We start from the raw sequence: 72,089 nt of genomic DNA, 5'->3' as shown, positions 1-72,089 counted from the left end.
CATTGTGAGCTTGTAGATCGGCTATTTTCAAAGGATTTTTATACATTTCATACATTTGAAGACACGTGAAATGGGACATTCTGCATAATGAGTACTTTACATTTTTGGTTCTTTAAGTACATTTTGATAACAATACTTTGGTACTTTCACTCAACTTAATTTTTAATTCCGGACTTTCACTTGTAACAGAGTATTTCTACATTGCAGTATTGATGCTTTTCCTTAAGTAAAACATTTGAGTACTTCTTCCACCCCTGGAGGTCTACAGTACATATCATTGCAGTCCATACAACAGTTGGTGTTGCTGCAAAGCTTACAGTATCTTTCTTATTCTCATAATGTAAAGTCATTGGAAGAATGTGGGCCAAAGTGTAATTACACGTCTTCATGCGTCTTCATGTAGCTCATCGAACGTAACATATTTTCCGCGGGCGACAGCAAAGTATGAATTAGGCTTAAAGAGTACGTTCGGCTCTGCTGCAGCAACAGCTCTGCCGCAAAGGCCCTTGCGGGCAATCTTGCCGTTTGCTGCAATGTAACCATACAATGTAAACACAAAATGCTATATCACCGCAGATAAGAGCATAATGTGAGCCTCTCAGATAAGAGCGTTATTCCGTGCAGCCTCCCACCAGGCCATTATTCTCTCCAGTAGGAACATGTTAGGTCTATCAGAATCCTCCCCTGTATCCCGTCATAAAGGCAGACACCCTCCTAGAACTATTTATGTCCCTGCTGTAAATCATAACTGTTAGTGCGGGGAGTAAACTTGGAAGCTGCCTCCTGGCTCTCCGTCACAGTTTTATTGAATATGATTTCCTTAAAGGAGAAATCCACATGAAAAACGATTTCATGCATGTTATTCCTATATGACACTGGACAGCTAGAGCAGAGGATGTCAAGCCTTTTTCATGTCAAGGACCCCCAAAATAACATGTATTTAGCCACGGACCCCAACCTGAAAATATGTTGTGCCAGGCAGGGACCCCCATATATGATTTGTGTTCAAATATTAACATTTGTTCAAGATTTTTGAAAATAGCAGATCCACAAGCTCAGAACGCATTGTGATGCAACGCGTTGTGAGCTTGCAGATTGGCTATTTTGAAATAGCTAAAGTAGGCCTGTATGCTGCAGGGCTAAAGTCGTTCAAATTATTTTGATGTTACATTAACTGATTTTGCTCAGGATCCCCTAGAACCCCCGTTAAGGACCCCTCGGGGTCCCCGAACCCCCATGTTTAAGAATCATTGACCTAGAGGAATGCTAGAGACAAAACAGCAAGTCATGCTCTATTTATAGTGTCAACGAGAGATGCTTTTTATCACCTCTATTAAAGATTAACTGTAGGAAAATGAAGAACGCAACATTACCCCAGGGTTTTACAGGAATACAGTCACCTCATTCAGAACTGCTGTAACACTTCATTTGTATATAAAACCACCAAACAAACAAGGTGTGTCTACATAGTCAGTCCCAAACTGAACACGCCAACATATTGTCAACCAGCGGATTCTAGTTTCCCTGGTTTCCAGCTTTGTGACTATGTTGTCCATGTGTGTATATAGCTATTAACTAAATGATAGCTATTAATGGGACCATTATGTAAATTGTGTTTTTGGGGTGTACTTAACCTCAGTTTGTGTTTTTGTATAACCTCCATCTTCTGACTATAAACAAGAATGGACATAAGGACAAACATAAAAATCTATTTTCATGGACAAACACTCCCACACAGACACACTTACTTACTGTATGCTCAAACATACACACAAAAGCTCTCTCTCTCTCTCTCTCTCTCTCTCTCTCTCTCTCTCTCTCTCTCTCTCTCTCTCTCTCTCTCTCTCTCTCTCTCTCTCTCTCAGAGGCTACTCAGCTACACCCACTACAATTATTTGAAAACTTTAGTAGTTACTTTGTAGATTTGTATTATTATTACAAAATACATTGAACTACATCAGCCCTATTTCGGCCATTTGAAAATAGCAGATCTACAAGCTCACAACGCGTCGCATTGTATACATTTAGAAAACTTGTGAAATGGGACATTCTGCATAATGAGTACTTTCTACTTTTGGTACTTTAAGTACATTTTTATACCAATACTTTTGCACTTTTACTCAAGTACATTTTTAATTCCGGACTTTTACTTAGTATTTCTACATTGCAGTATTGAGACTTTTAAGTACGTTTTCCACCACTGCTCTCCACAAAGACACACAGAGGATGGCAGCCACCACGCCATACTAGAATAAGTCTAATATTTACAGATTGTCCAGTGTTTCTTTCTGGCTGAAGCAGAGATTTGTGTGAATCCTCCCGCTGGCTGACAGACAGAGTCACGCTATGCCCAACACAGCAAAAACAAAATCCTGAGTGTTACGTTTCCCTTAACAGTTTCCATTTTCACACTACTCAGGGTGAAAGTAACACTCAGGACTTTATACTGTGGAGATCCCCTGGCCTGCTGCTCCCTTTTCTCTCTCATGTTGTTATGTCTAGTCTATTGGAGCTGACCTGACCCTACCTTCCAGCGTGCTTCACAGGTGGAAGCAGCATGGCCACAGTTTGCTGTTAGTCTCTCAGGGACACAGCGGAGCGGAGAGAGGATGATGTAGTGGCTGAGAAGGGAACCCCACCGGACATGTTGTTGATGCCGGGCAGATACCTCGTATCTCCATATTTCAACTTTTTTATACTTGTTCATAAACAGTGGTGGAAAAGGTACTCAGATATTTTACTTAAGTAAAATAATCAATACTGCAATGTAGAAGTACTCTGTTACAAGTAAAAGTCTGGTATTCAAAATACAAAAGTATTGGTATCAAAATGTACTTAAAGTACCAAAAGTAAAAGCACTGAAATGTTTGAAAATAGCAGATCTACAAGCTCACAACACGTTGTGATGCGACACGTTAGATCGGATATTTTCCCTATGTATAAAATAGGGCTAAAGTGGTTAATGTATGTTTTATATTGTAATAATTGATATCTACAAAGTAACTAGTAACTCAAGTTTTCAATAATTGTAGTGGAGTAAAAGTACAATATTTTCCTCTGAGATGTAATGGAGTAGAGGTAAAAGTATAGACAATTGAAAATACTCCAGTAAAGTAACAGTACCTAAAAATTCTACTTCAGTACAGTACTTGAGCAAATGTACTGAGTTACTTTACACCACTGTTCATAAATGAATACTGTTGTGGAATTCTGGATCAATCAGCAATTGATGAGACACATAGGAGTCGAGACAATATTCTCATGGTGATGATTATGCTTTATGTACATGATAGCATAGGGAGGAATACAATAACACTCATGTCAGTGGTACGGTAGTTCTGCCTGGAGCACAGGGCAGAGAGAGATCATAGTTATACTGTAGCTGCTTGAAGGACAAACTGAACCATAACAAGATAGGCTGTACCAAACCAATAGCTATTAGGCCTAGTGGAGACATTTAGGCTCCTACAAAGCCTCCAAATATCATAATTTGTAGAAGTATTATAAGTGATGGTAAAATATAAAGGTTAGATATAAGCAGTCTTTGAGACACATGCACATCCGGGTTTTTGACCAATAAGCACCTTTGTTTGGCCCGCATTCGGGATAGCTGGCAAACTAAGGCATCATGTGACATTGATCCCCTTCCCCTATTCACTACTAGGACATGACATATATACAGTATGTGTAGGCAGAAGAATCCTTTATTCCTCAAATACCACATACTTTGTCATATTACAGCATCAAAAACATAGCTGATCTACGACAAGCTAACAATGCAGTGATGTGATCTGCTATTTCTTTGCTATTTTTTGAAGAAAACAAAGACCTGAAAGTGAAAGTGCACAGGTTATTTTTTTTTCAGTTCTTGAAAAAAATAAACTGCTTTGGACATGCAAGGTTTCAACCCGACATCGACAATATATGCTCCTGCTGACCTAAGATTGAATTCCTCTTCCCTCCTTTGACCCCCTCTCCCTCTCTCTCTCTCTCTCTCTCTCTCTCGCTCTCTCTCTTTCTTTCTTTCTTTCTTTCTCTCTCTCTCTCTCCCTCTCTCTCTCTCTCTCTCTCTCTCTCTCTCTCTCTCTCTCTCTCTCTCTCTCTCTCTCTCTCTTTCTCTCTCTGCTCACCTATAGTTTCTGGATCACTACAGAAACACACCAGGGGGGGGGGGGGGGGGGGGGGGGGTGACGTGATAAATGCAGGGCTGTAACTTTATGAAACACTAAAAATATTATCTGTGAATTATAAGTTCTCCCCGGGGGTATTATACTATTTTCTCATGTGTACACAGTAAGAACCAGAACGTTTCACATTGTTTTTTAACAACAGAGTCAAGTGAACACATAAGGTTGTATAGCTGTGTGTGAATGATTTATTACTGACTGACCACACCTTACACATAGTGGGTAGCAGTGGTGGGAAAAGTACTCATATTCTTTACTTAAGTAAAAGTATCAATACTGCAATATAGAAGTACTCTGTTATAAAGTAAAAGTCTGGAATTAAACATTTACTTTAAAAAAATTTACGTAAAAGTACAAACGTGTTGGTATCCAAATATACTTAAAGTACAAAAAGTTAAAGTACTCATTATGCAGAATGTCCCATTTCAAGTTTTCACATGTATACAAATCTTTTGAAAATGGCAGATCTACAAGATCACAATGCATCGTACAAGTACAGTACTTGAGTACATGTATACTTACTTACTTTACACCACTGAGTACGGCTGCCCTGGTCCCTGAGTGACACACTGTGCCTCATCCGTAACAGTTTCCAAAGTAAAATACATTGAAAAATGCATTGAACAAGTTTAAAAGCGATAAGAGTAATGGGTTAAAAAATGTCATAGATTCTATCTGATGAATTACCAAAAATGTCCTCATTTAATGTGTGTTCGTTTTAAAAGAGTTTACGCACACGTTTTGTTCTTTCGAGAGTGATTCATTGTAGGATTCATCTCCAGAGGTCTGTGACACAGCCCCCAAAGTATGCTTGTTAGACTTTTCGAACACGTGGCCCCTGTCTGATTTAGTTTGGTGTCACCGAAGCATCAGGCACGATCCACGCAGCAAGAGGTGCACACATTGAGGACCTGGCTGGCTGCATAGTGCACTATTAGTCTGTTTCTGTTGGAGAGCTATCAGCATATTTGAGCCACATGTGTGTTTGAGAAAGCAAGTAATTTTTTTTTCTTTGGCTATTCAAAAATAGCAGATATACAAGCTCATAGCGCGGCACCGAGTGCCCCGCTATGAGCTTGTAGATCAGCTATTTTTGGAAAATGTGTGCAAATCATTGAATATTTGTTTAATGCAAACATTTGTAATACTAGCATTTTTGCTTCTTGGGATTCTGCAAATGTCTTCTAAATCCTAACAGTTTTATGAAAAACGTATGTTGCTATATGAGTGGTTCTCAAACTTTTCCATGTCAAGGACCACCCAAAATTATATGTATTTAGACACGGACCCCCATCTCAAAATATGTTGTTCCAGGGACCCCCAGAAACACAGATCAGAGTTTTAAAAAATCGTTTTAAAACATATATTCAAATATTTGCACAAAGTTTCCACGATTTTTCAAAAAATAGCAGATATACAAGCTCATATTGGTGTCACCGAAAGCAGGCACGATCCAAGCGAAGTGCACACATTGAGGACCTGGCTGCATAGTGCACTAGTCTGTTTCTGTTGGAGCGCTATGGGCCACATATTTGAGCCACATGTGTGTTTGAGAAAGCGAGAGGGCCCAAATGAAACACACATTTTACGCCCAGAGAACTGCTGTGTCTGCACTTGCATTCCTGGAACCCAGACTCAGAGGCCGACAAAAGGAGGGGGATGATGACAGTCACGACTGACCGTGAAATGGAATTCTGAGAATTATCCCGCCGGCCCCAGCTCATCCTTATGTTGAGTTTTTATTTCCTTTTTGAAACGTTTTTGGGAGGCTTGGCTACTGCCTTGCATCGCATCTGCTTTTCCAAAAAAAGTCTCCCCCCTTTTGCAGTGACCGCAGTTCTTCAATAGAGGGCAGCAGAGAGCCACAAGAAAGAAGAATGCACTTTTTGTGTGGCTCTGACAACCCAACCCAAGCCACATGTCCAAAGACAAGCCATGAACTTGAGCTGATTACATTCTAACTAATTTGTCCAATTTAGGGCTCGTTTGATTCATCGGTTTTAAGAACATCTCTCAGAGGCGAGCCAAAACCACCGTTTGCTCCATCTCTCCGAAACATATTTGAGCGTCTGCCAGGCTTGTTTGGGGTTCTGCATGCATGTTACTGAGGAGGAACAATATGTCAGCTTAGAGCACAGCTTAATTTGAGCAATAAGACAAGTATGTCACTTGAGTCATCTCAACAATATATTGCGCAAGAAAGCTCTTATGCTTTTGACAAGGGAAGTTACAGGGGTTAGAGGACAATATAAAGTTTATTTTTTTTCTCCTCGTCCATTTTTCCTCTCAAATCGTTAGGATTGTCATGTTGGCCTCTTGAGGCCTTCTTTATCACCGTAGCCTTTCCACGGAGCAGAGAGCCTAGCGGTCTTTATGTGTCCACAGAGCCACCTGTATGGGTTTACGCCGCCCCGTAGACACGGGCTTGTGAAAGTCGATCCTCTCTATGACAGGTAGTAAAGACACTGTCGTTCACCGTGCAACAGATTTTATGCCATTTTGTCCTCATTCTGCGCCATCGGCAGACCATTTGAACTGAGCTCAAGCTGCATTTCTAGTTCATCAGAAGTGCAATTTAAAAAGTCCTTGTTGCAGCTCTCAAGGGAAACTCTAATACTATAGTTTTCTGAGTGAATTCCTTTTTATTTATTTGTCATACATTGAATGAAGGTTTGTACGGACCTCCTTGAGATTTTGTAGTTTTCATTATTCAGGGCCACATAAAAAAAATAATTGCATATACTGCAAATAATAGATGATAAAATTGCCCTGATTTTCTAGGTTGACGATATGAACCAACAGCGTCTGTTTCTCGATCCTGGACTGTTCAGAACATTATCAGACCATGAAAATAATTGATTTACCAAAGACAATAGAACCATGATAGCCTGACATGTTATCACAATACCCAGCCTTTTTCTGCCCTGGGTGAGGGGATACAAGGTTTGAGAGCGTGATGATAAACTGACATCAGTCAGTAGGGCTGATGACAGCGCTGTCGCCTCACAGCTAGAAGATCCTGGGTTTTATTCCCGCCGGGGACGCTGGGGGCGTGTTCTCTCCTCTGCGTCATCAGTGCCCATACCCTAGGTGGGGTTGGCGAAAGGGCCTTCCTGTGTGGAGTTTGCATGTCCTCCCCGTGTCCCCTAGGGTAGGTACCCTCACAAAAAACATGCAGTAATCCTGGTCTCTATACTGCCTCCCCCTGGTCAGCAGGGGTGCCTGATGGAGGGGAAAGGAACTGGTTGGAATAAGGTGTTCCTTCCACGCGCTACGTCCTATCGGGGAAACTCCCCCCTGAAGCGACCTGCTCACTCCTCATGCATTGAAGGAGGCATGAGCTCAGTTCGGGGCTCTCCCCAGGCTGCCAGAGGGAAAGTAGCGCCCAGGAATACAAGCTTAGGCATTTGCACTGGGTGAAAAAATGGGTTACAAAATTGTGGGATGCAAAAAAAAAGGGCTGATGACAGTATAGCTGACCAATAAACAGAAATGTATTGAAACAGTGCATGCTAAAGTGCCACTGTGTGCGACCTCATGGCCGCCATGGCTGCTGCATTGATCACATGGGATTTTCTCATCTCTTTGTGACTAAATAAGGCAATGCATAGGATAACAAATTATCGCTGCAGTAACCAACCTCGGCCCCCGGCTGCATCAGTCCTTGTCTAACGGGCTCCCACTAATACCGTGGCCCTCAGTTGGATAACCCCATGCTGGCAACGACAAAAGCCTGGGTGATAATCATTTCTGGGAAATCTTACTTTTATCGACACAGCTATTTAAAGTGGTCCAAGGTCGTCGTCATTTGTGTCTCCACTGACTTGGTTTTCAGGTCATTATGTGTTTGACCAAATCTCCCATGAGGAGCATGCCTCCCTCCTTGCTCAACTCCCCTCTTTGGCAGGGTTCCTCCACAGAATAAGATGGATGTTTAAGCTGCCGCAAACACACCAAAATGGGAGGGCAGGCTATTAAAATATGAAGGAACTGTCCGTTCTCCTCTGTGTTCCTCCCCAAGGCTTCCATGGCTTCATAAACAGTGGTCTGATATTTCATGTTTACTTTCCTTAAAGGGATAGTTCACCCAAAAATGACTTGTTTACTTACTTATCAATTACACACCCTGAAGAATTTAATTCATGGAGATTTTGTAGTTTTGTTGCATTCCTAAACTAAGCCAATAATATGATGACCGGCGGTCTCTCCGGTAGGATACATTAGCATCTTTCCCAAAACGAAAGAATCTCCATGAATTCAATGCTTCATGGGGTACGTAATTGATAGAAAATAAGTAATGTTTTGGGTGAACTACTCCTTTAAATGTTTCTCTAACTGTGTTTCACTCCTTGCTGTTTTGTCTTCTTAAACTGACCCATTCACCGGGTATCTGTCTCTTTCCCTCCAATTTCCTCTTTCTCTCTTTGCGTCTAAATTGGTTTGATGGAACGCAATGCAAGTGTTTTTATTTCCCAAATGTATTGCACTCTGATGTCACTTCATCAGAACAGAAGCGCCGCTGATATTATTTTCCCCATTGTGTTGTATTATGTCCAAATATGTGTCATATGTAATCAAACCTGTGTAAAGTAACAAAGTACATTTACTCAAGTACTGCACTTAAGTATAATGTTGAGGTACTTTTACTTTACTGGGGTATTTCCAATTGTCTATACTTTTACTTCTACTCCACTACACCTCAGAGGCAAGTATTGTACTTTTACTCCTCTACAATTATTTGAAAACTTTAGTTACTAGTTACTTTGCAGGTATAAATTATTACATTATAATATAATACTGCAATATAACGTTGCAGTATTGATACTTTTACTTAAGTAAAACATTTGAGTACTTTTCCCACCACTGAATAAAACCCACATGACATTAACACATTTCTATATACATGATGTAAGCTTTTACGACAAAGTTACATTTCAAATATACAGAACGGGCACTTGTTTATACATCGTAAAGTATATAAGTGCAGCTAAATATGTTGATGGGCACCTTGTTTTGAGCAGCATTTTCAGTGGTATGACAAAACCATAGTTCCTCTACACCGTGTACACAGACAGAAACCAGATTGTGTGAGATTGCAGCAAGCACTGCTGTTCGCTTGGCAAACCTGTAAAAGAAGGAGACAGAGGGGAGGGGGGGGGGAGAGAAAAAATAGGCCGCGTAATTTAGAGGCAGATCCATTTCCACTGCGCTCAGTTTACTTTTAACTGTTTCAACCAGTCTAGCCCCACACCTGGTCTCAGAGTGTGGCAGAACAGAACAGAGCACGCTCTGTTCTGCGGCCCAGACAAAACTGCAGAGCCATGCGGAAAATAAATCAGCCCCACGTTCGTTAAACAAAAAGCTGTGGGCAGATTTATTTCATTATTGGGTCTCCCTAATTTCGAGCGTCCACTCTGTCTTTTTTACCTCTATTTGCTATTTCTTTTTTTTTTGTCTCACTTACAGTATGTTGTTAACCCTCTGGTGGTTCTCAAACATTTTCAATGTAGAGTAGACCCCCCCCCCCCCCCCCCCCCCTTTGAAGAGATATTGTGCCAGGGACCCCCATAAGAAAACGTTTGTCAAGATCTTTGTCAAACTACGAGCTTGTACATTTGCTCTTTTTGAATAGCCAAAAATGTAAATAGTGCTTAGGTGTTTAAAGGTTTCATGACATTCAGATTTACAAAAAAATGAAAGTCCAAAGGAGAAGGATAGGGGAGGGGCGGGATTAATGGACTATGACGTCAAAGCCCAGGGGCCTGATGGAGGGGAAGGGAACTGGTTGGAATAACGTGTTCCTTCCACGCGCTACGTCCAACCAGGGAAACTCCCCCCTGTCAGGTGACAAGAAGGTCAGTTGGCTCTCATGCATTGAAGGAGGCATGAGCTCTGCCCTGGCCTCCCTAGGCTGGTGAGGGGAGTGTAGTGCCCAGGATCACTTAGAAAATTGGCACCGGGTGAAAAATAAGGGTTACAAAATCGTGGGATAAAAATAAATAAAAAATTTAAAAAGCCCAGGGGCCAATCGCAGCACTTTTTTAAGCTTAATTATTCAGAAAACCCCAGACAACAGGAAATCAGCTGAATGTTCAAAGTTTTTTTTGGTTGTAACTGAGGTCATAAAACAAAACAAAAAAAACGGGGGAAAAAAGCCAAAATATTTAAATGAATGTCATGAAACCTTTAAACTGTTAAAAAAAAATCCCTCATAATAATGGGGTTGTGTAAAAAAAAAATGGAGCAGATAGAGCCTTACAACCATACTTCTCTAATGGATCCTGTTCAAAGGGAATGGAGTGTTAGTTTTGTGTCCCCACCTCTTTGCTATCTCTTGCTCTCTTACTGTTTCTTCTTTTTCTTGTTTCTTTTGGAGCTCTGAAAAAAAGAGAAAAATAAATGCTTGCCCAGCTAGCCGCCCAAATTACTGCATAATGAGCCTGTGAAATGTCTAGTACCAGTAGTGCCTGGTCTCCCTGAAATAACACAGACTAAAACCTGCACAAATATGCCTCTCAGTCCAGGGAGGTGGGGAACCCCTCATGGAAATAATCACCCATTAAGTTCAAATATTTCAAAGTGTATCTGTTTTTATTGTACCATACATATCATCTTTGATACAGTTCCCAAACTTCCAATCCAACCCACAAAAACTCTCTTCCCCAGTCTCTCTCTCTCTCTCTCTCTCTCTCTCTCTCTCTCTCTCTCTCTCTCTCTCTCTCTCTCTCTCTCTCTCTCTCTCTCTCTCTCTCTGTAATGCACAGTGCATGGATGAAAGTGTTGATTGGTTATCATCCTGACTTCATGATGCATGGTGCAGGGCTGAGGTCGCAGTGCATGCAAACTGTGAAACCGCATCGCCCCGAATCTGCCATCGTTGTGAAAATAAACACGAAGGCACAGTGGTTTCACAACAAAATCTTTGCAGATTTCCACTCCTTCTTCTTTTTGAAAGCATATATCCACTGCAGATGATGGGGATAGCTCATCAAAGTCAACGTTCAAAAGAAGAGACCAAACAGAAGTGTTTCTTATTATTACTGGCAGATGACAAAGGATTTCTTAGAGCATTAAAGCTTTAGAGACACAGCCAGACCCATTGGGCAGCATCCATCCTACCAGGCCGTGACAGCACAACACATTTTACAGTAAAGTAGTTGCCAAACAAGAGTCTGAAAGCCTCGCTAGTGGCCCCTATAGGTTACAGATGTGTGGACTGCGGTTATATATGTCAAAACATAGTGAGACAATACAACGTTGATTGATAGTTATTTTTTTTGTGAACACATTTTTATTTTGTCAAATCTGTACGGTAGAACATGTTAAATATAACTTAAATACAATTGGGATGGTTGTAATTGGTCTCCCTATTCCTAAGTTGAGACATTGAGATCATGTGTCTAGATCAGACATGACCTTTGACATGATCCTGTTTCTGGTTTGACACAAATTTTGACCTGAAGGTCAACCTTGGCAAGCAAGCTGTTATTGTTAGCTCAGTGGAAAAAAATCTGCACTTTCATGGTCCCTTATAAATGCAATGAGCAGTACCATATAGATAGACACAATGACCAGTACCATAGACACAATGACCAGTACCATATAGACACAATGACCAGTACCATAGACACAATGACCAGTACCATAGACACAATGACCAGTACCATATAGACACAATGACCAGTACCATATAGACACAATGACCAGTACCATATAGACACAATGACCAGTACCATATAGACACAATGACCAGTACCATATAGACACAATGACCAGTACCATAGACACAATGACCAGTACCATAGACACAATGACCAGTACCATAGACACAATGACCAGTACCATATATACACAATGACCAGTACCATATAGACACAATGACCAGTACCATATAGACACAATAACCAGTACTGTATCTACAGTACATGCCAACAGTAGTGTTATAGTATAAATCAGGCTTTAGTAGCCTTTCCAGACATGCTTCCACCTGTACAAACCCCATTCAACACTTACAAATCTAGCCAATATTCCATCATCATCTCAATAAAAGAAACGTGCAACTACACATTTTTTGGGGGGACGGATGATTTATTTGTACACACGGATAGCATCAGAGCCCATCTGCGCATCTATTTTGTATGTGATAAAGTGCAAGTGCCAATTGTCACCTAAAGGCATGGTTACTTGCCATATCTGCGTATCCGCGATGTGGCTCTGATTATACTACAGTTTGGTGTCTACAGACATGCACTCAGGCCCACAAGACATCATTTTATTACCTTCTTATAGACAACTAAAATAATTGTGCAAGAGGCCATAGTGAGAAGTCTACTGGCTTAGTTAACTCTAACTTGTGTCAGTTATGTTCTGTTTGTAGTTTAATCTATCTATAAATTCCAGGAACATGTGCATGTCTGTCTGTCTCGGGGCATAACTCGGGCACTGTCCGACCGAATGACTTCAAACGGTGGTAGCTCGATCGGACCAGCAGTTTCCGAGAACTTAAAAAACACGAATATCTGTATCTGTCTGTCCACGGGTCAGTGGAGGACACAGCGAATCTCTGTGTGTTTGAGGGGGTTTAGGCATCGACTTCCCTGATTGGCCAACCTGACCCATCGGCTTCACCGATTGGCCGAGCTTTGCGTCATGTTTGTGCCGTTCGTTCCAGAAGTTTTACATCGTTGACATATAGAGTAGGCCGGTGCCCAAAGTCAGTTATATTTTATAATGGCAGTCAAAGGGCCCGGATCAGGCTAAAACCTTTGGAGTCATACGTCACAGATACATCATAGATGGCTGACGTCATAGGCTGGCCACATGAAGTTCGATCAACGTTAGAGCCACGCCGAATCTGACTTCAGAAACCTGCCTACCAATGACATAAACACAAATGGTTGGGCTTCATTCTCCGGGGAGCATGAATCCACCCATTATATGTAGTTACTTTTGTGTAAGTGGAGATTTTGGGCCAAGGATACTGCTTGGGGAAAGGCGTATTAACACGGAAAATTCCAAGGCAATCCAGCCAGGAATTCTTGATGCCAACCGACATTGCCATCCTTAGTACCAAGCTGTTTAAGTTAGATGGCTAAATATAACACACTATCTTCAACCCCTCTCTTTAGCTGTTACTTCTATCCATAGCATTTCTCACATAAATTGACGTTCTGGAATCACAACAATTTTCAAGCCGATTCGCACCTACGTTCATTCCAAGTCTGTCTGAGCATCAGTTAGGCACATCAAGTATGAAAGTACAGAGAGAGCATCCTCTTAGGAAGGAAGCGGGGCAGTCTCCATTAGTGCCCGCACTCGCTTTATTCACCACCATCTCCTGCGGGGACAGCGGTTATTTTTGGACCTGTGGGGGGATCGCGTTACGACCATGAGTAGAGACCCCCTCAGACAGGAAATCACCCAGTGCGACACCCAGCAGCTCGTGCATTCTTGGCCCCTGGCCTGACTGATTGGCTGACTGCCTGAATGACTGATTAGTATTTGGTGATTCGACCCCCATACTAGACTGATCTACAGAAGAGAGGGAAGTCCACTAGAACAATCCATCAATTCAACTCTAGATGACCCCTATTCTCATCTTTTCCACTGTCCTGTATGACAGTGGTTCTCAACCTTTTCAAGGCCGCGACCCCCCAAAAGAATCATATTTGAACTGGGGACCTCCTAAAATAATCATATTTTTCGAACTGGGGACCCCCCCACCCTGACGAGCACTTGGAGTTGAGGCATTACATTTAGTTCGACTCGGTTCCACAGATAAATATTGTGAAAATTGCCCATCTACAAGCTCACAACGCCTCGTAATGCGAGGTGTTGTGAGCTTGTAGATCGGCTATCCGATGCTGGAAGTTGTGAAAATTGCCCATCTACATGCTCACAACGCCTCGTAATGCGAGGTGTTGTGAGCTTGTAGATCGGCTATTTTCACATTTTGGCCTCTTATATTATTTGAACATTTTGCCAATATTTTACCAGTCTTTATAGTATAGTTTGTTGATTACTTTTGATGCAGTAATGGTATTTTTTAATTACATTTTTTCAATAGTTCAACATTTTAGGTATTAAATAAATTGCCACTTTACTGTCATCTTGGGGGGGACCTCCCAAAATCATGTGGGGACCCCCCCTTGGGGTCCCGACCCACAGGTTGAGAACCACTGCTGTATGACACAACACAAAATGACACGCTGAGAACCCAGATATGCTATTGTTCTGAAGGGATGATGGTTACAGTTACATATTCATACATGAGTTAGTTCATTAAGCTCAACTCCGATGCTGGAAGTCCACATTTTAATCATGCCTGTTTGCGTGCGTGAAGCACTGTCTGATGAACTTTGTTGAGATGTTTAAAATAGTACACTTGATCGTGTTTGAAATATATATAGATTATCATGGGCATTTACAGTATGGCTTGGACTGATGCAGCAGGGCCCAGGGTTGGTTACCAAGGGCAACGACAAATACCCGGGTGATCACTTCACATACCCATAATCTTATTTAGTCACAAAGACAATGAGGAAAATAACTTTTGCAACCATGGATTCCATGTTTGACAGGTTGAGTTAAATTTGCATGTTGACAGGTCAGCCTTTCGGTCTTTTTTATCACTCCTCAACCAGGGCAAATGAAGGCTGGGAATACGATCAATACACTTATTGAACACTGAACTGTAAAAGTCCGCTGGTCAGGTAGGCTGTACTATTAATCATCCCCTCTTCATAGATGCCTAAATAATATGAAGTATGAAATCAGTGAATCATATACAGTACACTTCATAGATTTATTTTCTATTTGAACCAGGAGCCTTGTCTTCATACAGTAATTGGTATAATGAATTGGTATAAATGTGACTCATGCTCATTATAAGATGGCACCATTTTTGTCTACTACTCACCTGACCTGACTACCAATGACATCCTGTGGATTCCAAGCTAATAGAAACTACAGGCTTTCTCTTACTGGAAAGATAGCACACTGAAAGACTATACATTTATGCATATAGCATAAAAAAAAGTAGCAGGTGTGTGCATGAGGTTAGATATAAGGTGCAAAAAGTATCAGGAATACATGAGGTTAGACTTAACATGCAGGTTAAAAATGATGGCAGCAGATGCTGTACATGAGGTACAGCACTAGAACGATATAGACATCTTATGTGCTATCACATAGTCCACATCAGTGGTTCTCAACCTTTTCAGGCCGCGGCCCCCCAAAATAATCATATTTGAACTGGGGACCCCCCACCCTGATTCCTCAGATCAATATTGTGAAAAGTAGCCGATCTACAAGCTCACAACGCCTCACAATGCGGGGCGTTGTGAGCTTGTAGATCGGCTATTTTCACAATTTGTGCCTCTTTCTTAAAGGCATTGTAGGGAGTTCAGACATAATCAAAGAAAAAAACTGTTGTCAAACACCGCCCCTCCAGCAGTTATTTTCCCCGACCACCAGGGGGTGACGCAGGGGGGACTTTTTAAATGAGTCATGCCCAAAATAGGTTGCGGAAATGCCCGACCCTACGGTTCTCTGAATTTATATTTTTAAATAGGCTCTTTCATGATAAATTGACCACATATATGAAGCTAAACAACTAAATTCTATCCAAACGATTTTTTAAAAGTAAATTATGTGCCTCAAAAAAGAAGTTTGAGAGCGTTTTAAAACCGAAAGTAAAAAGTTGATACGGGCACGGACGCGCACGGACACGCACATGCGTGCGTTAATTTACGACCCGGACATAAACAACATGAACATAAACAGAAGGGAAAATACGGATTTCAGACAGAGGACTGTGTTTCAATGAAGGAAAACACCCCAGCATCATTATATAGTGGCTGATAGAGGGGAGAAAATGCAAAAAATATATATATACATATTTTTTAAATTTAGGCTTAATGTTCCCTACAATGCCTTTAATATATTATTGGACAATTTGGCCAATGTTTGCCCAGTTTTCATAGTATAGTTTGTTGATTACTTTTGATGCAGTAATGCATTTCTTAGGTATTTAAAAGGTCTTAAAAGTCCTTAAATTGTCACTTTACTGTCATCTGGGGACCCCCCCCCCCAAGAAAAATCATGTGGGGTCCCGACCAACAGGTTGAGAGCCGCTGGTCCACATGCTGGTAAAAACAACAACAACGACAAAAACATCAACAACAACAACACATAAGTACAGTAGGTCCACATAGGAAGGTAGTCCACACCACATACTGTAAAATCCACAGGTAAAAGCCTCTAAATCCACATAGTCCATAATCCACATGACGGAAGGTAATCCAACATAAGGAAAAGCCGTAAAGTAAAGTGTTCCAATGTGGCAGGGTGAAATGTGTGAAGTGCTCCTTTAAGCATTAAAATGTGAGGCTTTATATGTGAGCCTGTTGATCTGCTATTTTTGAAACATGTTTTGAAAAATGTAGAAAGATTCTGAACCATTTTGAACCTTTCCACCTACAGCATAATGATATGCCCAAAATAGGGATCACGGTTAATGTGGTTAATTAGGCTGTCATGATATAAAGCATGATGACATATGATGTCCAGCTAAACTGGCGAGGACGCTAGCCAATTAACTGCACCACACGTAACCCTGCTGTTCCGGGATCTCTAGGATCATTACAGCATAGCAGCAACACCCGGCATAATACGGCCATGTGCTGTGCTATTTGTTTGGTAAGTACATTCCTGGGGTTAGCTTGGAAACCACGTAGTTACAATGTGGGGAATATCAAAGAGACGAGCGGCCACCAGGGCTGAGGAGGAGAGCGTGGGAGGTTTGTGACAAACCTCCAAGTTCTTCTTCTCTCCATCTGCCCCACTGTGAACACACGTGAATGGGGGTGCGTCATTATATAGCTCGATTTTATACGTCGTCATATGACGGGGCCGCGGAAGTAGCCGATGATCTATAAGCTCACAATGCATGGATGGGCAGTGGTGGGAAAAGTACTCAAATGTTGTGTTTAAGTAAAAGTATCAATACTGCAATGTAGAAATTTTCTCTGTTACAAGTAAAAGTTCGGAATTGTACTTGAGTAAAAGTACAAATGTATTGGCGTAAAAAATGTACTTAAAGTACCAAAAGTAAAAGTGCTTATTATGCAGATTTCTCAAGTTTAAAACATAAACTTCTCTTTTGAACATAGCAGATCCCCACGATCCCCACAATGTGTTGCATTGCGACACATTTTGAGCTTGTTGATCGGCTCTTTTCAAATGGCCAAAATGTATATAGGGCTGTATGTATATAAGTGGTTAATGTATGTTTTGTAATAATAATCAAAATCTACAAAGTAACTAGAAACTAGGAAAGTTTTCAAACAATTGTAGTGGAGTAAGAGTATAATATTTGCCTCTGAGATGTAGTGGAGAAGTACTGAAAATTGGACGTACTCAAGTAAAGTAAAAATACCTCAAAATTGTACTTAAGTACAGTACTTTAGTAAAAGTACTTAATTACTTTCCACCACTGGTCATATGACGGTACGTGCCGCTCGCCAGAAACAGACGATCTACAAGCTCACAATGCATCGACGGGTTGTGAACGTGTAGGTCGGCCATTTCTGGCACGCGACATCGACGTACAACGGAGCATGAATTAGACATAATGACTGTGAGAGTGTGAGAAAACAGCACACGTGTGTGTGTGTAGGTTATATTAAGCCGTGTGTGTGTGTGTGTGTGTGTGTGTGTGTGTGTGTGTGTGTGTGTGTGTGCGTGCGTGCGTGCGTGCGTGTGTGTGTATGTGCGCGAGGGTGTGTGTGCGCGTGAGGGTGAGAGAGGGGAGTAGGGGAGTCTTCCTGCTCCTGACCAAAGGGGGTCGTTTAGCTGTTTGATAGTGGACCCCCACCAATTTTCAATATAGCATCATCATCATCACAGGCCCAGCCAGACACTTCCCAGAGGAAATCCTCCGCCATGCAGGCCAGACATGGCAACATGTAGCCTAAAGGTCCTTACACACCGGGGGCGATTTCTTTCATGCGAATAATACGTTTTTTTTAAAAACCTTATAAAGTCAATGCAAGCTTCCACATCAGTTTCGCGGAGCGAAAAAGAGTCTTTTATTTATTCGGGCCGAGTCCGAATTTTGCGTTTATTCGCATATCGCCGGTGTGTACCTTTACAGTCCAATCATTATCATACTGTGCCATCTACCCGCGCTGTTTTAAACTGATGAACACATTTTGTTCAAAAAGGAGATTGTACAAAAGAATTGCAACAACTACTCTTGCTGTTTGCACAGATTGATATTACATTACATTATTACAGTCATTTAGCAGACACTTTTATCCAAAGCGACTTACAATAAGTGCATTCAACAAAAGCATTCAACAAAGCTTCATTCATCACGGAATGAAGCTTTCAGACATATATTGCAACTTTAGTCCTTTAACCACTTAGAGCAGTGGTACTCAACCTTTTCAGGCCGCGACCCCCCAAAATAATCATATTTGATTTGTGTGTGTGTGTGTGTGTGTGTGTGTGTGTGTGTGTGTGTGTGTGTGTGTGTGTGTGTGTGTGTGTGTGTGTGTGTGTGTGTGTGTGTGTGTGTGTGTGTGTGTGTGTGTGTGTGTGTGTGTGTGTGTGTGTGTGTGTGTTAAAGGAATTTTGATATCGAATTTCTCGAATTTCGATCCGGGGTTCCCCTGCGCAAGTGCTGACATTTTGATCTTCAGGGCACAGTACCACTTGTCAACCAGTAGTGGTCCTCTATACCAGACCACAGGATCTAACATTCTCAATGGAAGAGCAGGGAGACCAAATACAACCACCACAGTTGTGTTACATTTTGTTAACATACTCTACCATACAGAATGGTCAATACATTTTATTCACACAAAAAAAAAAATTACATAGTGCAGCTTTAAGTCCTATGTAATTAGTCATACTAGGAATACATGTGGCAAAAATAGCAGATCTACAAGATCACAATGTGTAGCGGCACATGTGTTTATATGTGCCGGTTTATGTGTGCTGGTGGTGTTCTGACCTCAGTGTATAGGGACTGTTTCCTGGTTATATCATGTCACAAAGATGGAACATAGCAGATCCAAACAAACATATATACAGTACACACATATGCACAACATGCAGTCTCTCACACACACACACACACACACACACACACACACACACACACACACACACACACACACACACACACACACACACACACACACACAAACACACACAGCATCATCAGATTCGTACACACGCATTCACAGACAAAAACACAGACACACGTGTGTTTGTACCCATAACACACAACACAACATTTGGCAACCATTACCGATGCTTGCATATGGCACATAAAAGTTTATCCCTACCTCGCACAAACACACACGCGTACACACACACACACACACACACACACACACACACACACACACACACACACACACACACACACCTGCCCCCAAAATGTGCCGAGGCCATTTGTAGAGCATTGTAGGAGTCATTTACGTAAGGTGTGGTAACGCTCAGGATCAGCTGGCTTTTATTCATTTTTTGCAGCACACAAACAGGTTGTGTGTTTTACACATGGTGACCGTGTGTTCTGGACACACACAGTCCTCTAGCAACAGACACACCTTTCTTTCTCTCTCTCTCTCTCTCTCTCTCTCTCTCTCTCTCTCTCTCTCTCTCTCTCTCTCTCTCTCTCTCTCTCTCTCTCTCTCTCTCTTTTTGCTTTTTGACCCCCAATTTAGTTGTTACGCCAATTGATTCCTCCCCACACACATTTGTGTGTTGTCACTGCTGTCGTATCCTAACTGACTCACCTGCCAGTGAGGAGCCCCCACCGGGAGGACGTAAAGGCATCGTCATACTCCTCCCGCCCAGCACTCCCTGCTAACAGGTGCCAGCCCATAGGAATAAGTGCAGTGACAAATATCACCCTCCCCGCCCGGACCCCCCCCCCCCCCCCCCCGAACACGGGCCAATTGTGTTCGTATAGATGCTTGATGCTTGACACTGGGGGTGACAGTGGCTCAGAGGTAGGGTGGCCGGTAGAGCGGCCGAATGGTAACCACAAGGTTCACAGTTCGATCCCGGGCTCCCCCAGAGTTGTTGTCGAATTGTGAATGTAATGCATAATCTATGTATAGCGCTTTGGATGCACCATTTACCATGTACAAAGCCAGATGCACCAGGGTGACACCCTTCTCTCCGCATGAGCTTTTGAGTCCGAACCAGAACAATAGGCCGCTTATGAAAAGTATGAAAGGACATGTTTTTTGGATTAAGATCACCTCTCAGCTGAGGGAGGACAGGATACCTGACACTATAATACTTGCCATAAATGCATGTCCTTGCGAGAGTGCGTACAGGGCCTTGAAATATGAAGTTCAGCTGTGTGGAAGGTATATGGTGTGGGGTTTCAGCTTACCAATGAAAAGCCACAGGTCCTTTTCAGGGTCTGTGAATGTTACTGACACACATTGCCTACGATTTATTGGTCTGGCTTGTGACCCAATCCCACGATGCCCTTGTGGTTCTTTAACGAATGTACATCTCCAAAGCTTCACATAATTATCCAGATACTAGAATGGTAGCATTACAAAGTTAGCAGAACACGATTGAATTATTTTGATGATAAATGATTGATGATGATAGATTTTGATGATCATCATTTGATGATTGATAGACTAATACAATTATCTTAAAGAACAACAGCAACATGAAGATCTCAGCTACATTGAAAATGAGGGCCTGCCCCTCAACTGTACTCCGAGCTGAACTAAAGGTTATGATGATGTTGAAGATACACTTATGAGGGAGAAACCACGATATCATGGGGGAACGTGTTAGTGATCCCACGTGATCAGTCTGGCAATGCCAGGCTACCCCTAAGTGTGATATTGCATTGTGCATTGCATGTGTCGCCGAAAATAGCAGATCTAAAAGCTCACCACGCTTGTAGAAACGAGACTTCATGGCATTTGGACTGACAGTATCATTCATGACAGCTTAGAAAGGGACATTTGGGCCCGGACTGCTGGCCTAGCGGTCTGGGCACTTGGGGCCCTATCTTGCTCGCCGCCTTACCCCTTATCCCTAAACGCTTTTGCCATTTTTGAGCGGTGTAGCCGCTCCTATAAGTGGGGTTGGGACACCTCATTAGTACACCCTTCGCTGTACTGTGATTGGCTCATAATAGCACACCCCTCTACATTAGTACACCCCTAGCTGTACTGTGATTGGCTGACTCTATTGGCTGACTCTGTTCAGCACTGTGATTGGCTAGCGAGACACATGATGAAATTAATAACCTATAAATAGGACTATGCACTATGCACTTTTTTTTAAGTGAGCTTCCATCACTGTGATGACCACACCGCTCACTTCACACTGGGTGTGATTTTTTACTATTTGAAACCCATTTTCAAATAGTTCAAATAGCCGTGTTGATGTAGATTGGCTAGTTGACCAATTTCTAAATAGTTTCTTTAAAAAGGAAACACACATTTGTACATGTTTTTTTGATTGATTGAATACTTATTAATAAACTAATTAACAGTTTGCAAAAAAAAAGGCACAGTGACACAGATTTATACAAAAGAATGCTAAAAGGATAACCCAATAAGCCCAGGGCTTGTTTCCTGTGTATTCAATTCATCGAGACATTTAAAGACAAACAATAATATCCAATAATTTGCAAAACATTATATATACGAATAGTAATAAAAACAGATGACATTTGGAGTGTTCTTGATTCAGATGAGCTATTTTTGGAAATGAATGAAAGTATAAGATAGGGCTTAAGTGATTAAATACAGCATATCCAGGAACACGTATAAATGCCATCTCATGTTATTACAGTATCCAACATCCTAGACGATATTTGTCTCATATCTCAATGATATTCAATGAGTTGAAATAATGAATGAATGAATCTCGCCGTGTACTGTAGAGCAGTGGTTCTCAACCAGTGGTCCGGTGACCACCAGTGGTCCTTGAGGGGGTTCCAGGTGGTCCCCAGCTAAATGATGGAGAGTTGGTAACCAAATGGATCCTTATAGATCTTTAAAGGGATAGTTCACCCCCAAAATGACTTTTTTTTCTATCGATTAGTCACCCCATGGAGACTTGAATTCATGGTAATTTTCTGTTTTTGTAGCATTCCTAAGCCAATAATTTGATGACCGGCAGCGGTTCACAAAGAGTCTCCTTTTTATCTCCTACCGGAACCGCTGCCTACCGGTCCGCTGATCATTAAATTATTGGCTTAGGAATGCAACAAAATATATATATATATATTTATATCCATGAATTCAAGTCTCCATGGGGTGACTAATCGATAGAAAACATTTTTGTTTTTTTGGGTGAACTATCCCTTTAATATGAAAAGGGTTGAAAACCACTGCTGTAGAGGAAGAGGGCGACAGAGTCGACTCGTTCTCCACCTCCGTTCATCATTTCCCCACTCCTCCCTCAGTGCTGCCCTAGGACCCACCTTCATTAAAACTCACTGGAGGGTTATGAATGGGCCTGTCTGGCCCGCTGCATGGCCTTGAAGCCCCAGCTGGTTCCTATTACAGTCTCTCACAGCGTGTGTGTGGGTGTGTGGGTGGGTGAGTATGTGTGCGTGTGCGTGCGTACGTGTCTGTGTTTATGGCTGTGTGTGTGAGTGTGAGTGTGAGTGTGTGTGTGCGTGCGTGTGTGTGTGTGTGTGTGTGTGTGTGTGTGTGTGTGTGTGTGTGTGTGTGTGTGTGTGTGTGTGTGTGTGTGTGTGCGCGTGCGTGCGTACGTGTCTGTGTTTATGGCTGTGTGTGTGAGTGTGTGTGCGTGTGTGTGTGTGTGTGCGTGCGTGCGTGCGTGCGTGCGTGCGTGCGTGCGTGCGTGCATGCGTGCGTGTGTGTGTGTGAGAGAGAGGGAGTGTCTGGGAGAGAGCGATAGAGGTACAGAGAGATGAGGAGAGAGAGAGAAAGTGAGGGAGCGAGATATAGAGGAGAGGGGAGGTCCAGTCATTGAGGTACTGAGGGGTAACAGATCTTGTTTAATCGCTGGCAGGTACAGTCTGATGAGACCCAGAATTCAGGTGCCGCCACAAAGGAGTGAAGAGATGCAGCAGGGTTGAGTGATACCACAATGGAAAAGAGAGAAAAGAGGCGTGTAGCAGTCGTTTCCGGGCCGCTCAGAGAACACGCATCCCCACCTCAAATGCCTCATCTTCCTTTCTCCTTCCTCTCTTGTGCCTCTCCACCCAAACCAACAGCCCTCAAACCCTCTGCTCCACCTTCACCCCACCTGCCTGGCCTTCGTTTATATAGCAAATAAATGAAGAGTGTTTTCTCGTCAGACGTGCGTTGTTTTCCTGGCACCGATCCAAATGTGAGAATGTGTGAGAATGAGAGAATTGGGCCCCAGGCCAAGACGTTTCAGCCAGGCCCAGGTTTTTTTTTATGAAAGTGTATAAATCTGAACAAGCAAAAAGAGAGAAGAAATATCTGCTAAGTCCCTTGGCATTTTTCTTTTTTCTCCTCCCCATGTCGGCCCCTCTTTGCACCAGGAGGGGGGATGAGAGCTGCCCCATGAAAGCCACGTGTGGACAAGTCCTGTCGTACTAGCCAGTGGCGGAAGAAGTACAGTACTCAGATATTTTACTTAAGTAAAAGTATCAATACTGCAATACTCTGTTACAAGTAAAAGTCCGGAATTTCCTAAATGTACTTGAGTAAAAGTAGAAAAGTATTGGCATCAAAATGTACTTAAAGTACCAACAGTAGAAAGTAATACTCATTATGCAGAATGTCCCATTTTTTCAAATGTATACAAATCTTTTGAAAATAGCAGATCTATCTAGTAAATACAGTTTTTAAATAATTGTAGTGGAGTAAAAGTACAATATTTTCCTCTGAGATGTAGTGGAGTAGAAGTAAAAGTACTGAAAATTGGAAATACTCCAGTGAAGTAAAAATACCTAAAAATTGTACTTACAGTAAGTACAGTACTTGAGTAAATGTACTGTACGGTACTGTACGGTAGCCCAATGCATCATCGACCATGAGGGGAGGCTCCTATGTCATGTGTGTTTTCAGTATAGTGGTAGATTCGTTGGGGGAGAGAATAATAGGAGTTAAAACATTACTATCATTATGGAACATTATGGCAACATAAATCCATATTATCACATCATCTTTGAGTTATGTTCCTTTTGTAGTCTTTAATATTGTACATTGAGGAGGGCCATAAAACGTACATTGCCGCAAATTACCCAAAATGAAATCCACGGCGGCCAGTAAAAAAGAGCAACCCCTCAGTGGTGAATATAGGCCTGTATTCATGTCCAGGCCATCTGCGCGTGTTTATGGGATGTCAGGCCGCTTTGACTGAGTGACAGTGGATTGCAGTACATCAGTGCGGTCAGAGAGAGAGAGAGAGAGAGAGAGAGAGAGAGAGAGAGAGAGAGAGAGAGAGAGAGAGAGAGAGAGAGAGAGAGATCATGTCTTTATTTATGGCCTGATGCTGGCGTATTGTTTATTGGACAATATGGTTTCCATTGAGCCCACTCACACACACACACACACACACACACACACACACACACACACACACACACACACACACGCCACCACCCCCCCCTTGAACTCCCCACCCCCTTTCACATTCCCAGGGCTGAGTAAATCGCTTGACTTACGTAGAGGTTTACGTTCTCATGCCCTCCCCCCCCCCCCCCCCCCCCACGACCCACACTCCACTCGCCCCCGACACTTTGTCTTTCTCTCTTTCTCTCCTTCTTTCTTTCTTCAGCGACACTCTCATTCACAATCGTAACACCCCCCCCCCCCCCCACACACACACACACACACACACACACACACACACACACCACCCCGCCCCAACCAGCACACGGTGCAATGCATGTGCTTCCAATTAGGTTTTCATTTGTGAAGAAGTGAGGGTGCTCAGACGACCACCCCCACCCTGGCTTGTGTGTTCACACACCCCCACGCTAGTTCACATGCATGCAACACATAGCCTGCACTCTGTGTACAGAAAAGCCTAATTTATACTCCGTAAGGACGGTGACGTGCGCCGGAACTAGCCGACCTACAGTACAAGTACAGCACGTCGTGCAACAAAGTGTAAATCAGGCAAAAAAAACACTTGCACCGTCTCTGTGACCTCAAGCCAAGGCTTAAGGCCAAGTTATGCTTGGAGCGACAAGTGTCGAGCGACGCGTCGCATTACATTACGTGTACTCACTACGTTCTGAGCTTTAAGCATTCGTACCGTCTGCGTCTCGCCAACAGCCTCGCCAGAAAATGTAAACAAGGAAGTGAATGGTCTTGCGCATCTCCGTGGTAGCGGAGCTTGCCATTATAAGAAGCGTCTGCGACCTACCTTTTAATTTTTCGCGTACTTGTAGGGGTGTTGATTCAAAATCGATTAACACTTCCAAAAATCAATAATAAAAAAGTTTGCTGGTGAAAATAGTTCCTATGGTCTGTGTGATATGAAATGTAAGATTAACATAAGCACAGTAAACATTATCATGTCTTTCAGTTCAGCACAGCAGAGGGAAGGTGTGTGTGTCACTGTCCAGCTGACGCTCGTTGGCGCTCGTTAATGTTACATGCATCAAGGCAATTATGTGTTTCTGCATCAAATAGAACTACACCTAATCTAAGATACCATCAAAGCCAAGTATTTTTACAAGCGACCCTCTCTGGTATTATATATTTTTTAGTTCGAGCTGTTGGAAATAACTGGGCTACACTTGGTTGTTAAAGTCCAGATGGAAACAATATGACTGTTGTGAATTCAAATAGATCAAACTGATTAGGAACCATTTTTAAATGAGGATCGATTTTTGGGGGGGGGGGGGGGGGGTTCTAGGGGGTCCCCAGCAATAGTAGTTAACATAGCATCACAATCATCTTAACCACTTTATCCATGTTATGATCTTCCATTTTGAATCTTTTAACACAAATCTTCTCTTCTGTGGGTCCCTGCCATCTTCAGATGGGGGTCCGCAGCCAAATAAATATCGATTTGGGGGTCCTTGGCACGAAAAAGTTTGAGAACTACCGATGTTGAATATAACCCAATGCTCACAATGTGTGCCTAAAATGTGTCAGAACATAATGAAGGGTACAGGGTACACATATAGTTTGTTTCAAGTAACTGGTGAAATGCTGTGCCATTATCAGGGTGTTTTCTTTTCTTTTCATGCCGGAGGACGCCGGAGGCCATTCACCTGCATCGCTGAATGGCATACCATTGGGAGAGATAGAACTGAGAGATGGAAAACTTCAGTTGTGCAGTGCCCATTGTGGCCACAAGAGGAGCCCCTACCTCACTAGAAGACGACACCAACTTTAATGACTTGTGAGTGCAACAGTGCAGGAGAAAAGTCAGTATTGTAGCAACACAAGTTTTTTTTTCTTCTAACTTTCTTCAGTGCAATCCATGCTGCACTCATCACCACCCACTAATTGGGCTGGTTAATGTGGTCTGGTCTGTCAGAGACAGAGACTCAAAATACACTATAAATTAACAGAGGATTTTTACTGTGACTTTAGGAGGAGTAAAAAGTGTGGTGCTTTAAAATATATTGTTTTGCTGCATGCATAATGTCAATTCACCAAATGTGCTAAATAACGTCTCTGTTGGATGGAAACCTCATACAGTATGTCCAAAACTGTTACTTTTCAGGATTCAAATTCAAAAACATCAAAAGTAGCAGACCTACAAACTCAAAACGCTTCGCGTTGTGCTTGTAGATCTGCTACTTTTGATGTTTTTGTGTGATCAAGTATGTAGTATGATCAAGTGGGGCATTCATTTACGAAAAAACACAAAAGGTTAGAATACGGAATAAGAGGTTTCTCGCCGACATCAACGATGTTATGATGCGGCGGCAGTGGCTCAGGGGTTGAGCGGCCGGATGGCAACCGCTAGCGGTTCCCAGTTCGATCCCGGGCACCCCCAGAATTAGTGTTGAAGTGTCCTTCAGCAAGACGCTTAACCCCTAATTGATCCTGATGAGCAGGTTGGTGCCTTGCATGGTTTCCTCCGCCATCGGTGTATGAATGTATGGGTGAATGTAATGCACAATCTATGAAAAGCGCTATATTAATGCACCATTTATGATGTAATGAAATCCCATGCTGTTAATAGGATGTAATGTACTGTAGGACAGTCTTTTGCTCATGCAGACATGCATCCCTCTTATGCATCCACTATATGAAGCTGTGTAAAGTCAGTTTACACAGCTTTTATTATGACTTTTGAATTAGGCTTATAGCAAAAGTAGCCAATAACCATTAACTTGTTTTCTCTCAATCCTTTATTAATATGCACATTTTGTGTCGTATAGGCTGCTGCTGGCGACTCTCATGACAGCTTTGTTTAAGTGAAGTCTTTTTCTAGGCCACTGTTGACTGAAATTACAGTTGCCGGGGCAACACTCTAATTTGGCTTCATTGTAGACATTGTGGTTAAAAGCAACAGGTGGCTGTTATTTTTGGACTTCTTTTGATGCCGGGGTGCCGGGATGACGGGTGTTTAAGTAGCTTAGTGTGTGTTTGCGCGTGCCTTTGTTGGTCGTTGAGACAGTGTGTGTATATATGCACAAGACAAGTGCATATCCGTCTGAATGTGTGTGAATATCATAACCTCTTATCTCCATATTCTTAACTTGTTGTGTTTTTTTTCGTAATGCCCTACTTGATCATACTACAGGGGGTCACACAAAAGTGTCCAAAATAGAAGATCTACAAGCTCTAAACGTGGCGTGAAGCCGCTATTGTTTTTGGACATATGAGGTTTTCACCGTGACAGAAACTATATAATTATGTGTACATGCATACACATGCATGCATGCAGGTCTGCATGTTCCCTTCTGCACAGTGTGCTCGTTATGTGTCCTACCGTCCTCCCTCTCAGTGGTGGAAAGTAACTAAGTACATTTACTCAAGTACTGTACTTAAGTGCAATTTTGAGGTATTTGTACTTTACTTGAGTATTTCCAATTTCCAAAACTTTTACTTCTACTCCACTACATCTCGGATCCAAATATTGTACTTTTACTCCACGACATTGATTTGAAAGTATTAGTTACTAGTTACTTATAGATTTTGATTATTATTACAAAACATACATTCGCCACGTCAGCCCTATATACATTTCGGCCATTTGAAAATAGCCGATCCACAAGCTCACAATGCGTCGCGATGCGACGCATTGTGAGCTTGTAGATCTGCTATTTTCAAAAGATTTTCATACATTAATTGAAAACTTAATGAGTATGTTAATGAGTATGTTCTACTTTGTGGTACTTTCAGTACATTTTGATGCCAATACTTTTGTACTTTTAGTCAAGCTACATTTAGAATTCCGGACTTTTAACTCTTACTTTTACTTAGAGTATTTCTATATTGCAGTATTGGCACAGTAAAAGAGTGGTACAGAGTAAAAAACATTTGCACTTTTTCCACCACTGCTCCCTTTGCGTGTTTTGGAGCGACAGAAATACAACAGCCGCAGTCTGACACGAGAACGAGCAAACACGGCTCTGCGGTTCGCAGAGCGCTGCGCCCCAGGGGATCCACAGCATTTGTTTACCAGCTCCCCTTGAAGGTGTGAGATTCTAAAAAAAATAATAAAAAAAAACCCTTCTCAGCTGCACACAAGCATGTCACGTGCGGAAAAAAAAGAAAAAAGAAAGAAGCCCATGGTTACTAATGTTGTTATGTGCTCTCAATCAACCGCCACTCAACTTGACCTTTCTGGGTTTTTTTTCCATTGTTGAGCTGAGCAGATGTGTGAGCATGTGAGAGGTTACAGGTTTATGATGCACTGTACAATCTCACACAATCAGCACTGCTGTGAATCTGAGTGCAACGTTTGGCCGGAATTGATTGAACAGAGAGATATGTAAAAAAAAAAAAACTGCTTCTATACATTTACATAGTTTCCTTGCAACCTCTTCTTGATGTGAAAGCAACCACTCAGTGACATCAAACTATATATATTTTGACAATGCCGTATTGATTATGTATGATTGCAGCCGTTCATTCACAGCTTGCAGTCATCATTTCAATCAGCTGTATCAATTGGCAACATGTGAGAGCAGGTGCGCAAAATCCCTTTGTGACTGAAATAGCCATAGTTCCGTCTTTAGATTTCATGCAGAGTAAAGTCCTAAGTGCTATAACTGTACACAGTGCACACATTTGATTTTGATTGAAGTTTTTGGTTTCGGTGTATAATAGAATACATGTATCTGTCACGATCTGGTGGTGTGGTGAGGACCCAAATGCAGACAGCCAGGCAGAGTAGTGTTCAAACCCAAGATTGGGATTTTATTACAGACAAACATACAGACAGAGGATGTGACACAAACAATGATCCGACAAGCACTGACTGGGGAACAAGACTAATATACACATGAGGGCTGATTACACATGAGAGACAGCTGGAGAAGACAACATAGAACCAGAACAGCTAGAACACAACATAGAAATACAACACCTAGACAGGCACAGTCTGAGACTGTGACAGTACCTCCCCCCCACGGGACGACTTCCAGGCATCCCAGAACTGGAATGGGGGGGGGGGGCAGAGAAGCGGGCCAGAACCTCCGGTGGGGAGAGGGCAGAGACAGGACCGGGGGGGGGCGGAGCCAGGGCTCTGCGCGGAGGGCTTCGGCGCAGAGGGCACAGGCAGGGCAGGAAGAAGAGGCGCGGGTCGAGGCCAGGAAGACCACCCAGGTCCGGCCGGACAGCGGCAGGTGAGTCCGGAATGGCAGGCGAGGATCCGGGGCAGAGAGAGGAGCTCGAGGCAGGACGACCGCCGGGGACCAGCCGGAAGGCGGCCGGAGAGGCCCGGACGGCAGGCGAGGAGCCGGGACATCAGGGAAGACGGTTAGCCAGGGCTCTGGCGCGGAACATCTTCCAGACGCATCGACGCGGAGCAGAGGGCACAAGCTGAACGTCAGGGTAGGAGAGGACATCTCCACATCAGGGTGTATGGGTAGTAAGGGCTCTGGCGCGGGTCATCATTCGGACGCTCGCCGCGGGGCAGAGGGCACATACTGGTCGGCAGGGCAGGAGGGTAGGTAGGGGTCTCCAGGTCAGAGGAAGGCCAAGGTGTTGTGGTGCTGTCCGCTGGGTCCAGTCTGGTCGGATCATTCTGTCACGATCTGGTGGTGTGGTGAGGACCCAAATGCAGACAGCCAGGCAGAGTAGTGTTCAAACCCAAGATTGGGATTTTATTACAGACAAACATACAGACAGAGGATGTGACACAAACAATGATCCGACAAGCACTGACTGGGGAACAAGACTAATATACACATGAGGGCTGATTACACATGAGAGACAGCTGGAGAAGACAACATAGAACCAGAACAGCTAGAACACAACATAGAAATACAACACCTAGACAGGCACAGTCTGAGACTGTGACAATATTGTGGATTGATAGAGTCTAAAGTTGATATCTGCAGTTTGTAGCCTCTTCACCAAACACATTGCAGGGTAGAAGTATTTATAAGGGTTTATTGCAACACGACCACAGGTGTGGGACTGGATCATCTTTGATGTGTCTCCGGTCACTTCTACTGGTTCTTGAGGAGATCCTCTAAAGCTTTTCCTCTCAGGTGGCTCAGGAGGAGAATCGTCGCTGCATGTCCACCATGGACCTGTCTTTGCATCAACAGGTTATTTCTTCCTCATTGTTGTCAATAAGGAAGACACACTGTGGACATTCGGCACTTTTTGGAAATAATAAGCACTGGGTTGGTGTTTCTCAACGCAGTTTAAAACTGTCATGATACTGACCATGATAATGACATGATACTGACCATGATACTGACCATGATACTGACCATGATACTGACCATGATACTGATGATGTCAGTATCATGTCAGTGTCATGTCAGAATCATGGTTTAATAATCACATACTAACAGACCATTTTAATGTCAAGCCTGGATATTGGATAGGGGGCTCTGGCCCCCCCCCCAAAAAAGTTGAGAAACACTGCACTATAGGTGATCACCGAGCTAAGTTAGAAGTAAGCTTCAGTGTTTTATAGAAAAACTCTATTTTCCAAAGGGGTCTTCAAACGTCACACAGTGACAGCAGGAACCACATACATTGTTTCTTATAAAGAAAAGAGGTTTGCCCATGGAACACAGCCTCAGGGCCCTAGAATCTTGGGATCTGGTGTCTGTAACTCCATTCTGTATGAGTGTGGAGTGTGGTCCTAATTATTTACAGTCCAGTCTTTGTGCACCATTGGGCACGGCACCAGTGAAGGTGGTACTTGAATGCGTGCATATGTGTGTTGTGTGTCCACCTTTTGACCTTTGCAGTGCGCCTGAGAGCATTCTCTCTCTCTCTCTCTCTCTCTCTCTCTCTCTCTCTCTCTGTCTCTCTCTCTCTCTCTCTCTCTCTCTCTCTCTCTCTCTCTCTCTCTCTCTCTCTCTCTCTCTCTCTCTCTCTCTCTCTCTCTCTCTCTCTCTCTCTGTCTGTCTGTATCCCTGTCTTCCGCACGCACACACACACACACACACACACACACACACACACACACACACACACACACACACACACACACACACACACACACACACACACACACACACACACACACACCCACAGAGATACCCTCTCCTTGCTTGTCTACGACATCCAGTGATGAATGTCTGCTAGGAAGGGGAACTCCTTTGACCTTGCCCACCGTGTCCACCCAGCACAGGCTCCAGGGAGCACACCACCCACCACATGAACTCTGCTTCTGCTGGCTGAGCCCAGAGAGAGAGAGAGAGAGAGAGACACCGGCCAAAATACATTTTAGTCGACTAAATCAACTGTAGATTTAGTCGAATACAATCTTATGATATTTAGTATAGGAACGAAAGCATGAGAGAACGGAGTGTGGAGGGACAGGGAGGCAGAAAGAAGAGGAAACTTTAGGGAATTGAAAAGAGTTGGCAAGAGAGAGAGAGAGAGAGGGGGAGGGGTCTGATGGAAAGAGAGATCATGAAACTGAAGTGGATCGGCGGCACAGAGAAGATGAGGGAGATGTGAGGAAGGCCGTTCCCCTGTGACCTGTCCTCAGGCTCAGAGCAGGGAGCATGGGGCTCAGACCTGCGCCACATGAGGCCTCTCTCCGGAGCTCTGGCTCTGCTCTGTTATTCCACCTCTCTGGTTACGGTCCAGAACCCAAGGGGGTCTTTAAAGGGGGGGCCTTGGGATCACGACCCCGACTGTTAACAGCTCCAAGGTCAAAGGTCACGGACACTGCCCCCTAAGCCCCTCTGTGTTACAGACTCACTCCCCTGGCTTAATAAACTCCCTGGAGCCTTAAGGCCTGCTCCTCTGGGGGTTCTCTTCTTCATGGTGAGAGTTACACAGTTAGTACTGATGCATTCCATGCTGTAAGCATTATGTATGGCATGCTAGAACGCGAAGGGCATGTTTTTTTTTTTCTTTCTGCGCAGTTGTGGGACTAAAAAGAGTTGTGGAACTGCACCCAATCGGTTTATTTTGGCCTGATTATTAACCACGGTCTCTCTTTGTGTCTGTGAGGCCAATATTCAGCCTCATAGAGCCCCCACCAACACCATAATCCCCAGTTCTACACAGATACAGTTGGACATAAACAAAATCAAGTTGTCATTGGGTCAAAACAGGAAAATAGCATCATATAAAAGAGCGATCTTTAATTTACGTTGCTAAATCACACAAAAAAATTGTAATTAAAACAAAAACATGTATTTGTCTGGGCATTGTGCGGGCAGGTTGTGTAACTTTACAAAATGTATTTACATGACATATGGCAAGCACAGTAGCACACACACTTATTACATTTGCCATATAGTAAAAATGCTGGCTGTAGTGGAAATATAATACACAATTAAATGCAACTTCACTTACTTTGACTATAACCAGTACATCACCATTGATCTAGATGATATAGATGCAGGAGCGGGGGGGGGATTCATAATCATTCAAATATATTCTCGGTTGTCATCTGCATACTCATCCTTTTATTTCCCCTTCCCTGACCCCGCCATTTATCTTTTTTGACAGTGTGGCAATGTTCAATTTCCATTATCTCCCAAAATCCATTATCTTCTTATGTACCAAATTTGAGCTTGTCACTGTCAATTGAAATGCGATAATTGATGCGTGATTTGTGGTGAACCTAAAAGACCCTGTGCTCTTTTAGACAAAATTACACCTGTCATTCTCTATCTGAGGACATGCCGCTCAATGGAATCACTCTTCCTCCTGTGTGACTCTTATCCTGATCTCCTCTCCCCTGTAATCATGGGAATAATTAGAAAATACTAGTTATTCCAGCGGGTCAGGGCCAGTGGTGGAAGAAGTACTTAGATATGTTATATAAGTAAAAGTAGCGATATCACAATATCAAAATTCTGTAAAAGGCCTGTGTTCAAATCGCATCGCGACGCATTGTGAGCTTGTAGATCGTCTATTTTCAAATGGCCGAAATTTACATTAACCTCAGCTGGTTAATGTATGTTTTATAATAATAATCAAAATCTATAAGTAACTAGTAACTAAAATGTTCAAATAGATGTAGTGGAGTAAAAGTACAATATTTGGATCCGAGATTTAGTGGAGTAGAAGCAAAAGTATTGGAAATTGGAAACACTCAAGTAAAGTACAAATACCTCAAAATTTTACTTAAGTACAGACTTGAGTAAATGTACTAAGTTACTTTCCACCACTGACCCTAACACAATAACATCAACAACACACTATGCAAGAGATATGAGTACATAGCATACCGAAATGATGTAAAAATTCCTTTACAGTATAACAGACAACTTTGTAAGATTGGAATGACTATTGCTTCTCCTTAATGACATAATGAATCCAGAGGAAACAAAAGCAAAACATTTGTGGGGCAGGTGGGGACAGCTTTCTAGTGGTGTCACGATACGCCTAATCCACGATTCGATTCAGCTTTCGATTTTAAGCTCACGATTCGATTCGATATTCGTTTTTTATTACATTAAAATTTTAAGGCTATTGTCTCTTGATTTGTAAAGAAAAACACTTGTTTCTCAATAAATAATGTTTTTATAAGAATTATAAATTACAAATGAGAGTCTAGAATAATATAATGTTTAACATATTCATAATATAAACTTTGGGTTTTATCAACTGTCATGGACATTTTCAGATTCTTCTTTAAGAAGATTAGTTAACATTCTTTGAAAAGTTAAGTTTTTTTCCCATTCCAAGTGGCTATGACTGACTTCCAAAGGCCCTGGGTAAACAACCCGGCCTGGCGGAGATTGGCGGAGATCTGTGCTCCGAGGAGGAGCATTCTACTTAATTCTACTTACTACTACTATATTAACTGTAGTAATTATTTAGTAACTCTTGCCTTAATTTCTCATACATTGCAGGCAACACACTTGTGCTCAAATGCGATCTGCTGCCATGGCACTTTGTAACGTTATAGATCTGTTTGAATATTTAAATCCAGCTTCTCCACCACTGAAAAGGTTTGCATGTCACGAGACTGTGCTCGTTATTTCTTGAGCGCGACCCGCGAGTCGAATTACGTGTGAGTTTGGGAAGAAACACACGGTTTCTCTCTCTGTCAACCCGGCTGTGAGGCTTCCTTTTTCCCCGTCGGAAGGAGGAATGTACAGAAAAACAACAGCTAGCGCATGGCTTCCCTTGGACGAGCGTTGCCAGATGTTGTGAGAGAAACAAGCAACCAGGTCTATGAAAAGAACCCTAACCCTAACCCAAAATAAGCGAGCCCAAAGTAGCTCATAATAAGAAGACTTGGCAACACTGCCTTGGACGCTGGACAGTGAGAATCGCGATACGGCTTTTAATTTTGGTACACTGTATTGAACGTCAATTTCGATTCATTTTCGGTACGCATCGAGTATCGTGACACCCTTACTGCTGTCGTAATCAAATATCAAAATCTCATAAATGTCTCTCACACCAGAATAGGTCTGTGATCCATGAGTCGATGACAGAAGCTTGACGTACACCTGCTATACGTTGTCATTCTCAACGTACTCCAAACAAATAAATCCACGGCTCCTGAAAGTCAGTCTGTGTAACTAAAACAGCACTGATACGTTGTATTCAAGGGATAATTGCCGAGTAGCTGGTCATTATTGAAAAATAAATCCCGACAGGTTGATTATGCACCGACGCGGAGGCGCATAATCACCCTGAAGGGATTTATTTTTCAATAATGACCAGCTACCCGTCAATTATCCCGCTTATTACATGGCTACTTAATAAATAAATGAATAAATTGACCAAAAGTAACAACAAAACAAAGTATTTATTTGCTTACGGCAATGAAAGTATTCCATAAGTGTTGCGCGGGGCCGACACACGTTTGCGTAGTTGATCAAATAGAATACATTTTCTGTTACTGCATTGTCTATCTTTCGCTTCAAATGTTTTCAAAAACATTCTTGAGAGCAACGTTTAGTTGTAAATGACATGGTGTGTTTATTTACATGGCTGTCATGTTGTATACAGCATAAAACCAAGCAGTGCAGGTTGACATGAGCAGGTGTTCTGAGTCTTTGATTAGACAGTGGTAGCTGTTATTGAGCTCATCGGTCATTATCCAGAAATAACACACCGCTGAATTCAGCCATTGACCAATCAGAATCAAGCATTCAACCACGGCGTGTAATAAAGTGTGTTAATGACTGCACTGTTACATGTTGCGTCTGTCTGGCCGGGCTGAGGAAATCCTCCGGGAAGTGTCTGGCTGAGCATGTGATGAAACTTCATTGAAACTGGGGTCCAGAGGCAGGTTACACAGCCCCCTTTGGTGAGGATCAGCAACCCTCTCTCTTTCTCTCTCTCTCTCTCTCTCTCTCTCTCTCTCTCTCTCTCTCTCTCTCTCTCTCTCTCTCTCTCACACACACACACACACCGCGTGACGTCATGCATCAGATGTTCATTGTACTATTTAATCATTCTGCTTGCTGTGTGTGTGTCCTTATCAAGTGCTTGTTCCCCAATCAGATATGACCGTTTCTGATCTATGATGTTGTACATCACATGTACTGTAAGTACAGCAGTTTAAATCATCACATGCTTCGGCCTCATTGTTTTCCTCCCGTCAGCTCCCTTGACCCCACCAGCATTCCACTATCTCTCTGGCACAGACACCTCACACCTACCACTGCCCAGCCCAGTGGCCTCGCTCCTCCATTGTCTTCCCCTAGCCTCCAGCCATGACCCCATGCGTCGCACTGCGGGGGTCTGCTCCTATTTATAATGGGGGTCGGGGTGAGCGGAGGAGGGATGCTTCCTCCTCTTGTGTGTGTTGTTGCCGTTCACCCTTCTCCCGCGTCCCACTCGCTTCCTCCGTTCATTCATTGTCCCTTTTTTTCCACTTCCTGTTTGTGTGGCGGCGGGCTGGGGTGGATGGTGTGGTTTGGAGGAGGGGGGGGGGGGGGGGGGGGTGCTGGAGTTGGGTGGTAATCTCGGGGAGTAGTTTGGACAACTCTCCTAATTGCCCGTGGCTAAAAACGAGGGTGGGGTCTACACAACACTTGAGTCATGTCTGGAATCATTTTGCTTGCAGCACGCACTGATGGAGATCACGCTGTCTTCCGCTCGGATCAAACTTGAAGCATTACGTTAACCCATACAGACCGGGAAAAGCATCTGTCATTTTAGATTTTAAACCACTTTAAACATTATTTGATACTTTGGCTATTTAAAAATAGCAGATGTACAAGCTCATAGCGCGGCACCGAGTGCCGTGCTATGAGCTTGTAGATATGCAATTGTTTTTTAATCTTGAAAATCTTGTGCAAATCTTTGAATAATATATTGTTTAAAGCAAACATTTTTAACTCAAATTGTTGCTTCTGGGGGTCCTTGGAACAAATTGTTTTGAGATGGGGGTCCGAGGCTAAATACATATCATTGACATGAACAGAGCTTGAGATTTTCAAAAAACTGAGAATCCCGAGAAGCAAAGATCTAAGAGTTTAAAATGTTTTCTTTAAAAAACATTCAAAGATTTGCATACATTTTCCAGATTTGTCAAAAATAGCAGATATACAAGCTCATGTAGCCAAAGTATAAAATAATGGTTCAAGTGGTTCCACAGATTTCCCGGTTTTAATGGGTTAACAACAGAACATCCCTGATGGATAGTACAGTATGTCTCATGATATAATTGCTTGATGAGTCATAACGTAATCTTTGGTCATCAATTTCATGTAGAGTATGATAGCTTGGTTTCATTTACAACACTTAGAGATAACTTAATCTTATGACAACACTGTTGGTGGAAAAATGTGGAGATAAATGTTGCGGGAAAAAAACCTGCATGCATTTATTTCGTGTGGTGCTAGGGAGAGATAAGCCCATTTATGTCAAGTATTTTTTTTTCTAATTAGCATGATTTGTGGATCAGCGTAAATGGTGTTTGAATTCTGCCTGTATAGACCATATTCACACGGCGGCCATATTGCTATTAAATTAATGAAATGCCACCCCGGTTTCCACGGCAACGGGGTGGCATTTTCAATGTTACATTCCAAAATGGCCACCGTGTGAATATCGTCTATATTGTATCATATTTATCACATTTATACCATCCCATATCGCCCTCTTCTCAAGCTCATTCACCTGTTTTTCTTCTTCTTTTTTGTGAGAACGAAACTTTCAAACTTTTATGAAACTTCTTCAGTGGACCCATTATTTACTCTGTGTGTGTGTGTGTGTGTGTGTGTGTGTGTGTGTGTGTGTGTGTGTGTGTGTGTGTGTGTGTGTGTGTGTGTGTGTGTGTGTGTGTGTGTGTGTGTGTGTGTGTGTGTGTGTGTGTGTGTGTGTGTGTGTGTCAATTCATGGTAGCAGTGTGTGTAAGTAATATCTGATTGCAGAAATTCTCTGCCAGTTTCTTTTCAGATCTCATGTCCCTAGAGAGGCCTTTTTATAGATTAACAGGAACCAACCCGATCCCCAGTGGGTTCTGTCTCATCTACGTGGATGACATAGTTTCTTCATAATTCATCTGTTGTTCTCCTCCATTGTTTTATGCACCTTGTATAAGTATAATCAACTGTCCTTATGCAAGGGAAATATGAAGATGTTTTCATTGTTTTGAGACAGAGAGGTGAATGAGTTCAAGTCGCGGAATGCAGTCATCTTTCACCACTTCAACTCTAAAAAGAACGTTGTGTGTATGCAAAAAGTCATTGTTGTGTTTTCCTCCAACTATGGTCAACAGTGTTTAGATGAGCTATTGACGAGTTGACACTGCAATTCAATTTTGGAACAGCAACACCGCAACAACAAAGAGCTAACTGAAGAATGGGCGATATACGTGAATGACTTGACCATTGATACATTTCTCGCTCTCTGGCTGCCCCGGCCCAGCCGTTCAAAACTATAGCAGGAAATGATGTAAATGGTGACCCGGGGAGGCGAAAACATTGTGAAAAAGGGCGTCCCATGAGAGTCTGGCTGACAATGGATCAAAATGAGAGCACAGACAATGGAACATGGGTTTACTGACAACATTCACAGCCTCGACCAGATTCGTGTGTGTGTGTGTGTGTGTGTGTGTGTGTGTGTGTGTGTGTGTGTGTGTGTGTGTGTGTGTGTGTGTGTGTGTGTGTGTGTGTGTGTGTGTGTGTGTGTGTGTGTGTGTGTGTGTGTGTGTGTGTGTGAGAGAGAGAGAAAAAAAGAAATACAGTACATGTGGTTTGATTATTTGGACCTCTGAGTTGTCGGAGCCAAGGCTACGGGCCCACCTGGATGTTAAAAAAGCTCCCATCAGACAGATATGGGAGGTTGAACTCTAACTCTGGCCCTCTTATCTCATTCCGACATCTGTTTGCACAGGGTCGCCCCACCACCACCCCCCAGATGTTTCCTGCTTGGCTTCTGCTGAGTCCTACGTAGTTGGACTACAAACTCTCAGCTCATCGCTGGTGCATGCGAGAACCCTTTGGGTCCCATCAAACGTGTTTACCTAAGGTCTCACGCTGATAGTAACTTGGCAACCCTGGCTAAACAAAATTCCGAATGTCATCATCATCATGTCAGAGGCGAGTTATTTTTTGATACAGGACAAGCATTTAGACAAGGAGCAAAACATGGGGAATGTCATTTTTCATTGAGGCACTGTCTTATCCAAAGTGCATTATGTAATCATATCACTTCGTGTCTGTCGTAATAAGGCTCTGCTTAACCATTTTAGACCGGGAACGCATCTGTGTCATTTTAGATTTCAAAACTCATAGCGCGGCACTGAGTGCCGTGCTACGAGCTTGTAGATCTGCTATTTTTGAAGAAATCGTGAAAATTTGTGCAAATCTTTCAATATATATATATTTTTAAAGGCAACATTTGCAACACAAATCTTTGCTTCTGGGGGGTCCCTGGGACGAAATATTTTGAGATGGGGGTCCGTGGCCAGATACGTTTTTTGGGGGTCCTTGACATGAAAAAGTTTGAGAACAAGTGATATAGCAACATTTTTCAAAGTACTGTTAGGATTTAGATTTAAAAAAAAAATCTACCTCAGGTCTTAATGGGTTAAATAAGGTAAATTAAGTGTGATAATCTTGCAGCTTTGTGAGCCTACGTGACTCCATACACTACTCATCGCTCTAAATAATAATAGCCTTTGTTTCATACAATCAACATAGTTTGGCCAGCGGCCAAATTCACCTTTCCACTAAGCACTCTCCCAGACTGAAATATGAACGATAACTCAATCATCAACATTAACATCCTTGTGCTGGGTGTATTAGGATTCTAGACACGTACGTATGCATGGCCGCCATGAGGATGAGTCATTGTGGCTCATCATGTCTTTGGATCTTTTAAGGTGAGGCGAGGTGTGGGTTTTTTGATTAACTCAAACTGTGAACAGAAAGCCATCTGTGCAGTGTAAGACAAACAAATACTGTTATATGATTTTAAGGCTCTCTGTGTTCCTTTAGGGCAGTGGTTCTCAACCTGTGGGTCGGGACCCCCAGGAGGGTTGTTTTCTGGGTCCCCAGATGACAGTTAAGTGACAATTGAAGGACTTTTAAGACCTTTTTAATACCAAAAACAAACAAACTGGTCAAACATTGGCCAAATTGTCAAATAATAATATTATTTGACAATCTGTTATTTTTATCTATTTAGATCTACAAGCTCACAACGCGTCGTGAGGTGTTGTGAGCTTGTAGATCTGCTAGTTTCACAATATTTATCTGTGGAACCGAGTCAAACTAAATGTAATCCCTCAAGTCAACTCCTCCAATTCCAAGTGCTTGTCAGGGTCGGGGGTCCCCAGTGGAAAAATATGATTATTTTGTATGGTCCCCAGTTGAAAAATATGATTATTTTGGACGGTCCCCAGTTGAAATATGATTATTTTCGACGGTCCCCAGTTGAAATATGATTATTTTCGACGGTCCCCAGTTGAAATATGATTATTTTCGACGGTCCTCAGTTGAACAATATGATTATTTTCAACGGTCCCCAGTTGAAAAATATGATTATTTTGGACGGTCCTCACTCAGATCAGATTTGTCAGGAGTATAGTATTGGGACTCTACATGGGACATTAACCATAGGGGACTCTAACACCCTGTTTAAGTACTAGGTTTGTTCTCAGACACAAACATACACAAACATACAGTACACACAGATATATTGGCACAGGTACACGCACATGCAAGAACGCGCACACACGAACGCACGCACGCACGCACGCACGCACGCACGCACGCACGCACGCACACACACACACACACACACACACACACACACACACACACACACACACACACACACACACAGACACAGACACAGACACACAGACACACACACACACTTTATACACACATACTCACGCTAATGTTGCACAAATAAGCACCCCATTTACAATATGGCTGCCTCCGTTTGGTCACGCTATTCAAGTTATTTGTACTGCTGTAAGGGTGATTTAGTCTAGATCTAATTTGCACTGAAATGGATCCTCCACACACAAACAACCTTATAGCACGTACAGTTTGGTTGTATTGTCCCACACACAACCAGCCAACACAACCACACTTCACCCTGTGAGACTTTCCCATTGCTAATTACTCTGGCCACAGCATGTTTGTTTGCCTGTTGCCTGCATGTTAAACACCATGCACTTGCTCGCCTGTTCCCCTGTTTTTGGGGTGAAAATCACATCTGGCAGAATCCACAGCACGAGGTGGCTGTCACGCTAGGATACAGCCCCGCGAAAGCCAGGCAAAGTCTGAAGGCAAAGAAGAAGCCCATAGCATTCGTGACATCAGAGATGATCGTCTGAAGTCTTGCAGACAGAGAGAGATGAGGCATCGTTTGGTGGTTAGGTAAAGTGGTTAGGTCGCTCGCTTCACCCACGCGCACGTGGCAGCAAAGCCAGGGTGCCCCGTACTCCCAAACCGACAGTCACAGCGGTACATGATGTTTGTTCTCCCTCTGTTGATCACGAATGCTGAGAAAAATGGTTACAAGGACACTGTGATGCCCAGAACACGTACGCATTTGTTCGCTCTAAATTTCTCCTCTCTGCGTCATCAGTGCCCATACTCTAGGTGGGATTGGCGAAAGGGCCTTTCTGTGCAGAGTTTGCATGTTCTCCCCGTGTCCCCTAGGGTAGGTGCAAGTAATGCGCGGGTCAGGTTTTTTCATAAGCCGCCCCGCACGGGAGCCCAACCCGTCCCGCAAAAATGAATATATATCAACGACCCAGCGTGTCCCGCAAGCCGGCAAAAAAAGAAAAACACACACAAGCAAGTCCATTCAATTGCTTTCCAGAGAGAGAGAGGGGGGGGGACTGGGGACAGAGGGAGGGAGAGAGATAGAGAGCACGTGCGCGCGAGAGAGAGAAAAGGTGTGTTTTGGTGTTTTTTCTTCCGTGGATTGACCCGCTTCGCCCGCCCGCCCGCGATAATTGCGTTGTAATCTATAAACCATCAGCCCGCCCCGTGGTTCAACCCGCGGGACCTCCGGGCTACGGGTCAGCCCGCACATCACTAGTAGGTACCCTCACAAAAAACATGCAGTAATCCTGGTCTCTGTACTGCCTCCCCCTGGTCAGCTGGGGCACCTGATGGAGCGGAAAGGAACTGGTTGGAATAACGTGTTCCTTCCACGCGCTACGTTATACCGGGGAAACTCCCCCTTGAGTTCTTGAGGGCTGGTAATCTGTATGCTGTGACGTGCTCTGAGTTGAGCACGGACAAGTGACGGACAATAAGAACAGAGAATAAATATAATTTGTTATCCACGTTTGGACGTCAGTTTTATTGAGCACTAAACTTCATTCCTGGCCGTCGGCAACCAGTAGTGCCTAAAGTATACGACTTTGACACTACATACTGTATAGGTTTGCTGATCTAGCATTAGGTCCCAGCAGCAGAGCTTTTCTCCAACTCACCTTCAGCTATCATCTTTATCTCAATAAAGAAAAGACTAAACTAAAAAGGAAACCGATATATCTGCTGTCCTTTTAAAGAGATCAAATGTCCCACCCAACACCCTAATGCTGATAAGTGGACAATTACACTTCAAAACTACGCTACTGGTTTTGCAAAGAGGGTTTCAATAAAAATATGAGGAATTGGTTTCACGTGTCAGTCCCTGGCCACTCCCCCCTCTGTAGTATTCTTTAACGGCAAAGGAAAATAGTAAGCCCCATATTTGAAGCTTTACATATAAATCTGTGATGAATTTCTGAGTTATTTCTAGCAGAGCATATCTATTCCTGGTGAGTTACTGTATACCTATGCCCGCTGGCACCATTGCGCGGGGGCTTTCAGGCAAACGGGATCTATTTAATATCCTCTCCTACGTTTCATTTGAATTATAAAGATCAGAGAATATTTATAGCCTGTGCTGCCAAGCCGTGTGATTCTTTCCAGACCTTTTGGCAAAACGCTTCAGTAGGGAGTACCCCGCAGATGGTTCTCTTATTCACCTTATCTGTCTTTTTCCCTCTTTCTTTGGCCCTCTGTTTTTTCTCTCCCCATTTTTCTTTCATAAAACACTGAAGCTGAAACAATTTTTTTTCTCTTTTTTTTTAAAGAATGAAAGAGGAAATCCATCAGATATGCAGTACTTGGCTCTACCTCTGGGCTCATAAATCCAAGTGGCAGGAAGTGCAGGCCTAATAAGGTGTATCCTCCAGGTTTCCTGTTAGGTTAACCGTATGGGCCTGGGGGTGCTCTTTACCTTGCCATTAGATCGTATAACCCGTGACCCCTCTGCTCTCCTGCGGCCCTAACCTTTTCCGTTTCCAACCTGATTCCAGTGGTGGAAAAAGTACCCAAATGTTTTACTTGAGTAAAATTATCAATACTGCAATGTAGAAGTACTCTGTTACAAGTAAAAGTTCAGAATTCAAAATTTACTTGGGTAAAAGTGCAAAGGTATTGGTATCAAAATGTACTTAAAGTACCAAAAGTAAAAGTACTAAAATGTTTGAAAATAGCAGTAGTAAGTAACTAAGTAACTAAAGTTTTCAAATAATTGTAGTGGAGTAAAAGTGCAATATTTGTATCTGAGATGTAGTGGAGTAGAAGTACAAGTATAGACAAATGGAAATACTCCAGCAAAGCAAAAGTACCTAAAATTGTAGGCTACTTAAGTACAGTACTTGAGTAAATATACTTAGCTACTTTACACCACTGCCTGATTCATACTTTGTGGCTCGACGGTGTCGTGAGTCAAACAAAGCAGACCTACGAGCTGTCGCGGATGCGACACGTTGTGAGCTTGTACTGTATATATATATATATATATATATATATATATATATATATATATATATATATATATATATATATACACACAGTACGTTGCAGTATTGATACTTTTACTTAAGTAAAACATTTGTGTACTTTTTCCACCACTGACTGCACCCACTTTGAGAAAACCTGCCATAGAAGCCAGGTTTATTATAGGCTCTATGCACAGCAGCCATATTATCACTTCCTTCACAGGTGTTACCAATGATACTAATGAAGGCTCTGTTCCATTTAGTGTAGCACAGTGGTGTCCACAATCCCCATTACTGAGAGTGTAGTACAAATGGAACCAAATGGACCCGTAAGGGTCCATTTGGTTCCATTTGTACTACACTCTCAGTGTTACACACCTGTAAGGGGCCATTTGGAAGCCCATGAGGGTCCCTGGACCCCAACTGCAGACCCACTGGTGTAACAGAGTCAGAGTGTTTCCAGTGGGCCAACATGCACAATATCAGCACCCTGACTCTGTTTGACCAGAATGGAACAGAGCCTTCATTAGTATCATTGGTAACACCTGTGAATGTCTTCATAATATGGCTGCTGTGAATAGAGCCAATTGCTCCACAATCCCTAGGAAGGGGGGCGGGGCTATTTTAACCACAAATTATCGGGCCCGCCCCCTCTCTCACAAATACACCGACCGACAAACACACTCGTCTCACAGACACTCAGCTCTGCAATGTTTCGAAGTAAAAAGAGTGAACTAAACAACTCATAATGTTTACCAGGGTGGTAAAAAAAAAAGCTGCTAAAACCAGACCGTGGAAACACAATGAATTTTCTCCAACCGACAAAAATTGAGGTGAGTTTCTACAGTAGCCTTGAAACATGACTCGAGTCATACCATGACAGTCATGGAACCACTTGTTCCTGGTTTGCGATTTTTTTTTTACATTTACAACAATCACATCTACATTAACGTTCCGATTTCAAATATAAAGTGCTGACCCTCAAGCTACTGATGTAACAAGTTGGGGCGCACTGTACTCGTATCTTCCGTATTGTTCAATAAAACGCATTTTTAATCCGATCGGCGGTCATTTTATTTTTTATTTGTAATATATCAGAGTGCAATACACCTCCCAGCCGATAGGGGCGCGTAGTTGAAAGCATTGGAGAAAATGGCTGGTGATCGGATTAAAAAGCTTTTTATTGAACAATACGGACGATACGGATACTTAGACCAGTGCACTTTAACTGGTTACATCCATGGCTTGGGGGTCAGCACTTTATATTTGAAATGTGAACGTTTATGTAGATGTACGGCTTGTAAATGTAAAAAATTCGCAAACCAGGAACAAGTTGTTCCATGACGCTTGTGACAGACGAGCGTCATGTGAAACATGGCCATTCTACAGGTGTGATAGCTTAGCTAATTAGCTGTTCAGCATTAAGGAATTGATGGAATTGTGTGTAATTTCACTTTGATGTTCCTTTGGAAAAGCAACAACTAGTAAGGATGAAGAGCTATGTTGTGTGATGTTTGTGAAGGGAATATGTTGTATTATTGAGCTGTGTTTGTTTGTGATGCTGAGACACTGAGTGCCGCGCTATGAGCTTGTAGATCTGCTATTTTTGAAAATTTGTGAAAACCTCTGAATATATGTATTTTTTTAAAACAAACATTTTTTACTCATATCTTTGCTTCTGGAGGTACAAAACATTTTCATAAAAACATAAATTGGGCCTCTTCCTTACTTCCTTTTACAGGTGTTACCAATGATACTAATTAAGGCTCTTTTCCATTCTGGTCAAACAGAGTCAGGGTGCTGATAGTGTGTTTGATGGCTCACTGGAGACACTCTGCTACACCATTGGGTCTCAAAGTGTTCTTGAGGGGGGTTCCAGATGGCCCCTTATATATCTGTAACTCTGAGAGTGTACACATACAACCAAATGGACCCTCACTGGTTCATTTGAACACTCAGAGTTATGGGAGTCCTTGAAATTAAAAGAACCACTGTGCTACACTGAATGAAACAGAGCCTTCATTAGAATCATTGGTAACACCTGTGAAGATAGTAAGTCAGGGGCCCAATTAATATGGATACTATGCCGTGGTGGAAAAAGTACTCAATGTGTTTACTTAGTAAAAGTCTCTATACTGAAATGTAGAACTACTCTTGTTACAAGTAAAAGTCTGGAATTCAAAATGTACTTGAGTAAATGCACTTAGTTACTTTACACCACTGCTACTGTGCATAGAGCCTATTGTATCCAGGTGGACTGTTCAGCGTTGTTTTGTTGATGCCGCCAGTATGTCATGTTTCTAATGTAATGTAGTTGTGTATTTGGTAGTGCAAGACCGCCAAGGTTCTTTGATCTCTAAGAATGCTTTACATCATTGGTTCTCAAAGTGGGGTCCGGGGACCCCCAGGGGTACTTGAGGGGATACCAGGGGGTCCCCAGCTAAATAATTTATAGGAACCAAAAGGACCCTTATGGGTCTGTAACTCTGAGACCCTAACGGGTCCATTTGGTTCCATTTGTACACTCTCAGAGTTACATTAACATTGATTTTACAATATAAATTGGGGTCCCAGAGATAGAAATACCATTAATTGGGGGTCCGTAGCCTAATGCATGTCAAACGGGGGGGTCCTTAAATTACAATGATTGAGAATCACTGCTAGAGCCGTAAAAATCTTCTCTTATGGGGGTCCCTGGCTTATCTTTTCAAATGGGGGTCCGTGGGCTAATAAGTGTCAATTTGAGGGTCCTTGACAGGAAAAAGTTTGAGAACCACTGCTTTACATAACCGTGGGGACTTTTATTTTGTTCCAAATAAAATAAGTAATAAATTGATCTAGCATATTGAAATAGGATTTTGGTATGCAAACTGGAATAGACTGGAATAAGTGAATGCATTTTGCGCATATATATATATATATATATATATATATATATATATATATATATATATATATATATATATATATATAGTAAAATTGTGTCGCAGATAAAAGTTTTTCCATGGGTTTCATTGACTATCAGTGTTGTGTGAATGAATGGTAGACATTTAACCACTTAAACCGTCAACACTTTGTAAACTTGACCTTTGGCTCTGTACTTGATTTGCTCCTTTTTCCCAAAACCACTTTGCCATCTGCTATTTTCGACTAATGTTCCCCTCAGCATAGGGATGCTATATAAGTTTGATTAGATAAACTATGCTGTGTACAGGATACAGTATACGTATATATCTGGTATTTATCTGGCTCTCGGTCACTTGAATTAATGTTTGTTTGTTTGTTTGTTTCTCAGAGTGGAGACGGACTGTGCCGAGGTTGCGCCATAAATGCCCAGAAGACTGAGGTTCTCACCTGCAGTACAACATCCACCTCTAATGACGACGCAGAGGTGATCTGGTGAAGCTAGCCAGATGTATGTAGGCCTGTCACAATTCTTACATAATCGTCTGATTGCAATTATTTGAGATAATTGCAATTATTTTGCATAATCGTTGAAGTATTATTATTTGTATGACAATTAATCGTCAACTTAAATTTGTAATCATGACAGCCCTGGACGGACCGACGGAGGATGGAGATGACGGGATACGCCGCTGGAAGGCTCAACCCGAGGATGCCCTAGAGATCGAGAGCTTGGAGATCTCTCTCTATCCACGGATTTGTCTGCATGGGGCGGGGGGGATTCCTCTGCGGCGCTGGCCCTGGTCTGCCTGCGGTGGTCTCCATCCGGTGTATCGATCGCTGATTTATCACATAATTCCACTTCAGTGTGTTTTGTGCACACGACAGTGTGTCACGACCGTGTGTATGTGTCTTCGTTGATGCATAAATCCACGACAGTGCGTTCTGTGCTTTTGTATCCACCTCGATGTTAAACACCGGTTGGTTTCCGCCGCCGAAAGACCCAGGTCGGCCGGGGGTTTCCTCTGAAGACGGCTCAAAGTAAGGAACCTCTTTAGGGCTGTCACCATTATGACGTTGAACTTGGCGATAAATTGTCGCTCAAATAATTGCGATTTAACTATTTAATTGCGTCTTACTGACATTTTGAATAAAACTTTGTCTGGCTTTTTTTAGGCTTCATAAACAAAAGGCGAGCTACACGCTCAAAACGCATCACGTCGTGATGCGTTTTGAGCGTGTAGTTCGGCTATTTCCACAATTTTTTGAAAATGTTTAAAAAATATATGAACATTTTTCAACATGGAAACGATTATGACTATGATCCCCAAAAAAGTATTGCGGTTATCTCAAATACTTGCGATTATGTAATAATAATTGTGACAGTCCTACCTGGTCATTTTTCCTTTTCCTTTGCTGGATGCTGCAGTTGCTTTATGCTGCAGTTTGTTGGATGATGCTTGTGGTGAATACAGCTATGCTGTTCGTGTTGGATGCCGTTTGGGTCGTACGTGTGATGATGTGGTTAAAGATTTTTGCTCTTTTTTTCAGGTTTGAAGGCCGACGTTGAATCTATGACTATGTTGGTAGTGTAGTTTTTGTTTTCATCTGCCTCTGCAAATCCAGGCTGTACCTGGTCATTTTGAAAAGGTCCATAAGACCTTGTTCATTTGTAAGGTCACTGTTTGGTAGGTACCAAAAGGACACTGTTTGGTAGGTCCCAAAAGTCACTTTTTGGTAGGTACCAAAGGTCACTTTTTTCTGGCTGGGTTGGGGGGAACTGTGTAAATCCAGGCCTGGACCTGGTCATCTTAAAGGTGTGTGTGGGGGGGGGGGGGGGGGTCACACGATCATCAATTTCAAACCAATGGAGCAACTATTTTTTGTTTCTCGCCCACCTGAGTTACATCACGGCAAGGTAACTATACAATGCAAACATCTAGCACAGTTATTTCATGATATTTTATGAACAATCTAATAATGAGCATTTTTCTTTTTTTTGTTTGGTAGCTTTATTTTTTTCAGAAGGAGAAGCCATTCCGGTACACTTCGGTGAAAAAGAGAAGGCACGTCCCCCGATGTATTCGCTATGGGGTCGGGTGAAGGCCAACAGGAAGCCCGACCCCAGATGAGCCCGATCTTCAACGCGGAGCAGCTCTGTTGTGCACAGCGGCCACTCGATCCTGTAGGTTTACACTCTATAACACTCGAAGGATCAGACCCTTCCTCACCCAAGAGTCAGCCCAGCTCCTTATCCAGCCATCAGTCATATAAAAGCTTGACTATTGTAACTCTCTCCTTGCTGGCCTCCTGGCATGTGCACTTAAGCCTCTCCAAATGATCCAGAATGGAACTTTTGGTCTTCAACCAGCCAAAAAGGGTCACATGTCTTCATCTTCTCCGCTCCCTCTATTGGCTCCCAGTTACTGCCTCGCACAGAGTACAAAACACTGACATTGGCCTACAAAGCAACCAAAGGTATGGCACCCCATATCTTCAAAGCCTGATCCAACCCTACAACCCCCCCCCCCCCCCCCCGCTCTCTCAGATCAGCTAACACAGGGAAGCGGTCAGAACCTTCGCTAAAACATCCAGGACAACGCTCCACACGTCCCATACTCTTCTCCCTTCTGGCTCCCAAACTATGGAATGAACTCCCCATTGCAATTAGAACTGCAGACTCACTCTCAACCTTCTGCCATAATCTGAAGACTCACCTCTTCAGACTCCACCTAAGCCCGTAGCACTTGCCCTAGCCTTGACAACCTTGCAGGCTTATGCAAAGGCTAAAATGTAACTTCGATAGGATGTTATGTAATCAGATGGTAATTGTTGACCTGGCATCCTATAGAGTGTATAGTTTCAATGTAAATGCTGATGATAGGTCCTTGGTTTACGTATGTATTAATTACGTTTATGTATTAATCGCTCTGGATTAAGCATCTGCAAAATGCCTACATTTTAAAGCTCCTTCCTCCACCACCTCCTTCCACCACCACCACCTTGTACCACCCTCCTTCCACCACCTCCTTCACCACCTTCTACCACAATTTACAATCTAGACATTTAGCAGACGCTCTTAATCCAGAGTGATTTACAGTAAGCAAGGACAACAAGATAATGCATCAAATGCATCGAAATGGTAATCTAATAATAAATTAATAAATAAGTAAACTAATAATCTAATAATAAAGTAATACATAAGTAAACTAATACATAAGTAAACCAAGAACCTAGCATCAGCCTGTACATTGAACCTATACACACTATAGGATGCCAGGTCAACAATGACCTGGCATCAGTCTACATAACATGCTATCTAACATTTTAGCCTTTGCATAATCCTTTAAGGTTGTCAAGGCTAGGGCAAGTGCTACGGGCTGAGGTGGAGTCTGAAGATGTGAGTCTTCAGATTAGGGCAGAAGATTGGGAGTGAGTCTGCAGTTCTAACTGCAATGGGGAGTTCATTCCATAGGTTGGGAGCCAGAAGGGAGAAGAGTCTGGGACGTGTGGAGTGTTGTCCTGGATGTTTTAGAGAAGGTTCTGACAGCTTCCCTGTGTTAGCTGATCAGACAGAGTGGGAGGGGTTGTAGGGTTGGATCAGGCTTTGAAGATATGGGGGTGCCATACCTTTGGTTGCTTTGTAGGCCAATGTCAGTGTTTTGTACTCTGTGCGGGCAGTAACTGGGAGCCAATGCAGGGAGCAGAGAAGGGGGAGACATGTGCTAAGTTTGGCTGGTTGAAGACCAAGCGTGCTGTGGCATTCTGGATCATTTGGAGAGACTAAAGTGCACATGCCGGGAGGCCGGTAAGGACAGAGTTACCATAGTCCAGTTTTGATATGACTGATGTCCGGATAAGGAGCTGGTCTGACTCCTGGGTAAGGAAGGGTCTGATCCTTCGAATGTTATAGAGTGTAAACCTACAGGATTGAGTGGCCGCTGTGATAGTGGCTCTTGAATGAGAGCTGACTGTCCAGGACAACACCAAGGTTCTTGGCTGTTGGAACCAAAGTTACCAGGGCGTTGTCTATAGAAATGGTTAGATCTTGCATGGGGCAGGACTTAGCTAGGAAGAAGTGAAGTTCAGTCTTGTCTGCGTTCAAGCTTGAGGTGGTGTGAAGACATCCACTGTGAGAAGTCAGCCAGACATGCAGTGGTGCACTCTTCCACCTGTTTGGCAGACGTGGGGGAAGGATGGAAACATTTGAGTGTTATCGGCATAGCAGTGATAAGATAGATTGTGCACAGAGATAACAGCGCCAATAGATTTAGTGTACAAGGAGAAAATGAGGGGGCCAAGTACAGATAGCTGGGGGACCCCGGTTCGGAGGGTGCGGGGAGAGGAGAGCAAATCTTTCCAAGAAACCTGGTAGGTCTGGCCAGTTAGGTAGGAGGAGAACCCAGCTGGTGGTTCACTGTGCCAAATGCTGCTGATGGGTCTAGAAGAATCAGGACTGCAGAGTGGAAGGCAGCCTGGGCAGCATGTAGTGCTTCTGTGACTACAAGGAGTGCAGTTTCCGTAGAGTGGGCCGGTTTGAATCCTGACTGGTTGGGATCAACAGGTTGTTCTCTGAGAGATGGAGAGAAAGCTGGTTGGAAACGACACGTTGAGAGAGAATGGAGGGGTTTAGGGACCTCAGGTTACGTCAAGTGGTGACGGTCTGCGGGTGAGTAGGTTTAGAAAGAGAGAGGGAGAAGGTTATGAAGTGATGGTCAGAGTTATTTAGGGAGGTAACAGAGAGGTTAGAGGGAGAGCAAGCTCTGGAGAACACAAGGTCCTACACACCCTCCTTCCACCACCACCTACCACCCTCCTTCCACCACCCCCTCTTTCCTCCACCACCACCTCCTTCTACCAATCTCCTTCTACCACCCTCCTTCCACCACCCTCCTTCTACCACCACCTACCTCTATCACCCTCCTTCTACCACCTACCTCTATCACCCTCCTTCTACCACCTACCTCTATCACCCTCCTTCTACCACCACCACCACCTCCTCCTTCATCCACCTCCTTCCAGGTCTCACTTCTGTTTGTAATACATGTTTCCTGTTTGTTTGTAATTCATGTTTGTTTGTAATACATGTTTCATGTTTGTTGTTTGTAATGCATGTTTCATGTTTGTTTGTAATGCATGTTTCATGTTTGTTTGTAATACATGTTTCATATCTGTTTGTAAGTCATGTTTGTTTGTAATACATGTTTCATGTTTGTTTGTAATACATGTTTCTTGTTTGTAATGCATGTTTCATGTTTGTTTGTAATGCATGTTTCATGTTTGTTTGTAATACATGTTTCATATCTGTTTGTAATTCATGTTTGTTTGTAATATATGTTTCATGTTTGTTTGTTTGTAATGTATGTTTCATGTTGTCTCGTCAGAGTTAGTCTTGTCCTGTCCCCACTCTCGGCCTGCACCTTGTCGTGGTGAGTGGGCTTTGAACCAAGACAGGCCATTTAACCCATTAAAACCTAGTGGTGTAAAGTAAGTACAAATCTGAGGAATTCTTACTTTACCGGAGTATTTCCAATTTTCAATACTTCTACTCCACTACATCTCAGAGGCAAATATTATACTTTTACTCCATTACATTTATTTGAAGACTTGAGTTACTAGTTGTAGCCCTATGTATACATTTCGGCCATTTGAAAATCGATCTACGAGCTTGTAGATTTGCTATTTTCAAGTTATTTTTTTACATTTGAAAAATTGTGAAATGGAACATTCTACATAATGAGTACTTGGTACTTTAGGTAAATTTGTATACCAATACTTTTGTACTTTTACTCAAGTAAATTCTGAATTTCTGACTTTTACTTGTAACAGAGTATATCTACATTGCAGTATTGGTACTTTTACTTAAAGGGATATTTCACTTTCAAAAAAACTTATGGTCATTTTATCGTCTACTCAGGCCTTTGTGAGTCCCCCAGACAGTTTTTAAGTTGCTCGATTCAGTATTTAGATATTTGATATTCATTTTATCAGACATGCCCCCCTTCCTATACAAACCCATTGTAACTTCAAACTCCATTTTAACCATGTTATATTCATCGAAAACACCCGTCCTTGGTTCTGGGGTCTCACCCTGCCCTCCTAATGCATGAGGGGGCCGTGTTTTTCCGATTAATTGTTTCATTTATTTTATATATATATATATATATATATATATATTTTTTTTTTTCATTTTCCAATTATTATTATTTTTTAAATAAATGAAAAAAGTCATTGTAAAAACACGGCCCCCTCATTAGGAGGGCAGGATGAGTCACCAAAACCAAGGACGGGTGTTTTTGATGAATCTAACATGATTAAAATAGAGTTTGAAGTTACAATGGTTTGTATAGGAAGGGGGCATGTCTGATAAAAATTATATCAAATATCTAAATACTGAATCGAGCAACTTAAAAACTGTCTGGGGGGTTCACAAAGGCCTGAGTAGACGATAAAATGACCAAAGGTTTTTTTGAAAGTGAAATATCCCTTTAAGTAAAAAAGAGTACTTTGTCCACATTTTAGATTTTAGCTATATACTGTATGTATATAAAGGCCCAAGTTTTTCAGAAACTATTAGGATTTAGAACAGTGGTTTAGAAACATAAATGTATGCATGCATGCATACACACACACTAGGGCTTTCACCAACTAGTCGACTAGTATAACCACTAGTCGACCTTGTTGGTACTAGTCGAATAGTTGATCAAATAAATTGCCATTGTTTTAATGCCATTACTACTATTATTATTATCCTCCTGCCTTTATTTTTATCAAAAGGGGGTCAAAAGTATGCCCAATAATAGGCTATTATTGGGCAATAACCCCCTTTTGAGGATCCTTGGAGACACTGCTGTGCTGCTGTGCCAGAAGCGCTTGCCTTGAAATGGCATAGAAATAAAGGAAGGAGGATAATAACAATAGTAATGGCATTAAAACAATGGCAAAAAAAAACTACCACTGGGTCAAATTAGTCGACCAGTAAAAATCTCTAGTCGTGAAAGCCCTATTTGTGGATAGCCTAAGGTTTGGTCTTGATGAGCTGGACCCACCTGTGACCTTCAAGCTAAAGTTCAAATGAAACAAACAGCGACCGCTCATCACAACGTGTACTCAAATAGTTTAGACTCATTTCCAGACGTCACACTGATAAGAACCAGTATGCGCGCTTACACGCAGGCCCGAGCACTCATTAGACGTAATGTAAAAGTGGTCACAGCACTCATGCAAATCGTGCCCATCGTAACTACATTTTAGAGGATACCTAGTATGGGTGTATTTATTTATTCTCTATTTTACTGCGTTTACAGGAATTAATTAAAAATCTAATTTTAGGGACCTTTGATATAAAAAAAATACACAAAAGTAGATCTCATTATGACCACAGGTATACTCTAACATTCACACTCTCAGAGAGAGTGAACGTTAATATGCGTTTTCTTCAACCTGTAAATGAGTCAAAGAGGTAAAAGACACTGGTATGGCACTTCTGGTTCACTAGGATAGGGTTCAACTCCCTGCGGTGTCCTGCTGATTGCATTTACAGGTTAAAGGTGTATTTATATAAACCAGTATAATCATCACACAAGTCAAGCCATAAACCTCGTGTCAGGCTTTCCACCACGTAATGAAATGCACAGCCATTCATGTTGCTGCTAACTAACCTGATCCTAGGTCAGCCTAAAACATCGCACAAGTTAAAGGGCAAGACCGCTTTGGTAGAGGTTTGGGTTGTGTAGTTTTTGGTCATGTACTATGGTCGGAGTTGTTCATGTACTATCTGATTTTTTACTTGGTTACTTGGTTGGTTATGCAGGACTGAAGTTACTGTACTGTATTCATTTGCTGTGATGTGTTTCACTGTGAAGCCCATGTTCTTGTGAGATCAGACAGCCTGTGCATTAGCATAACCTGTTTTGGCTTGGTACATTAGATCAATTCACTTCAAGATCCCCTCCCCCCTTACCTCCCCCCTTACCTCAAATGTCTGGAAGTGTGGGGCAACACATATGAGAGTAACACCATTCCTTTGGTTATTTACAAAGAGGATTTCAGAGCACATACTAACAGACTTTATATTTTATCAGGTTTGTTGAAAATAATGGATTTAATTGAGCTACGAACATTATTAGTCGTGTACAAAGCGAAATACAGAGGGTTGCCAAAACAGTTACAGAAGTTATTTAATTTGAACTCGCAGGAAGAGGCCAACAGAAGAGGTGATTTTAAACATCTGTTTGCTCGAACAACATTGAAACAAATGTGTATCTCTGTTACAGGTATACAATTATGGAATTCGCAAAGCAAGGAGTTGAAGAGTTGTACAACAGTGTTTCAGTTTAAGAGAGTGTTCAAAAGGGGGAAAATGATCAAGTATGAATTGGATGGTTAATCTTCACTTTTTTGGTCATTGTTGTTGTTGTTTTTAAGTTTTTTTGTTTGTTTTTTAGTTCTGGTTAAATTTTGTGTGATTTTTCTCATGCTCTCGTTCTTTGTTCTCTCATTTCTTTTCCGTTTAGTTTTCTCCTTTCAGTTTTAGTTTTTGATGAATCATGATGTACTGGTTGGTACGATATTTGATATTTGAATGGTAGAAAGGGGCAGGTATAAATAAGATTTATCTTCTAACTGCTCCTTTTCAGTTATGGAATATGTAAAAAAAAAAAATATGAATGTGATCATGTAAACCATAATTGAAATAAATAAAATGAAATGAAAATCTTCCTCTCTCTCTTACCATCTACATTAGCTTTTGGTACTTTAAGTATATTTTGATGCCAATACCTTTGTACTTTTACTCAAGTAACATAGCACTGGTTCAGCTGGAAGTGAGATGCCCCATTCTGTGTGTAGTGTCTAGTGATCACATACAGCCATCTTGTCAACTGAACCGGTAGTCTAGTGGTTATTGAGATGTTTCTCAAAGGTGAAAGGACCGGGTACGAATCCCGCTTGGGTTCCATAGAACCTTGGGGAAAATGATGAAGTGTTTTCTTTTTACTGTACTGGAGTATTAGTGCACTTTTACTTCTACTCCATTACACCTGCAAAGGCAAATAGTGTATGCTCTGAGGAAGGCTCATAGCCGAAACGCGTAAGCGTTCACTTTATTGATGTGCCAATAAAAAAGTGGAAATGTGAGTAATTTGTCCTCCATTTAATTGACATTTTTGGATGTGCTACCTTTTTGGAATTTTTTAAATTCCTTTTTTGATATGTATACTGACTTTGGGTCTAGCACTCCACTGAGAAAACCCATTGTTGATGCGCAACCTCTTTTCTTATTTAGTGTACTTGTACTCCACTACTACAATTATTTGAAAACTTTAGTTACTTTGCAGATATAAATTGTTATATAATAAAACATACATATTAACCAATTTAGCCCTACCACAGCCATTTGAAAATAGCCGATCTACAAGATAGATCGGCTACTTTCAAACATTGTAGTACTTTAGCTTTTGGTACTTTACGTATATATTGATGCCAATACCTTTGTACTTTTACTCAAGTAACATAGCACTGGTTCAGCTGGAAGTGAGATGCCCCATTCTGTCAACTGAAATGGTAGTCTAGTGGTTAGTGAGATGTTTCTCAAAGGTGAGAGGACTGGGTACGAATCCTGCTTGGGTTCCATAGAACCTTGGGGAAAATGATGAAGTGTTTTCTTTTTACTGTACTGGAGTATTAGTGCACTTTTATTTCTACTCCACTACACCTGCAAAGGCAAATAGTGTACTTTTACTCCACTACTACAATTATTTGAAAACTTTAGTTACTTTGCAGATATAAATTGTTATATAATAAAACATACATATTAACCACTTTAGCCCTATTTTATACCACAGCCATTTGAAAATAGCCGATCTACAAGCTAGATCGGCTACTTTCAAACATTGTAGAACTTTAGCTTTTGGTAAGTATATTTAAAAATAAGTTAATATAAAAATAGAGTATTTTTATATTGTGGTATTGCTACTTTTACTTAAGTAAAATGTCTGTGCACTTCTTCCATCATGAAACACAGTTGTGTTTAAAGAAATAATTGCTTTTCAATTCATCCTAAGGACTCATTCCCTTATTTTCTATGTTTACAAAAAATAAAAATAACATTCACTTTTAAATGCATTCACCCTGCTAATAATGTACTGTAGGGTTCATGGACTCACATGCGCCACATGGTGGCAGATCAGCCACACTACACCTTAAAAAAAGGTGTCAAATGTGGCACCACCAAGTAGTAGTGGCGCCTCTGTGGTACCACAGAGGCACTCAGATGGTATTACTGCCATTATCAAGTGCTAACCACTGTAGATCTGCTATTTTTGACTCACGACACCGTCGTGCGCAGGAGCATTATATAGGCTTTTGTCTGCAGTTTAACTGATGGCCTTACTTCTGGCAATTTACAGTGGAATAAGCGCAGACAGAAGGTCAGTGTGTTGCTCAAGGGCACATCAGCAGGGTATATCGTTGTTGCAGAGATTAAAACTTTTTTCTATGGAACACCCTATCTACTGTGTCCCCCTAACCTTTAATCCTTCCAAATCGGCCATCCCCACCCATGACCCGGCCAACCCATTCAAATTGCATTATAAAACAAAATGCGAGAGGCCATGAGGGCTCACCCCGATTAGAGATGCTATGGGGTTCATGTGGTTAACGAGTGTCCCTATTCTGGGCATGTCATAATAGACGAACATTCAGCGAAAATAAGCAAACATTCGTCATGCTCACAACGCGTTGCCTTGAGACGCGTTGTGAGCTTGTAGAGCTTGTAGAGGGTTTAAAGTGGTTGAGTCAACCACGAAAGAACGTCAAGCTGTTAACTCACCACTCAACAGGTCTATATGAGTGGTTTCTGTAACACTGCTGCTGTCAGGTGGTTCCATGGTACACACAGCAAAACCCTGAGGGTTAATTTAATTCTGAAAGTGGCAAAATTGTCAATTTTCACAAGCTTTTGCTGCGCAGTGTTTCAGTCACCAGAGAGCCACGGTGTCGCTGTAACTGTCACTGTGTGAGAAATGGCAGCGGTTGAATAATGATTGGATTTTCACAACATAAAATGTGCATTCAACACACCATACACAGATAGATATACACACACGACCCCCATGTCCCATCACTCACAAACACGCACGCACGCACACACAGGCAACAGGCACTGTTGTTCTGGCAGGGGAAGGGTTAAGTCTGAGCAGTTAAGTCTTCCCCTGAGTAGCGCAGAGCAGAGAAAGACAGAGAGGGGAGAGAAGAGATCAGGTGAACCCATCTGGATCCAATCCCACCTGGGGCTGGGCACCAGATAAAAATAGAGGCAGGGTGTCACAAGGCCATAGCTAAGTCACGCCAGCCCCACTTCAAAGCCCCCCACACTGGTACAGGATGGAGTGGAGAGACGGGGGCATCATTGTGGGGTTCAAGGTGATGGCAGGCAGTTGCCGCTCCCCTAAAGCTATCACATTTAACCTCAAAATGCAGGTCTTTTATTCATGTTTCCTCCACCTCTGAATGTTTGTATGCAGATTAATTTAGAATTAATTTACAGACACTTATTTTCTTTTCTGCAGTACATACAGTAATCACTTAATCACAAACTCCCTATTTTGGGCATGTCATTACAGGCGAACTGGGTTTCTTTGTTCTTTTTCCAAAAATATCTATATTTTTGCTATTTTAGAAATCGGGCTTAAGTGGTCACTTTTTTGCCACCCTATAGATGTTTTTTTTTTTTCACCTCAAAATATGCTCCTCATTTTCGATTCCCGCCAGGAACGCTGTGGGCGCTGGGGGCGTGTTCTCTCCTCCACGTCATCGGCGCCCATACCCTAGGTGGGGTTGGTGAAAGGGCCTACTCTGTGTGGAGTTTGCATGTTCTCCCCGTGTCTCCTAGGGTAGTTAATACCCTCACAAAAACATGTAGTAATCCTGGTCACTATACTGCCTCCCCCTGGTCAGCCGGGGCGCCTGATGGAGGAGAAGGGAACTGGTTGGAATAACGTGTTCCTTCCACGCGCTATGTCCAACCAGGGAAACTCCCCCCTGTCGGGTGATAAGAAGCGGCCTGCTTGCTCCTCATGCATTGAAGGAGGCATGAGCTTCAGCTTGGGCTCTCCCTAGGCTGGCAGAGGGTAGGTAGTGCCCAGGATTACATAGGCAATTGGCACTGGGTGAAAAAATGTGGGTTACAAAATCGTGGGATAAAAATTAAGAGGAAAAAGAAAAAAAAATGCTCCTCATTGACTTACATTGTAAGTCAATGAGGAGTAAGAAACAACTCTCAAAGTCACTCTTTTAGAACATAAACGAAAACAAAAGTATGTTCTAAAGACTGACTTTGAGAGCTGTTTCACCATACAATGACAGCATGCCATCTTGATATACAAAGTGTCAGTGTACAGTATGTGTGTGTGGGATTTAAATATTGAGGTGTGTGTGAGTGAGGGGGGGGCTATGTTCGATTGTGTGTGCACAGCTGCTTCTGCAGGCTGCCTCTACACAGGCAGGTGGGGTGGGGTGGGGTGGGGTTGGGGATAGCATTTCCCAAGTTTATTGTTCTTCCTGGTCGTCTTGTTCATATACTGATTGTCTGGAAGTATTGCTACTGCCCAGTGCCCATGACCTTGTGGCTGTGAAGACACTTGCCAAGTGCCAAAATGTCACTGTGTGCGTGTGTCATCAAGAAGTACTCGGATATTTTACTTAAGTAAAAGTAGCAATACCACAATATAAAATACTCTGTTACAAGTAAAAGGTCTGTGTTCGAAATGTTACTTGAGTAAAAGTACAAAAGTATTGGCATCAAAATATACTTAAAGTACCAAAAGTAAATGTACTAAAATGTTTGAAAATCGCAGATCTACATTTGTTTATTTGTTTATTTGTTTATTTATAAGGATCCCCATTAGCTGTGCCCTGAAGCACCGCTAGTCTTCCTGGGGTCCGCATCTAAAAACAATACATTTTACAAACATGTGTCATACATTTAAAAACAAATTACAAAAAGGAAAAAACAAAACAAAAACAAAAAGCAACAAACAGAAACAAATCATAAACATAAAAAGAAAAAATATATGTATTTGGCTATGTGATCCATTCACATTGTGCTATGGAACACATAAGATTAATTAAAAACAGTTTTAAAAAAATATATATGTATATATATATCTAGTAGCCTACATTTCATCACAAGTATGTTCCAAGGTGTTTTTTTATAAGTTTTTTGAATCTTGATTTCTGTATTATTTTGGTTATTGGCAGTGGCAAGGAGTTCCATGTAATCATTTCTCTGTATTTTACTGTGCTTTTCGGGTAGTTTGTGTTTGCCTTGGGAAGTGAGAATCGGCCTTGTGTTGCCTGTCTGGTGGCATATGTATATGACTCTAAATGATGTTTTAGCTGTCTGTACAGGTATATTGGGGATTTGGATTGCAAAACCTTCCATGTTGACATTATCAGTGTGGCAGTGATTTTATCCTCAACTTTTAGCCATTGTAGATCAGAGTGCATGGTGTTGATGCTAGTTCTAAAAGGACATTGGAGGGCTAGCCGTGCTGTCTTATTCTGCACTAACTGGAGTTTATTTAAATCTCTCTTTGTGGCATTCGACCATATTATTTGACAGTAATCGAGCTGCGAAAGAACAAGTGTGTTTACTACCAGTTTAATTAGATCAGGTGTAAAGTATGATTTGCATCTCCTTACCACTGCCAGTGACCTTCCCATTTTCTTCACAACAGCGTCTATGTGATTTGACCAGGACAATTTGTTATCTAGGGTGATTCCCAGGAGCTTAGTTTCCTTTACTTGCTGAATGGGTTTGTTATTTATGAAAAGTTTGAGCTCTGGCTCTTTCCTTAAAGAATAGGTTGAACCAAATGCGATGCTTTTTGTTTTGAGTGTATTAAGAATCAATTTATTTTCTAGTATCCAATTTCCAGTTTTTTCCAGCGCATTATTCAAGATGATATTTAAGTCTTCAGATGTCGTTGCAGATGCATATATAGTTGTATCATCTGCATACATCGTTGATTTGGCATCTTTTAGAACTAGAGGTAAGTCGTTTGTAAAGATGGAATACATAAGTGGACCGAGGCAACTCCCTTGAGGAATTCCACATTCCATAGACCTGCTATCTGAGAAACTTCCATTAAAGAAGACGCTTTGTGCTCTGTGTCTCAAATAGCTTTCCATCCAGGTGATAGCAGATGGTGTAAATCCATAAGATTCCAGCTTTCCAAGAAGGAGCTTGTGGTCAATTAAATCAAATGCAGCTGAATAATCTAATAAAACTGCCCCACAAATCATTTTGTTGTCCAAATCTTTATACCAGTCATTTGTCATTTGCTCTAGAGCGGTACATGTAGAATATCCCTTTCTATAAGCATGTTGAAAGTTTGTAATTACATTATTAACTTCAAGGTATTCCTGTATTTGATTGAATACTGCCTTTTCAAAAACCTTACTTAGTGCTGGTAACAGGCTTATTGGGCGACTATTAGGGCCACTAAAAGATGTTTTCCTGTCTTTGGGCAGTGGGATGACTTTTGCTTCTTTCCATGCCTGTGGAAAGACTGACATATTTAAACTGGTATTTATTATGTGACAAACTGGGCGTGCAATATATTCTGCTGCCATTCTAATTAGTTTGTCATCTATGTTATCCATCCCTGGTTGCTTGTCTTTACATGTTAATTTTATTAATTCATCTACTGTTTTCACTTCTAATTGTTTAAACTCAAAATGACAGGGCTTATCCTTCATATAATCTTTGATTTTTGAAATAGACAAGCTGTTGTCTGTTCCATGTGGTAGCTCATTTCTTAATTTATGTACCTTGTTTATAAAATATTCATTCAGGTGGTTTGCAATTTCTTTAGGTTTTGTTATAAAGGTACCTCCACACTCAATATATGTGGGTTGTGGAGTGGTATTTCGCCCCATTATGTTATTTAGTGTACTCCAAAGCTTTTTCCCATCATTTTTTGTTCTGCTTAACTGTGCAGCATAGTATTGTTTCTTTTTCTTTTGGTTAAGTTTTGTGACATGATTTCTCAGTTTGCAGTATGTCTGTTTGTCAGCTATACAACCACTCTTTTGTGCCACTTCTTTTGCTTCATTCCTTTCAGACATACTGCCTTTTAATTCATCATCGAGCCATGGCGCTCTATAAGTTTTCACTGTCAGTTTCCTGATGGGCGCATGCTTATCAATAACTGGTTGAAACTGTTTAAGAAAACAATCTAATGCTGCATCTGATTCCTTTTCTTTGTAAATATTTGACCAACATATGTTACTAACATCCTCCAGGAATGCCTCCTGAGAGAAACCCCTATAGGACCTTTTATACACAACTCTTGGTTTGGCTTTGGGTATTTTACTTCTCCTTGCTATTACTACAGCATTATGATCGCTACAACCTATAGACGGGTTTCCTGTTAGTAAACATGAGAGGAATATGACCGCGCAGAGGAGGGGGAAGCCTATGGGTGCGTTTGGAAATTACGCACCGGAGCACACTCGCCTATTGGTTTGTATTGGCCAGTGCGCTCACTGCCGCTCAGGGCTGTATTTTCGAACGCGCCTTTCACCCGGGCATGCGCAGATTGCGCATTCTGCTCTGTGATGACGTCGCGCGGAAATCCGTCTATGGGGACTGAAACAGCCTTGGTATAAAAATCATTTTCGCTCAAGTAGATGTGATCTATACACGATGATGTATTGATACCCTTGTTGTTGGTGCTCAATCTAGTAGGTTGTGTTACCAGTTGTTTCAAACCACAAGCATCCGTTATGGTTGCCAGTTGACGTTTTAAAGGACAGTTTTGTGATAACCAGTTAATGTTTAGGTGTCCTGTAAATACAACTTCCATATTCAGTTCACATGCATTATTTAGCATATCTCCTATAGCCTCCAAGTAAGTATGGTTTGAACTTGGTTCTTAGGAAGTAGGGCTGCTATAGACATGACATATAAAATGTCTTTCTCTCCCTACATGACAATTATGCTCAACAAACAAGTTTATGCAATTTTTTCCAAATCCTACAGGCTTGTAATCTTTAGAACTTTAGCCTGCTCTGGTGAACCATTCAGTTTAATAAAGACTTTGCAGTTGAATGACCATGTCCCCTGTATCTTTCCCTCTTTGCGTAGGTGACGCGCTCTTTTTGCAATGTCAGCATTGCTCTTGGTCAAATGTTCATTGAGATAAACATTTGACCCCTTGAGCTTCTTCCCTTGCCGCAACAGATCGATTTTGAATTTTCTGTTCACAAATCTCATGATGATGGTTGCTGGTTTGCTGTTGTCTTTCTGAGGGAAAGGGTGACAGGCTTCTATGTCATCACTGTTAACACTAATTCCCTTCTCTTGGAGGAAATGTACCACCTGCTGCTCTACTGAGACAGTATCCTGGTTCTCTGGGTCTGAGCCCGGGGAACCGGACCTAACTGCAGCCGCAAATGATGGGGGGGCCGTGTTTTGAGCCCTGTAACAATGACGTCATTCATTCTTGTGTATTGCTCCAAGTCTGACAGTCTATCTTCCAGTAGCAGGATTTTAGCATCTTTCTCTTCATTCTGTTTTTTTCAGTTCTTTGATCTCCTTCATCATGCCAAGTAAAGAATCTTGCTTACTTGTCATTGCTTCCATCTGGTCCACCGACTTCCGCAGCTCATCGTTTGACCTCCTTAGCTCTTCCATGTCCCTTTTGGTGACCATTATGCCAACAATGTACAGAAAGCAGATCACAATGCATTGTGATGCGACGCATTGTGAGCTTGTAGATCGGCTATTTTCAAGTAGGGCTAAAGAGGTTAATGTATGTTTTATAATATCATAATTTATATCTGCAAAGTAACTAGTAACTAAAGTTTTCAAATAATTGTAGTGGAGTAAAAGTACAATATTTGCCTCTGAGATGTAGTGGAGGGCTGCACCCGTAGTGGGTTAGAAGTAGAAGTACTGACAATTGGAAATACTCCAGTAAATTAAAAGTACCTAAAAATTGTACTTAAGTAAAGTACAGCACTTGTGTAAATGTACTTAGTTACTTAACACCACTGGCAAATGAGGTCCTGGAGACCTATTGTGGCGGGAACTACTGTACCACAGAAGCTGCTTTCAGTACTTTGCCAGGTGATTACACATTATAAAAAATGTGTGCAGTTGAGATCACAATGAGGGATCACAAACAACGGCCAACTTTGAAGATGGGTGTTGTCTGTGCCAGGGCACAGGAACTGGGTAAAAGGGGGCCCCACGCCCACTTTGCCTCTAGCCCACATTTGTTATGAATCACTGTATCTCAGTTTCAATCAATCAGTCCTTTCCACTGATCCAGCTCAATCTAGATTCAAACTCAGAAACACACACACACACACACACACACACACACACACACACACACACACACACACACACACACACACACACACACACACACACACACACACACACACACACCTCATAACACGTGACGTGACGTGACGTGACCAAGGTGCCAGCTTCTGAGTTGTAAATTGAGGCTGTATAGGAAGAGACATATGAATGGCCTGTATCTACCTTGTGATGATTTGATTGATAAGCTACACAACCAATAGCATTCATTCCCCACCCCCGCTCTGGTCCCGACCAATTAATTAATTTCCCATTTCTTATTTGCATATTCAGACCGGATTTGAAATCGTTGAAAATAGGCTTCATTTATGGTCTGTAGAGTCTATGGGCGTCACTTTGTCCATTTCTTTTTTACAGTCTATGGACATAACGTGACGTGTTTTTATTTATGACGTGTGATGTGGTTGGTGCGTTGCGTTGTCATGATGTGTCATGGTGTGTGGACATGTGTTTTGGTATGGTGTGTTGTGACATGTTGTTTCGTTGTGCTGCATGTGTTGTGACGTGTTCTTTTTGTAATGGTGTGTGGTGTGTGATACAGTGTGTGTGGTGTGCCATGTTGTGTGTCATGTTGTGACATGTTTTGTTGTTGAGCTGTGTCGTGTTGTGGTGTAGTGTAGTGTGTTGTATTGTGTCGTTGAATTTTTTTTGTGGACTGTGACAATTCTTGCTCTGTCCTGTGGTGATGTGTTGTAGTGTTGTGTCGTGTCGTGTTTTGTTGTGGTGTCGAGTTAAGACATGGTGTGGTGTGGTGTGGTGTGTCGGATTGGGTGTGGTGTGGTGTGGTGTGGTGTGGTGTTCCCCTCTCTGACTCCCCTTCCTCTCCCATCATCACATCTTTCAACCCCCCCCCCCCCCTTCTATCTTTCAGCCTTATTGTTCTGTAGAACAAGGGTTCCCAACCTTTTAAAGCCGCCGACCCCCCAAAATAATTATATTTGAGCTGGGAACAAGCAATTGTAGGCGTTACATTTAGTTTGACTCGGTTCCACAGATGAACATTGTGAAACGCCTCACACTGCAAGGCGTTGTGAGCTTGTAGATCGGCTATTGTCACAACGTTTGCCTCTGTCTTATGTAATGTTTGACAATGTGGCCAATTTGGTATGAAAAAGGTCTTAAAAGTCATTAAATTGTAACTTTAGTAATGTGCAGATACCCTGTATACTGTACTGTTTGTTTACTGTTGAGTGAGAAATGTTGCACATTAAGCTAATCAACTGGGGACACCCCAAAATGATTTGGGGACAGTGGGGAGTTGCACGAGTCCCCCCGTGTTCTCATTGCCCTCCACATCTCATCTCTCCATTGTCTCCTTCCTCCTCCTATCCCTTCCTTCACCACTCCATTCTTCCTCCTGCCTGTCTGTGCCGTGGAGAATGGAACGCAGGCAGTCAGTCGTTTAAGACTGGATTCATACTTAGCTGATCTTGTAGATCTCACAGTGCATCGCAGTGTGATGTGTTGCTTGTTAGATCTTGCTTTTCTGGTGCACGGCATCGGCGTGTGGCTAAGTATAAATCCAGGCAGTGGTGAAAAAAATACATTTTGTTTTACTTAAGTAAAAGTATCAATACTGCAATGTAGAAACACTACAAGTAAAAGTCAGTAAAAGTACGAAAGTATTGGTATCAAAATGTACTTAAAGTACCAAAGTAGAAAGTACTCATTATGTAAATGTCCCATTTCACAAGTTTTCAAATGTATAAAAATCTTTTGAATATAGCAGATCTACTAGCAGATCTTGTGAGCTTGCAGATCGGCTATTTTCAAATGGCCGAAATGTACATACTGTAGGGCTGAAGTGGTTAATGTATGTTCAGTAATAAAAATCTAAATCTAAAAAGTAACTAGTAAGTTTTCCAATGATTGCAGCGGAGTAAGAGTACAATATTTGGCTCTGAGATGCAGTGGAGTACAAGTAAAAGTACTGCAAATTGAAAATACTCCAGTAAAGTAAAAGAAAATACCTCAAAAGTGTACTTAAATACAGTACTTGAGTAAATGCACTTAGTTACTTTTACAACACTGCATCCACACTCATCCTCAGCTGTGCCAGCTGATTGAGGAGAGGTGTCTGTCTGCTGTGGTTTTTATGACCATATAGCGGAGGGAGGTTGGGGGGGGCACGACTTTGAACCACAGGGGTCAGTACCCCCTCCCTCCTCCTGTTGCTGCGCTCCTTTCATAGATAAGATGTGCAGATTAGGACATGTTGAAAGGATATGTTTCCAATTTGACTCCTGCCACCAAGCCCTCCCTCATCTGCGCATCTCTTTTTCCCCCTCTCTCTCTCTCTCTCTCTCTCTCCTCTCCTCCCTCCCTCTGTCTGTCTGTCTGCCTCTGTGTCTGTCTGGCGCATATGCCAGACACCTGATTAATTCTCCAGAGGGTAGCCAGGGAGCAAGTTGGAGGGGGGGTGGGGGGGGGGGGGGCGCGCAGCAGACAAGATGGTAGGATCGATAAATCATGTCCTTATTCATCCACAGGTAAATCAAAAAACATGGCCACGGTTAAAAATACATGGATCTGCCTCCTTGACGCCCCACAGATGCTCTGCATTAGTGTCTTCCTGGCCTCGGAGTAGCACAGTAATTTATAAACTGCGTGTACATGCAAGACCCCAGGGACAGCGCTTATCTCTCTCTCTCTCTCTCTCTCTCTCTCTCTCTCTCTCTCTCTCTCTCTCTCAGTCTCAGTGTCTCTCTCTCTCTCTCTCTCTCTCTCTCTCTTTTTCTCTCTGTGTGTGTGTGTGTGTGTGTGTGTGTGTGTGTGTGTGTGTGTGTGTGTGTGTGTGTGTGTGTGTGTGCGTGCACGTACCCAAACATGCATACAGTATGCATGTTTGGGTATATGGTGTGAAAATATTATCTAGTGTTGACTATATAAATTAAATTCTCAGATACATTGACATTAAAGATTTCCAATAATTTGTATACTTTAAATGGTGGAGACTTTACGATAATTAACCTAGCAACAGGCTACAGTATTCAGTAAGGCTTAAATTAAGTTTACTCAGCGTTCTTTCACAAAAGTACGTTGTAAAGGGTGCATAATTTATGTAGTGTCCAAAGTGCTTATCCAAAGCACTTTATGTTAATTACATTCACACACTGACAGCGGAGGAAACCATGTTAGGCACCAACCTGCTCATCGGAAGCAGTTAGGGGTTCAGTGTCTTAATTTGCTCAAGAACACTTCCACATTAACCTTGGGGTCAGGGGGAGCCATGGGGATCCAACTAGGAACCATCAGTTTCCCAAACGGCCACTCTACCTCCTGAGCCACTTCTGCGCTCTGCACCACGTACAGAAAGTAATGCAGGTGCAGTGGTGGAAAAAGTACTGAAATGTTTTAATTAAGTAAAAGTATCAAAACTGCAATGTAGAAATACTCCCTTACAAGTAAAACGTTCGGAATTCGAAATGTACTTGAGTAAAAGTACAAAAGTATTGGTATCAAAATGTACTTAAAGTACCAAAAGTAGAAAGTATACTCATTGTGCAGAATGTCCCATTTCACAAGTTAATAATGTATACAAATCTTTTGAAAATAGCCAATCCACAAACTCACAATGCGTCGCATCGCGACGCATTGTGAGCTTGTAGATCGGCCATTTTCAAATGGCCAAAATATGTATAAGGCTGAAGTGGTTATTGTATGTTTTGTGATAATAATCTGAATCTGCAAAGTAGTAACTTCAAATCTGTCAAATAATTGTAGTAAAAGTACAATATTTGCCTCTGAGATGTAGTGGAGTAGAAGTAAAAGTATTGAACAGGAAATCTAAGTATTTTGGATCGCACACCTCTTTATTTCTTTGTTATGACAGTACCCAATAATATAAATTAGCAAAGACATTTTTCCATGAATGACCATTAGAATGACATGTTTTCCACTTGTCTCTATATGTGGTTAAACCACATCTATCCACAAAACACCAGAGCATGTGTCTCCTCTCCTCTAATAACACAGTGATTGATATTCATTGCTCTTTTGTAAACATTGGTCTCAGTTGTAATGAATGCCTTCTCGTGCAGCCGTCTTCCTGTAAACCTTTTCCTAATTATTTTTAACGAGGTCTAAAATATGCAGCAATGTGAAAACTGTGTTATGTCAGTTCATTGAGAGAAAGCCCTAGCGGGTATTGAATTTTCCTCACAGTGATGCGTGCTTCTTTTTTTTTTAATTGCCCCCACCTGCATCACTCTCTCTTTCCTTCTCTTTATGTTCGTGTATTTCCATCTCCTCTATACTTTCTCTTTCCTCCTCCGTTCAGTCTGTCTGACAACCCCCCCCCCCCCCCCCCCTCCCCTCCCCTCCCACCCCACTCACATCATACTCACATCATCATATGAGTCTAGTCCGACTGTTGTACACTGACCCGACAGACAGAGCTTCAGGCCTGTCTGACTTTATGCTGAGAGTAATCACTAACAGTAAGTTAATGAATGCACTCACGGTCAGCCTCACTGGCGCTCCTTGAAGCTGGGGAGCTCGCTTTCAGAGCGGCTGCCATCACTACTGTTGAGACGCCCGATGTAAAACCAACCGTCTGGGAAGGGAAGTCTGAGTTAGGCTACTTGGGACGCGGTGTTTACACAACCAATGTACCATGCTGTTGAACTTGAAGCTATAATGAATGTGCAGCCCTTTGAACTTTTATATTGTTAAAAGATAATAGTTTTTGAAAGACTAAGCTGTGCATAGCGGGGTGGGATTGTTATGCCTGTCAAATAGCATTTGACCTGCGCAAAAGTCCTTTGAAGTGTTTCATTCCAGAAATGATATATCTACAAAACTATTGTACGTGATTACTGTTAAAGTTCTAATCTTAAAACATTGTTTCTGTGTTATTGATTTACTAACCGGTGAATTCAGGAAAGCACCCCCCCAAACGATGTAGCATATCTGAAAAACGCCATTCATTATGTTTACGTATGCAACCCTTGGGGAACAAATGTGGTTTGGTTAAAAGAAAGCCGTTATATGTCGATTAGCGCTTTCTTTGTGCTGAACCAGAGTTGAGAAGATGTGAGCCGCAGGTCGCTGTTGTTTCACTTCAAACTGGGTGACAGGAGCTTTGTCTTTGCGGGCGCAGCAGAAAATGACTTCTGGGGTGGAGTTTCAGATGAAGGTGGTTTCCTGTATTTGCTCCAGATTAGACATCATAGAGCGATGGAGGGAGAGATAATGAGAGATGAGAGGAGAGCAAGAGAGAGAGGTAGAGATAAAGAGAGGCAGACCTATAGAGCGAGTGAGAGAGAGAGGGAGTGAGAAGGCAATCATATATACTATAACTGCAAATGGAAGGTCCAGGAGGCAGCTGGACAAATCGGTGGTCTCGGTTCTTCCACACTGTGTGTGTGTGTGTGTGTGTGTGTGTGTGTGTGTGTGTGTGTGTGTGTGTGTGCGCGCGCCCGTCCGTCCGTCCGTGCGTGCGTGCGTGCGTGCGTGCGTGGTGTGGTTGTGTGCGCCGTTATGTGTACGAGTGTGTCCTCATAAGCAAGTATTACACACGTGTGGTGCGACCACTTCACTCCTCCCCATGCTAAATCTGTGAGTGTCAGGTCCATATTTACACTCTCTGAGCTGAATTAACACTCTGGGTTTGACCCTGTTTACAACTTGCAGAGCTAGTTGCTAATGGTTGCCTGGTCAACGACCCCGTAAACAGAGCCTCTATTCCCCTCCCTGCACTTTTTGCTCTCTCTCTCATCTTATCTGTGCTGTCTCTACCACCCACTCACTCTCGTCTGCTACACAGAGGCTGAACCAAGTGAACTGAACTGAAGGAACTCAAGACAGAAAATGCATTTTAGGAGTTTACATGTCAAATCTTTTTACAACAGGGCTCTGTACGAGGCAAGAGATGTCTACAAGACAGACAGACAGACAGACAGACTGTCAGTGGTGGAAAAAGTACTCAAATGTTTTACTGAAGTAAAAGTATCAATACTGCAATGTAGAAATTTCTGGAATTCAAACTTTACTTCAAGTACATCAACATGTACTTAAAGTACCAAAATTTGAAAGTACTCATTATGCAGAATGTCCCTTTTCACAGGTTACAAAGGTATACAATGTATACAAATCTTTTGAAAACAGCAGATCTGCAAGCTCACAAAGCAACGCATTGTGAGCTTGTAGATCGGCTATTTTCAAATGGCCAAAATGTATGTAGGGCTAAAGTGGATAATGCATGTTTTGTAATAATAATCAAAATCTACAAAAAATTAACTAGTAACTAAAGTTTTCAAATATTTGTAGTGGAGTAAAAGTACAATATTTGCCTCTGAGATGTAGTGGAGTAGAAGTAAAAGTTCTGAAAATGTACTTAGTTACCTCTGATGTCTGTCTGTCTGTCCCAGTGTATTTAATTTAAATATGTGTGTATAATGTGGAAACAATGTAAGGGCCCATGTTTATACAGTGCAGGTTTTACTGTGTGTGGGAAAGAGAACTATACAGTATATGCAGGGTGCCGTTTCGCCAATGCTGGTTGCAGACATGCTGTCTTTGCCAGTGGTGGTAAAAGTACTCATGTTTCTTACTTAAGTAAAAGTATCAATACTGCAATGTAGAAATACTCTGTTACAAGTAAAAGTCCGGAATTCAAAATTTACTTGAGTAAAAGTAAAAGTACTCATTAGGCACGATGTCCTATTGGAAGTTTTCAAATGTAAAAAAATCTTTTGAAAATAGCAGATCTTCAGAACAAGCTTGTGGATCGGCTATTTTCAAATAGCCAAGGTTTAAATAGGCCCAACCTGAAGTGGTTAATGTATGTTTTGTAATAATAATCTAAATTTACAAAGTAACTAGTAGCTTTCAAATAATTGTAGTGGAGTAAAAGTACAATATTGGCCTCTGAGATGTAGTGGAGTAGAAGTAAAAGTATTGAAAATTGGAAACACTCCAGTGAAGTAAAAAAAAAAAACTCAAAAGTGTACTTAAGTACAGCACTTAAATTTACTTTGTTACTTTACACCACTGGTCTTTCCCCTCGTTGTGTCAGTCATGTCATGCGGCCATATCACATGACTTGATAATAGCAAATGGGTCTCATAATAATGCTCTCTTCTCCCATAAGCTCTCACATTCAAGTTCACAGAGGGCGGGTCTGGGTCTATCCCTGCACTGGGCTCTGTTTCGTATCAAGCCCTTATCTCCTGACACTAAGTCCCCTCTCGTTTGACTCTGTGCACTGTGCTCACAGCTCTGGGCTCAGACCCAGCCACACATCTGCACTGTTTAGTCGGATTTATACTTAGTTTGCGCGGCCAGTGTCACGTGCCGGAAATAGCAGATCTACAAGCCTCACAACGTGGCGTGCCGCGACGCGTTGTGAGCTTGTAGATCTGCTAATTCCGGTTGCGCGACACCGAACGCGACAAAGTATACATCAAGGCCTAAGTCTTTATCTCAATGTCTTTGTTGCACTCACACTCTGCACCACTCTCTTCTTCTCATTCTGTGTTGCTCTCTGTCACTTTCTCTCTGTTAGTCTCTCTCTCTCTCTCTCTCTCTCTCTCTCTCTCTCTCTCTCTCTCTCTCTGTGTGTGTCTCTGCTTAGTAGCCGTTGAAGGGGGGGTGAGAACAGTGGGCCCTTGCCGTTCCCAGCCCCAGCCCAAGAGATTGCTTGCTGCTGTGGAGCACGGAGCCCACCTCTATATAACTTTGGCCAAACCTAATCGTCCCCAGGCCGGTTGGGCCCCCACCATGTGAGAATCAGTGGTGGAAAAAGTACTCAATTTTTTTTTACTTAAGTAAAAGTATCAATAATGCAATGTAGAAATACTACTCTG

This window comes from Gymnoscopelus microlampas (genome assembly GCF_963454915.1).
Source record: "Gymnoscopelus microlampas genome assembly, chromosome: 8".
Classification (NCBI taxonomy): domain Eukaryota; kingdom Metazoa; phylum Chordata; class Actinopteri; order Myctophiformes; family Myctophidae; genus Gymnoscopelus; species Gymnoscopelus microlampas.
Note: the sequence above shows the minus strand (reverse complement) of the source record.